This window comes from Lepus europaeus, chromosome 12 (genome assembly GCF_033115175.1).
Source record: "Lepus europaeus isolate LE1 chromosome 12, mLepTim1.pri, whole genome shotgun sequence".
In the NCBI taxonomy this organism is placed as follows: domain Eukaryota; kingdom Metazoa; phylum Chordata; class Mammalia; order Lagomorpha; family Leporidae; genus Lepus; species Lepus europaeus.
The window spans coordinates 51,383,912-51,456,000 of record NC_084838.1 but is presented as its reverse complement, the minus strand read 5'-3'; positions in this window follow the sequence as shown (position 1 = coordinate 51,456,000).

Genomic DNA, 72,089 nt, shown 5'->3' with positions numbered 1-72,089 from the left:
ACTATATCTAACCAGACAATTATGCATCTTGCACTTACAAGGTTTACAGAATAGTAAAAGAAAGCCAACCATTAGTTAGGTCAACATTATACATGCTATGATAATTTGTTCTTAGTGTAATCCAAAACCACAAGGCCATGGTAGCATTATTCCAAACAGCCCAAATTTATCCCTGGTATGCAGGGACAGTTCAACATTTTCAAAATCAATCAATAGGTACATCACATTAACAAACTGCTGAACAAAAACCATATCATCATCTCAATAGATGCAGAGAAAGTATTTGACAAAATACAACACACTTTCATGATGAAAACTCTAAGCAAATTGGGTATAGAAGGAATATTCCTCAACACAATCAAGGTAATTTATGAAAAATCCATGGCCAGCATCATGGGTAAAAATTGGAAGCATTCCCACTGAAATCCAGAACCAGACAAGAATGCCCACTTGCACCACTGCTATTCAATATAGTCCTGGAAATTTTAGCCAGAGCAATTAGGCAAGAAAAAGAAATCAAAGGGATATTAATTGGGAAGGAGGAAGTCAAACTACCGCTATTTGCAGATGACATGATTCTATATACAGGGCATCCAAAGACTCCACAAAGAGACTATTGAAACCCATAGAAGAGGTTGGTAAAGTAGCAGGATATAAAGTCAACAGACAAAAATCAACTGCCTTTTTATACTCAGACAATGCCAAGGCTGAGGTTGAGCTTCTAAGATCAATCCCATTCACAATAGCCACAAAAAAAATCAAATACATTGCAATAAATTTAACCAAGGATGTCAAAGATCAACAATGAAAACTACAAAACATTAAAGAATAAGAAGATACAAAAAATTGAAAAATCTTCCATGTTCATGGATTGGAAGAATCTGTATCATCAAAATGTCCATTCTTCCAAAAGCAATTTACAGATTCAATGCAATACCAATCAAAATACCAAAGACATTCTTTTCTGATTTAGAAAAAAGGATGCTGAAATCTGTATGGAAACACAGGAGACCTCAAATAGCTAAATCAATCTTATTCAACAAAAACAAAGCTGGTGGCATCACAATACCAGATTTCAAGATATATTACAAGGCAGTTAAATTCAAAACAGCCTGTCACTGGTATGAAAATACATGGGTAGACCAATGGAACAGAATAGAAATGCCAGAAATCAATCCAAACTTCTACAACCAACTTATATTTGACAAAGGAGCTAAAACGAATCCCTGAAGCAAGGATAATCTCCTCAACAAATGGTGCTGGGAAAACTGGATTTCCACATGCAGAAGTATGAAGCAAGACCCCTACCTTACACCTTACTCAAAAATCCACTCAACATGGATTAAAGATCTAAATCTATGACCCAACTCCATCAGATCTTTAGATAACATTGGGGAAACCCTGTAAGACATTGGCACAGGTAAAAAGTTCTTGGAGAAGATTCCAGAGGCATAGGCAGTCAAAGCCAAAATTAACAAATGGGATTACATGAAATTGAAAGTTTTTGTATGGCAAAAAATCATATGGGAAAATGAAGAGGCAACCAACAGAATGGGAGAAATTATTTGCAAACTATGTAACTGATAAAGGATTATAACTAGAATATATAAAGAGCTCAAGAAACTCCACAACAACAAAACAAACAACCCAGTGAAGAAATGGGTAAAGGACTTAAAGACATTCTTCAAAAGAGGAAATCCAAATAGCTAACAGACACATGAAAAAAATGTTCAGGATCACTAGCTGTCAGGGAAATTGCAAATCAAAACCACAATGAGGTTCCACCTCACCCCAGTCAGAATGGCTTTCATACAGAAATTAAAAAAGCAACAAATGTTGGCAAGGATGTGGTGAAAAAGATACCCTAATCCACTATTGGTGGGAATGTAAACTGATAAAGCCACCATGGAAGACAGCATGAAGGTATCTAAAAAAATCTGAATACAGGCATACCATATGACCCAGCCATCGCAATCCTGGGAATTTACCCAAGAGAAATGAAATCAGCATATTAAAGTTATCTGCACCCCAATGTTTACTGCAGCTCAATTCAGAATAGCTAAGACATGGAATCAGCCTAAATGCCCATCAACTGAAGACTGGATAAAGAAATTACGGGATATGTACACTATGGAATACTACACAGTGGTAAAAAAAAAAAATCAAATCCACTCATTTGCAACAAAATGGAGGAATCTGGAAAACATCATTCCTAGTGAAATAAGCCAGTCCCAAAGGAACAAATACCATACATTCTCCCTGATCTGTAAGAACTAATAGAGCACCTAAAATGGAATCTGTAGATGTGAAATTGACACTTCGAGAAGGGATAACTTAAGCTACCCTTGTCTTGACTGTCAAAGAATAGTTTTAGTTTTGTTTACTTTTCTTCATACTATTTGTTGAACTCTTTATTTAACAGAGTTAATTATACATGTATAAAGTCAATTGAAAATAGATCTCAGTAAAAAATAAGAGTGGGAATAAGAGAAGGAGGAGGAAGTTCATAACTTTTAAGCTGTCTAGTTCTGCATACATTCCTATGAACTTACTTCTTATGGGTACAGTTTAAAAATTTGTCATGGGTTCCCAAATCTCATTAAGCTTGGTGGTAAAAATAACATCTTGATTGTTAAAGTGATCACATTAAGTATTACAGTGAACATATAGATAGGATTAAGTGTTAAAGTGATCATATAAATAGGATCAAGTGTCTGGTAATAATAATAGAAGCAAAGAGGAGAGAATGTTCCAACATGGGAAGCAGTACACACAGCAGACTCAAAGAATAGCAATCGCTTTAAGTAGCACTCTGACCTCAGAAGGCTTCCTGATCAGGCTGAAAAGCCCATGAGATCATTTCAAGCACAGAAAGCCAAGATACTATAGCAAAAAAATTTTCTACATGAAGGATCTCTGAGTGAGACTCCAGTGGAAAGCAGTGGCCATCAAAGGAGGATTTACTTTTCTCTGAAGGGAGGAGAGAACTTCCACCTTGCTTATGGCCTTGTCCAAATACTGATGGAGGTTTGTGGACTCAAAAGGCTTCCAAAGCTTAGGCAGCTCCTGTCAAGAGCCTCGGGTGATCACTGATGTCATAGTGTTAATTATTAAATTAACAACAGGAGTCACTTGCACTTACTCTCCACGCAGGACCTCTGTCCTCAATGAGTTGGATTATGAGAGTTAACTGTAAAACTAGTTCTCAAACAGTTTATGTGTGTGTGTATGTGTGTGCAAATTAGTATAGAGTTGGTAAAAACTTAATTGAAAATGAACCTTAATGGAGAATGGGACTGACAAGGGGAGAGGGAGGAGGTGGAAGGGTGGAAGTGTGGGTGGGAGGGCATGTACGGTGGGAAGAATAACTATATTCCTAAACTTGTACTTATGAAATTTGTATTACTTAAAAAATAAATTAAAAAGCCCAAATGTGCAAACACAAATATCCATTGATTGACACATCAATAAACAAAATACACTCATGCAAAAGAATATTATTTAGCCATATAAATGAATAAAGTGCTGATATATGCTACCACATGGATGACCCTGGAAAACATCATGCTATGTAAGACGACAGACACAAAAGGCCACATGTTGTCCGAGTTGATTAATATGAAGTCCCCAGAATAGGCAAATGCATAGAGACAGAAAGCAAGTTAGTGGCTGTCAGGAGTTGGGGGATGAGAGGAATGGGGAACGACTGCTTACTGGTATTATTTTTCACTGGGGAGTGATTAAAACACTCTCAAATCAGATAGTGGTAAAGTTTGCACTGAATTGCATACTTTGAAAGGCTGAATGTTAAGACAAGTGAATTATATCTGAAGAGAAAAGTTACTTCAAGGAGAAAAATCTGTATAGCCTTTAGCATACTTACCTGACCTATATAGAATCAGCTTTCCTTATGAAAGAGATTTATTTGATATAGGAGGATCAATGCTTCAGAGTAAGAAAGACCATGACTTAGCTTCTCATGACATGATTTCCTAAAGCTGCAAATTAAGGTTCATATAATTTCATTATGAAGGTTAGAAATAATTGATGCTTTAAAATTATCTGACTAGAGATGCCCTACACTTACCTCTGCCTCAGAGAAGAACCAGAACCAAGGTGGGCTGGTGATTCCAGGAGACTGACTGAGGGAAAACTTCAGTAAAGAAGGGACTGGAACTGTAAACAGCACAGAGACTTTGAAAGCCAACAGAAAGGAAGGAACCAAGTATACCACAGCTCCCACTAAGGTTCCCTAGCTGCAGTGGGGTGGGCAGAGATGGGAGGGAAGACACCATCTTCTCTGGAAAAGTAGAAAGCTGTGAGACTCCTACCATCAACACAGACCAGCAGCCTAAAAACACACAGTGCTCCCTGGCTTTAAATCCAGTCTGGAGTACTGACTGGGCTCCGAATGACTACTTTGCTCCCTCACATTGCTTCCCACCACCTCTCAAAGCCCTAACCCTGACCCACTGTGGTACAGTCACTACCAAGTGCCATTCTGCCTTAGGAAAAACCAGGTAGCCCTGTTGCTATCGGAAGACCCAGAGCTGGAGCCAGGGTGCTTACAGATGAGAGAGTAGGCCCCTCTGCATCCACAGTGGTGAGATTCCTGGGAATAAGCTTACTTGCTCTATGCAGTCTAAAGAACCTCCCTTCTGCTTCTGGGTGCTCTACACCAGCAACAGCTGATGCATAAGCCCAGAGGAAAGACCTGAGGAAGTGTCTCTCTGCATCTCTTAGCACAAGATGCTGGGTGACCGGGGCATAAGCCCTAATCAAACTTGCTTGCCTTGTGGGAACTGCGGCCAGTCCCTTCTGTGTCTTTTAGCTCTTGGACAACGTCTCGTCAGTACAATCCCTGGAGTAACCCATGGCTCCATCAGCATTCTTCCATTTCAGGCTGGTGGCTACCAGTCCACAATCTCCCAGAATAACTGGCACTCACCCTATGAAACATGAGTAAGGACACAAACACATCCTGAAACTCTAGGACTGTGACTGTTGGTTCTATTAACCCCAGTGACACCTGTGCCTCCCCATGGGCCTGAGGAAGGCTCTATTTTCATTCCTCTACTCCAGGCCTGCACCTGCCCATGCACAATCCCCCATATGATATTTAGCCACCATGAGAGTCTTGGGTAGGGTCTTCTCCAGGACTATTGGATATATGATCCACAGTCATTGGAGTTCATCCCCAATAGACCTTGGTAAGAATTCCACTGCATTATGCAGCTCTGGGTCTGTGATTGTCTGATATATATAAGTCACAGTGACACCTGTGCTTGCCCATGAGGCATGAGTAAGGTACTGTCTGCATCTCACTGATCCAGCTCACACAGGCTACTGTATAACCCCTAGCATTACCTGCAGATAAAATTCTCTCAACACCCTGCAGCTTTGAGATCAGGACTGTTGGAGACATATTCCACAGAGTCATCTGAGACCTGAGAGAACCCTATCTGAATTCCACCACTCCAGACCCAAGCCTGCCAATGCACAATTGCCTGCACATGAAACGTGAGGCCATGGTAAGAACTCCATTGCATCCTGCAGTTCTGGGAGCATGACTGTCTGCTCTGGAAGTCCAAGGAACAACTGCACCTGCCCTAGGAAACTTAGTGAAGGTTCTATCTCTTTTCTACTACTGTAAGCACCTGGTTACCAATGCAAAATCTCTAGCATAACCTATCTTGTTCCAGGAGATCTGGTCAAGGAAACTTCCTGCCTTGCAGCTCTGGGACTGAGACTATTAGTACGATATTCCTCTGAGTCACAGGAACCCACCCTGTGGATCCTAAGGCTGGCCTTTCCTGGATTCCACTGCCAGTGCATAACCCCTAGTTATAACCTATATTCATAACCACCAGTGTCAGGACTAGGACTTTTGGTGCTATATTCCCAAGTATCACCCATGACCACCCAGCAAGAACGAGGGAAGGTCTCATCCATGTCACACAGTTTCAGAGCCTCAGCTAGCAGTGCCACAAACCCCAGCATCATTAGACTGGCTTGGTGGAAGAAGAGGATAGCACCTCTCCTCTATATCCCACAACACCAGGAACGGGCCACACTCATAACTAACCCCAGTGTGATCAACACTGAACTTTTTGGGGACTGACGACATACATCTATGGAGGCACTTCAAGCTCATAGGAGTACCTCCAAAAACTGTTTCAGACTAGACAACTGTGACACTCATAGATAACTGCTAACAGTGATTACAATGGAAGAAATCAGAGTTATGCTTCTCAGCTCATCTAGAGTAAAAGCCGCATCAACCACCCAACTGACACATTTACAGAACATTTCATCCAACAACTATAGAATACACATTCTTCTCATCAGTATTTGGAACATTTTCTAAGATAGGCCATGCATTAGGTGGCAAATCAACTCTCAACAAACATTAAAAATAAAAATCATACCATGTATCTTCTTGGACCACAAAGGAATAAAACCAGCAATAAGAACAGAACATGCGGCCAGCGCTGTGGCAAAGCGGGTTAAAGCCCTGGCCTGAAGCAACAGCATCCCACATGGCCGCCAGTTCTAGTCCTGGCTGCTTCTCTTCCAATCCAGCTCTCTGCTAAGGCCTGGGAAAGCAGTAGGAGGATGGTCCAAGTCCTTGGGCCCCTGCACCCACGGGGAAGACCTGGAAGAAGCTCCTGGCCATTGTGGCCATCTGGGGAGTGAACCAGCAGATGGAAGACCTCTCTCTCTGTCTCTACTTCTCTCTGTAACTCTTTCAAATAAGTAAAATAAATCTTATTAAAAAAGAACAGAATATCTACAAATACATGAAAATTGAACAACACACTCTTGAATGACCAATGGATCACTGAAGAAATTAAAAAAGAAATGTAAAAACTCTTGAAACAAATTAAAAGAAAAAACAAAATACTAAAAAACAAAATACTAAAATCTGTGATACAGGCCGGCGCCGCGGCTCACTAGGCTAATCCTCCACCTTGCGGCGCCGGCACACCGGGTTCTAGTCCCGGTCGGGGCACCGATCCTGTCCCGGTTGCCCCTTTTCCAGGCCAGCTCTCTGCTGTGGCCAGGGAGTGCAGTGGAGGATGGCCCAAGTCCTTGGGCCCTGCACCCCATGGGAGACCAGGAGAAGCACCTGGCTCCTGCCATCGGATCAGCGCGGTGCGCCGGCCGCGGCGCGCTACCGCGGCGGCCATTGGAGGGTGAACCAACGGCAAAAAGGAAGACCTTTCTCTCTGTCTCTCTCTCACTGTCCACTCTGCCTGTCAAAAAAAAAAAAAAAATCTGTGATACACTGCAAAAGTAATACTAAGAGGGAAGTTCATAGTCATAAGTGCATTCATTTAAAAAATAGAAAGATTTCTGCGCCAGCATTGTGGTGGAATAGGTGAAGTCACTGCCTGCGATACCAGCATTCCATATGGGCATGAGTTCATGTTCCAAATGCTCCACTTCCAATCCAGCTTCCTGGTGATTGCCTGAAAAAAGCAGTGGAAGATGGGCCAAGTGTTTGGGCCCCTGCCATCCTTGTGGAAGATCCAAATGAAGTTCCTAGATCCTGGCTTCAGTGTAGACCAGCTTTGTTCATTGCAGCCACTTGGGAAGTGAACCAGGAAGTTGAAGATCTCTGTCTCTCCTTCTCTATATATACAACTATTTCAAATAAATAAATAGATCTTTTAATAAAAAAGAAAGGTTCAAATAAACAACCTAACAATACATTTCAGGAATTTGGAAAAGCAAGAACAAGCTGATCCCTAAATTAACAGGAGGCTAAAAATAATAAGCATGAGAAGAAATAAATGAAACTTTAAAAAATGTAAAATAATGAAGTGAAATCTTGTTTTTTAAAAGATAAACAAAATAGACTAAGCTTTAGCCAGATTAACAAAAAAGGAGAGAAGAAAATAAATAAAATTAGAGGTGAAAAAAGAGATATTACATCTGATACTATGGAAATACAAAGGATCACAAATCTAAATGCTAATAAAATAGAAAACTTCAAAAAAATTAATAAATTCCTGGATATATACAACCTACAAAGATTAAATCAAAGGGATATAGAAAATCTAAACAGACCCATAATAAGTAATTAGATTGAACTAGTCATTGTAATTGAATTTTTCCATCAATGAAAATTCCAGCATCTCATGGATTTATGACTGAATTCCAAAAAGTAAGAGTCAAAGGGATCACATAAACAAGACTAGTGTCTGCGAATACTAACTGATAGAATTAAAAAGGAGATAATGATCCAACATGGGAAGCAGGATACACAGCAGACTCATAGAATGGCAGATGTCCTAAACAGCACTCTGGCCTCAGAACCAGCCCTTAAGGCATTCAGATCTGGCTAAAAAGCCCATGAGAGTTTCTCAGGCATGGAAAGCCAAGACACTGTGGCAAAAAATAAAATAAAATAAAATAAATGACCTAAATGAAAGATATCCATGAGTGAGATCCCAGCGGAAAGAACAGGCCATCAAAGAAGGAGGTACCTTTCTCTCAAGGGAGGAGACAACTTCCACTTTGACTATGACAGTGTCTAAATAAGATCAGAGTTGGTGAACTCAAGAGGCTTCCATAGCCTTGGCAACTCATGACAAGGGCCTAGGGTGATTACTGACACCATAAACAAGAGTGTCAATTGTTAAATCAACAACAGGAGTCACTGTGCACTTACTCCCCATGTAGGATCTCAGTCCTTAATGTGTTGTACTATGTGAATTAACAGTATAACTAGTACTCAAACAGTACTTTATACTTTGTATTTCTGTGTGGGTGCAAACTGTTGAAATTTTTACTTAATATATACTAAATTGATCTTCTGTATATAAAGATAATTGAAAATGAATCAATGTGAATGGCATGGTAGAAGGAGCAGGAGATAGAATGGTTACGGGTGGGAGGGAGGTTATGAGGAGAAAAGCCACTATAATCCAAAAGTGTACTTTGGAAATTTATATTTATTAAATAAAAGTTTTTAAACAAGAACAAGCTATAACACTTTTCAAACAATTCCAAAAATATTGAAAAGGATAGAACTTTGCCAAATATTTTTTATGAAGCAAGTATTACTCTGATGCTAAAACCAAACAACAAAACTCATAAAAAAAAAAAAACTAGAAACCAATGTGCATTATTTAAAAGACATTCTCAAAAATTATTGAACCAAATCCAACACTGTATCAAAATAACGCTACATCATGATCAAGTCAGATTTACACATGGGATGCAACAATGGTTGAACAAATAAATTCATATCGATAGAATGCAGAACAAAAATCATATGATCATCTCAAATGATGTAGAAAAAGAATTTGACAAACCTTAACATCTCTTCATGACATCACAACAGTAGCATTTTTAAATATCAATAATGATCTTGCTGAAAAGTAATTTAAGAAAGCAACCCCATTCACAACAGCTTCAAAATCTTCTAAATAGTTAACAATACATTTAACAAAAAAACAGGAAGCTTTCTACAATGAAACCCATAAAAATTGATTAAATAAATCATGAAAGACTCAAAAACGCAAAGACATTCCTTGTTCATGGATTGGAAAAATTAATGTTGTTAAAATGTCTATATTACTAAAACAATGCAATCCCTATAAATATACTGATGATATCTTTCACAGAATTAGAGAAAATAATCCTAAAATTCTTAGGAACCAAAAAATACCCAGAATAGCCAAAGTATTCCTGAGTAAAAGAAATCAAGCTGGAGGCATCACAATGCCCGATTTCAAAACATATAATAAAGCTATAGCAATTGAAACAGCATGACATTGCTCTCCTCAAAAAGCCAATACATAGATCAGAATAGAAACAGAATAGAGAGCCTAGAAATTAACCCATGCACATAAAGTTAACTGATTTTTGAAAAGGTGCCAAGAAAATGTATGGGAGAAAGGATAGACTTTTCAATAAATGGCACAGGCAAAACTGAACATACATGTGTAAAAGAACGAAATTAAATTCCTTCTTCTCACCATATATAAAAATCAACTGTAGTTGAATCAAAGACATGAAACTATGAAAGTGCTAGGAAAAAAAACATAGGGAAACACTTCAAAGCATAGACATAGGCAATGATTTTATTTTTTACCACAATCCCTAAAGCACAGGCAATAAAAGCAAAACTAGACAAATGGATTATATAAAACCTGGAAGCTTCTTTCTGCTCAGCAAAGGAAACAATCAAGAAAATGAAGAGGCATTCAAAAGACTGGTAGAAAAGAATTGCAACTGACTTATCTGACAAAGGATTAATATCCAGAATAGCAAAGGAACTAAAAATGGGGGGAAAACCCCAAGAAACAGAAAAGGACCTGAATAGATAGTTCTCAAAAAATATCTACAAATGACAAAAAATATGAAAAAATGCCTAATCTCACTTAAGCATCAGGGAAAGGCAAACCAAAATGTCATTAAGGTATCACCTTTTCCTTATTAGAATGGCTTTTATCAAAAATCCAGAAAGTCACAAATGCTGGTGAGGATGTGATCAAACAGGAACTCTTATACACTGCTGGTGGAAATGTAAATTAGTACAGCCACTATGGAATAGAGATTTCTTTCAAAACTAGAAATAGAGCTGCCATATGATCCAGCAATCCCACTATTGGATATTTATCCAAAAGTCATGAAATCATGGTAACAATGAGTTAGCTACCCTACCATGTTTATGCAGCACTGTTCACAGTAGCCAAGATATAGACATCTGTTTTGATTCAAATATCAGATGAAGAAAATGTGAAATATATATTTATATATATATATATATAAAACACCCATATACACACACATATATATGTACACATACATACATATACAGACATACAGTGGAACACAATTCAGCCATAAAAAGAATGAAATCCTGTAATTTGCAGTAAAATGGAACTGGAGAACATCATGCTAAGTGGAATAAGCTAGACACAGAAAGCCAAATACTACATGTGCTTCTTATAGGTCAGAGATTAAAAATGTCAATCTGAACAAAGGATGATGATTGCTACAAGCCAGTAGGGGTGGGAAGGAGAGAGGCAGTTTGGGTCATGGGTACCAAATGAGAGATCAAAGGAAGAAGTTGCTAGTGTTACAGAGAATAGTGTGGAGGTAATATATAATTCATAATAACCTAGTATACGTTATATGAACAAATAGAAGAAAAATATGCTAAGCGTCCAATCAAAGTAATTTTACAGGAGGAGAAATGTTGATTTCTTTGATTAGTACAGGTTGCACATACATGTTGAAATGTCACACACTGTGGTCCACAAGTATGTACAACTTTCAGGAAAAAAAAAATTAACTATCTGTTATCAAGAATGTTTGCAATAAACAACTGCCTATCAATTTTACAGACTATTTTACTTTGAGAGGTTCATAGCCTGAATAAGACTTCCCTAATCCTCCAGGCTGGCAAAACAGTTTCCAACTGTGTGGTGTTCCATTGGTGTGTTAAGTAGTTTTCTCTACCACCCAAATGCAAAGCAGAACTGTGATAACAGGAGTAAGTATACAGGAATACATAAAACAATAGGGACTGCCTCTGCATCACCATAGGACAGCACTAAATTGTCATTTCTTCCTAATTTATGAATGCATCAGTCCATCTTTGAGACGCCATAACTTGTATACTATTGTAATTTAACATCTTTCATTTTATTTCCTGCATTTTGGAGATTCTATACTTGGAAAATTAACTGAAAAATTGAACTGCAAGAACTAAAAACCTCACAGCTGCGTCATCCTGGAATGACACTGATCAATTGCAATAAAGACTGTAGGTATATTGTAATTGAATGATAGACCAAATAGATATACAGATAGATTTTTCTTTCAAATATAGACCATATAAAAAGGGAAAGTATGTTTTTACTTCAGTGATTACATTTCCTAAATATTGCATTATGCATCAAAAAGCCAACATCAAATATAACCTTCATTTGAAACTTCCTTATAGAAAACATATTTATTACAGGGAATGTCACAATTCTAGGCATCCAGTGGGAGCTCAGTAAATCCTTACTGCCTTATATAACAGATTAGTATCTGGCCAATAAAGAGAAATGCCTGTTTTATGGGTTGTTCTTTCCTACTCAGGGAAAGACCCTTCTATGATCTGTCTCTGCCTATTTCTTCTACAACATTTCTACCACTCTGCCACCATTTACTGAACTTTCTTCACATTGACCCTCATGGAGTTCTCTGTATTCCTTCTTGCTCGTATGCTCATATGTACTTGCTGATGCTCTTCTTTTGCCTGAATCTACCTTTCCCCATTTCTCTAATTGGTTTTCTTTTATACATCCCCAAAGATTCAGCTCTATGTCATATTTCAGGTAGCCATGTTCCACCTTTCAGTGTTGGTGAGCAGCCCCTCACAAAACCTTGTCAATTAAACTGTCACACTGTGCAATTATTTCTACTCTTCCCATCCTAGACTGTTAGTTCCTAGAAGGTGAAGCCACAGCTTTCACTTATATATTGCTAACACAGTGCTAGGCATTGAATAAATGGTAACAGAGTGAGAGAGTGGGTAAATACATTAAGTCATAATTGCATTCTGCAGTTCACTGTAATTATTACAGACCTCAAAATTCATCAGAATTTTAAAACTTAAAGTCAAATGATTACATTTGATGAGAAAAACCATTAACTTTGCTGAAATAAAGCTCAGTGCTATTATCATATGTAATTTATAGTGAAGTTAATCCAACTCATAATGATATGAATAATTGCTATAGTGTCATAAATTCATTGGGTATATAAGTCAGACAGTGAACATAAGCAAATATAAATAATATTACTTTTCTTTAAGCCAAATAAATCATTCTTGGAATCCACTGAGGAAAGAGAGGAAAGGAACTGGACAGAGAAGGAGGCTGTTCCGCCAGGTTCCTTAATTAGCAACTAGAGTTCATTCAAAGGAAGGAGTATCTACTTCCCTATACTTTCAAGAGCTAAGAGCCACAAAATGTCCTTATTCCTATGCCTTGGCTAGTTTATCCACTAATTTTAATGCTTCTCCAGGAAAAACTAGCAAAGTATTGGTCATTTCTTTAAATCTTTTTCCCCAATCTCTCTCCCAATCAATCTCTCAATGGACTTTATTCTCAGAAGCTCAAGACTTAAGTGTGCCCAGGTAGCAGTCAACTGTTGAAGAGACAGAGAACTCCATTCCACTACCAGAGTGGGATAGTTACCTAGCTGTATTGACTTAATCTAGCATACAGAGCAATTAACCATAGAAATTCTAGAGGAAGCCCATTAACATTTGACTTTCTAAGTAAGAAACCCAGGAATATTGAATAAAATCAAAACATCATGTTGCTCTGCCCACTTCCTCTCCCAGATAAATATCACAATCATATGCTGGTTAGTTTAATTTCCATGTGTCATTGACTTACTCCAACCCCAAATGTTAGTTATTACTATGGAGAATCCGAGTACATAGCAATTTGGTCAAGGTTGTATTTCTAACACTAGTTGTCTCCCAGCAAAGAAGTATAAAGTAATATTGGATTACAGATGTCATAAAGAGAGAAGCACAGGAGTTGGGAGTTTGGGTTGTCAGAGCAAATACACTGTTCTCTGACCTCTTGAAGGGCATGAAGAGAAAACTTAAATCTTGGGAGAGAAGCAAAGAGACAGAGACAGTAAAGGAGAACTGGACCTTCTCCCTCTGCATTCAGGTTTAATAAACAGAAGACAGCAAGCTGTGATCTTGTAGATTACCTAGGGGCCACTTGATGAGCATATATCCATTGTTTGGCAAAAAATTTTGTCACATTAAGAAATATGAGGGTCATAAAAATGAACCAATCAATGGATTTACTCTGTTTAATAATACCTATAGTACATTTCAAATTAGACTTAGATAACTATAATTTTTCCATATTTCAAGTAGATTCCATTCTTTCTTAATGTGTTAAAATTTTAGTAAATATGGTTTACAGAAATAAAATTCTTTATTGCATATTAATTGTAGGGGTTTTTTTTTGCATTCTTCCTATTAGCCTGTGATGGTCATTTTATTTAGTTCATTTAAATTATTTTTAAGTCACTAATGCAAGCTTGATATTTGGTGTATAATTTGGACTCCAACACATCTTAATTCATTTGGGATCCAATTAAATTATTTTGATATTCCAAAATACTTAACTTCCACTCACTCACCATTTCCCTTCCAGCAGCTAATCTCTTAAATATATCTACTTTGCAATAGAGGAAGTCAGGTCAATTAAATAAGGTACTTGAAATGTAGTCAAACGAATCTGCTCTGTTCCCAAATGACATTCCACTTTGCATGAACTTGGACTCATCACCAATCCATCTGTGTCTCTTTCCTCATTTGATAAAAAGAAGCACTACTATAATCAGTGGTCTTATTATTCCCTTGGGTCAAAAGAAAGACACTTGGTAAAAATTTTATTAGACTGAAAACTCTTTGAGAGCCACATTCATCCCTTAATACTGCAAGCACAGTCGTCCATGTCAAATCTGATACTCTAGAGGGCAGAACACATTGATCAGTTTCTTGCCTACTTGGTTTGCTTTATAAGACAAGAAAAAGCTCCTTCAAGTGAGCTATTGCTACAAATCTTCATTACACAGTGCTTCTGAAGAAAACCGTGCTCAATTAGGCACATATAACACATGTTTTGTTCTGCTTTGTAAATAGTAGGAACGTGAAAATTCCACTGAGCAATAGCAAAGATTAGCACATTAGGTAAGACACAACCCTGGAAAATATGTCACATTCTATATTCTCCTCTGGAGCTTTGTTCTTCACATTTGTTTATTAAAGGCTCCAAGAAGCCTAGGTTTAAAAAAATCATGTCTAACTTCGATTTACATCACAGTTCCTGAATTTATTGTGCCACAAATCTTTTTATATAGATTAATAAAAGACATCCTGAAAGCAAACTTTGAGAAAATGTAACATGAATCAAATAGTTAGAGATGGACTACATTGAGAATTTTATTTTTTCCAGAGTTAGACAGTGAGAGAGTGAGAGAGAGAAAGAGAAAAAAGAGGAAAAGAGAAAGAGGAAAAAGAGAAAAAGAAAAGAAAAAGAGAAAAAAGGAGAAGAGAAGAGAAAAAAAGAGAAAAGAGAGAAAGAGTTATAGACAGTGAGAGAGAGATAGAGAGAAAGTTCTTCCTTCCGTTGCTTCACTCCCCTAATGGCAGCTACTGCAGGCACTGCGCCTATCCGAAGCCGTTAGCCGAGTACTTCCTCCTGGTCACCCATGCAGGTGCAGGGACCCAAGCACCTGGGCCATCCTCCTCTGCCCTCCTGGGCCACAACAGAGAGCTGGACTGGAAGAAGAACAACCGGGACTAGAACCCGGGGTGCTGGCACCACAGGCAGAGGATTAGCCAAGTGAGCCACAGCGCCGGCCTACATTGAGAATTTGAACATTTTCTGGCAGCTTAATGTGAATACACATTTTTTATTTTCTAAAACTTTACATTATTATTACTTTACATTATTTTACAGAACTAGTAAGTGTTCTTCAAAATATTTAAATCACAAATAAGACCAAAAAAAGCTAAAAATCACTATAATCCACCTCCCAGAAAAACATCAACTTGGAAAATCCAGATGTTTTGTGTGACTTTGCCTAAGTTTTCCTAATCTGAAAGAGTAAAGAGGATCCACCAAAAGTTTATAGCAAAACTCATGTGTAAAGTCAGCCACAAATAGGATGCCTGCTATTACAGATACTATTGAAAACTATATTGAAGTTTCAAGCCAATTCACTAAGAAAAATAAAAGTAAAAAACCAAGAGTATAAACAAAACTATTATTGCCAATGGATAAGGTGATTATGGATTCATATATGTCAATAAAAACAGATGGTGATTTATCTTTAAATTATATAATTAAACATAAAATTATATATGGAGGCAAGATTAAATAAACATGTAAAAACAAACACATAGATCTACATATTGAAAATAATATTTGGAAATTGTAATGGAAAGAGAATCCACACAGTAAAAACAAAACTTACAAAATATTTAGGGATGTAAAAAGTAAAGTCCTTAAGCCATTCTTGGAGATAACAATAAAATTTGTTGAATGATACAAAAAACTTGAATATTGAGATACTTCACATTGCTGGATGGAAAGGTAATAGTATAGAGTTGTCAGGTTTTCACAAATTAATCTGCAAATTACAGTGAATATCTGAATCAAATTTTTCATGTAACGAATCTGCTCTCAGAGAAATAACAAAATTTTTACAGAATCAACTGTAAGCATTTAGAATCTCTGGAAATGGTGCTAAGGATATAGAAAATTAAGAAACAGTTATACAATGTGATCTAAGTGTCAGGAAGAATCTAGGACACTTGAGCCCAGTCTACTCCCTTACAAATATAAATTCTGGAGTCAGAAAATGAAACAACTAAGGAAAACATCTCAAGGGGGTAGGTGCTCAAAAGTGGATTTGAACTAGCAGGAAAAAAGTGAACCTGAAGACATATTAAAAACTAAAGAACACGGGCTGGCACTGTGGTGCAGTGGGTTAAAGTCCCAGTCTACAGCACTGGCATCCCATATGGGCGCTGGGTTGAGTTCCGGCTGCTCCACTTCCAATCCAGCTCTCTGCTATGGCCTGGGAAAATAGTAGAGGATGGACCAAGCCCCTGGACCCCTGCACCCATGTGGGAGACTTGGAAGAATCTCCTGGCTCCTCACTTTGGATCAGCTCAGCTCTGGTCATTGCAGCCATTTGGGGAGTGGATCAACGGGTAGAAAACCTCTCTCTGTCTCTCTGGCTCTACCTCTCTTGGTACCTCTTGCAAATTAAAAAAATAAATCTTAAAAAAAATAACAAAGTGCGAAAAAAAGTGAAGAAAAAGGAACAAATCTTAAGTGTAGGCCACCAATAAGCACATCAACATACATAAAATTAGGATGCTAGAAAAATAAAAGATCATTAAAAATTTTTGAAAAAAATGGCTTGGGGCCACGCTATGGTGCAGCAGGTTAACACCCTGGCCTGAAGTGCTGGCATCCCATATGGGCACTCGTTCGAGTCCCAACTGCTCCTCTTCTGATCCAGCTCTTTGCTATGGCCTGAGAAAGCAGTAGAAGATGGCCCAAGTCCTTGGGCCCCTGCACCCACGTGGGAGACACAGAAGAAGCCTCTGGCTTTGGATCGACAGAGCTCCAGCCATTTGGCCAATTTGGGAATGAACCATCAGATGGAAGATCTCTCTCTCTCTGCCTCTCTTCTCTCTGTGTAACTCTCTGACTTTTGAATAAATAATATTTTAAAAATAATGGCTTAAAACATCCTAGATTTGATAAAAACATTAATGTACACAGTCAAGAGGCTCAATGGATAAACACAAAGATACACAAACTCAGACACTTCATAGCAAAAATGTTGAAGACAAATATGTAGAGAAAAAGCATCATGAAAAAATATTATGTTCAGTGAGAACCTCAGTAATATTAATAGCTATCTTCTCTTCAAAAATGGTGGATCCAGAAGTAGTAGGTTGACAAAAACTATTAACCAAATATCTTTTTTTTAATTACAAATTTTGTTTTATTTTCATGTTTTTTTTCTTTTTTAATGTTGATTTATTCATTTTTTTAACTTTTATTTAATGAATATAAATTTCCAGTGTACAGCTTATGGATTACAATGGCTTCCCCCCCCCCATAACTTCCCTCCCACCCGCAACCCTCCCCTCTCCCGCTCCCTCTCCCCTTCCAGTTGCATCAAGATTCACTTTCAATTCTCTTTATATACAGAAGATCAATTTAGTATAAAGATTTCAACAGTTTGCACCCACATAGAAACACAAAGTGAAACATACTGTTTGAGTACTAGTTACAGCATTAAATCACAATGTACAGCACATTAAGGACAGAGATCCCACATGAGGAGCAAGTGCACAGTGGCTCCTGTTGTTGACCCAACAAATTGACACTCTAGTTTATGGCGCCAGTAACCATCCTAGGCTGTCGTCATGAGTTGCCAAGGCTATGGAAGCCTTCCAAGTTCGCCGACTCTGATCATATTTAGACAAGGTCATAAAAGACAGAGTGAGGATAGTAACCAATGATCCTAAGAGTGGCATTTACCAGGTTTGAACAATTATACAGCATTAAGTGGGGAAGAGGACCATCAGTACACACATGTTGGGAGTAGAGCCATTGGTGGTAGAGTAGAGGTTAGGATTACAAAGGAATGAGGCCCAAGTGCACTAGACAGGGCCTAGAACAAAGGACAGAGTCATTATTAGAGGAGCTAAGAAAGGTGCTGTCTAAGCTACAATTAAGTTTTCTGATTGAGAGGCAAATAGAACCTGATAGAAGGGGCTTGATAATAATCTGGTGGGCTTTAGGCCTTGTAAGTTAAGAGGCCCAGACCTATCTATCTCTTCACATGGGGTACATCCTAAGGGAGGTGTGAACCTCCTAGGGGAAGGCACTCTGTTGACTTTCATTACTTAGCTGGCCTGGGAGGAGAGCTGGCCAGGTAAAGGCAGGTGGCATCTCTAACAAGAAATTTACAGTTCTGCCTGCAATGTTGCTGACCCTACTTGACCATCCCCTCAGCTGCAGTGGTCACTTTGGAAGTTGGGCTGAGTGAAGGGCTTTTCAGCTTAGAGCCAATAAGATCTGTGGCTCTGACCTGGGCATCCTTCGACTCCAGGGCAGGTCCATTTCCAGTGATCCAACTCTTGGCAGAGCTGCCAGGGCTCTTCACAAGCTGACTTCTGCTGAAGCCCAGGCTTACCACATTGAAAGCCACTGCAGTGGACTGGCCTGTTGTGTATCCTTGAGGGCAGATCACTGTACAGATCAGCCATTAATAGGCCTGCCACCCATTGCTTCTGATGCCGAGCTTTCTTTTCCTCCTGTTAACCAAATATCTTTTATCCAACAAAACCATCTTTCAAAACTGAAAGAAAGATGAAGACATGCCAGGTACAAAAACACTAAAAAATCTGTTAATAATAGATGCACTTAGTAAGAAATAAAGCAATTCTTTCAGGTTGAACACAACTAACCAAAGTAATTTGATTCATGAAAGCAACAGGAGAAGACAATCCATTATGCCCAAGAAGAAAAAGAGCACTAATGAGGGTGATGATGTCATTATAAAAGTCAGTTTAAAGAAATATTCATTTCTTCTCTAAAATGATTTAAAAGGCAAACATAATAAGAATATAAAGTATGCAAGGCCTATAACATAAAAATATAACTTTCCATTGACGGTAAGAAGAACGTGATTGGAGAGCAAAGTCGTATTGGAAAACAAATTGTGCCAGAGGGCAACTCAAATGAAAAGAATCACAAATGGTAAATGAGAAGTTTAATATAACAAACTTTATTAATATTCATATGTATTCATTATATTTCTTCTCTCAAATTTTTAAAAAGAAATAAAATTAAATAAAGTAATACATAATAATATCCTGTTGGTTATCTACCAATCATTAAAGAAGAATCAATGCCAAATCCTCACAAACATCGTCAAAACAAAGAAAATGAGAGAGGGGGCCAGCTTTGTGGTTCAGCAGATTAAGCAGCCACTTGTGCCACCAGCGTTCCCTATCAGGGCACAAGTTTGAGTCCTGTATACACCACTTCCAATTCAGCTCCTACTAGTGCACCTGGGAAAGAAACAGAAGATGGCCCAAGTAGTTGGGCCCCTGCCATCCATGTAGCAGACCAAGATGGTGTCGTAGGGTCCTGGTTTCAGTCTGGCCCACCCTGGTTGTTGAGGTCATTTGGGGAGTGAACTAGTGGATTGAAGATCTGTCTTCCTGTCGCTCTGCCTTTCAAATAAATAATAAATCTTTTAAAACAAATATGAGAGAATGTTTTCCAGCTTAATTCTATGAAGCCAGTATTACCCTAATTTCAAAAGCAGATAAAAACAGAAGAAAACTATCATCAATATATCTTATGAATATAGATGCAAAAAAAAAAAACCAACAAAAATACTAGAAAAATGAATCCAGCAATACATAATAGGATTATAAATCATGGGGAAGTGGCATAAATCCCAGAAATGTGAAGTTGCTTTAACATCCAAAAACAAACCTATGTAATGTAATGCAATCAAACAAAGAATATAATCTACCTAATTATCTAAGTGGACAGAACAAAAAATCCTATACTGTTTGATGATAGAAACATTCAACAAGCTAGGAATAGAAGGAAACTTCCTCAACATAAAGGAGTCTATAAAAATCCCACTGATGGGGCAAGCATTGTGGCACAGCAATAAGCCAGTAGTTGGGATCCCTACACCCTAATCAGAGTGACTGGTTCCAGTCTGCCTCCACTTCCAGTCCAGCTTCCTGTTAACGAATACTTGAAGAAGCACAGATCATGGCTCCAGTACTTGGGTTTGTACCACACACCTGGGTGTCACAGATGATATTCTAGACTCCTGGTTTCAGTTTGGCTCAGCCCCAGGTATTGAAGGTGTTTGGGGAATTAATCAAAGTTGGAAGATCTCAATCTCTTTTTCTCTCCCACCCTCTCTGGCATTCTGCTTTTCAAATAGAGATAGACATTTTTTTAAAAATCCTCCCAGATGATACCATATTCTATAAATTACTGAGGGATGTCTAATCTTACCACTTTCCTCCAAAAATCACACTAGAAATTTTATCTAGGACAATTAAGCAACAAAGAAATATTTAAGCATCCATACTGGCCAGAAAGTAGTAAAACTATCTCTATTGAGATTATATTACCTGGTATACAGATATTCCTAAAGAATCCACTAAAGCAAAAACTTTGATCTAATAAATAAATACAGTATGCTTTTTAATATCAATATATAAAAATCAATTGCATATAAAAGGCCTTGCAATAAAGAATCTAAAAATGAAATTCAGAAAACAATCCATTTACAATAGAATCAAAAGGAATAAATGTTAGCAGTAAGTTTAACAAAACAAGTGAAAATTTGTATTCCATAAGCTATAAAACATTTTAAATGAAATCAAAGATCTAAACAAAGATTAAAGATATACCAGTTTTATGGGTCAGCAGATGTAATATGGTAAAGATGGCATAATTTCCAGATCTCTTAATGCATAGTTAACATAATCCCTTTCAAAGTCTTTGCCAACTTCCTTGCAGAAACTAATGGATTAATACTAAAAGAGTATATTACTCAAAATAATCTTGAAATATATGAATAAAATTGGAGGTATCTCAACTCCTGATTTCAAAATGTACTTCAAAGCTGTAATATTCAAAAAATGATAGGATATAAAAAGGGTATACATGTAGATCAATGGAATAGATCTGAAAGTCCATAAAGTAATCCACATGATGAATCTTCAAAAAGCTCATGGAAAATATAAACTATGAAAAAAATCTATGAATCTCAATTTTTTTTAAGATTTATTTGTTTTACTTGAAAAGCAGAGTTACAGTGACATCCACTGATAAATTCCCCAAATGGCTGGAGCTGGGCCAGGGGGAAATCAGGGCCCTAGATCTTCATCCAGGGTCTCCCATGTGACTGATGGGGGTTCAAGTACTTGGGCCAATCTTCTGCTACTTTTCCTAGACCCATTAGCAGGGAGGTGGATCAGAAGTTGAGCAGCTGGGACTCAATCAAGCACACATATTGGATGCCAGAGTTTCAAGAGGCAGCTTTACCCACTATTCCACAATGCCAACCCCCTAATAGATTTTAAGATTTATTTATTTGAGAGGTGGAGTTATTGACAGTGAGAGGGAGAGAGAAAACGTCTTCCTTCCGTTGGTTCACCCCCACAATAGCCCCAATGGCCAGAGCTACGCCAATCCAAAGCCAGGAGCCAGGAGCTTCTTCCGGGTCTCCCATGTGGGTACAGGGGCCCAAGTATTTGGACAATCTTCTGCTTTCCCAGGCCATAGCAGAGAGCTGGATTGGAAAAGGAGCAGCTGGGACTAGAACTGGCACCAATATGGGATGCCAGCTGCGCAGGAGGATTAACCTAATACACCAGGGCACCGCCTTCCCCCCACCATGGATTTAAATTTTACACCTAAATATATTTAAAGCACACCACTGTATTTAAGTGTGAGTTATGAGGGTGCTAAGACTACACTTTCAGGAAGAAGGAAGAGTCTCAAAATATGGTGTTATATTAACTAGACAGTCATATTCAAAACCATGACTCAGAGAGCCTTTGGATACACAGTCAATGCCCTGGCTGAGAAAGTAGTTCTAAGACCAATCCCATTCACAATAACTACAAAAGCCTTAAGTACCTTGCACTAAATCTAACCAACGAAGACAAAGATTTCTACAATGTAAATAACGAAACATTAAAGAAAGAAAAAGAAGAAGAAACAAAAAAAAAGAAAAATCTTCTATATTTCTTCTATATTCATAGATTGGAAGAACTGATATCAAAATTTTCATACTACTGAAAGCAATTTAAAGATTCAATCTGATACCAATCAAAATACCAAGAACATTCTTCTGAGATCTAGAAATAATGATGCTAAAATTCATATAGAAACACAAGAGACCCCAAGTAGCTAGAGCAATCTTATACAACAAAAACAAAGCCAAAGGCATCACAATACCAGATTTCAAGACATATTATAGGCAATTAAGATCAAAACAGCATGGTGTTGGCACTAAACAGATGGATAGACCAATGGAACAGAATAGAAACTCCAGAGGGGCCAGCGCTGTGGCATAGAGGGTGAAGCCACCACCTACTGTGCTTGCATCCCATATGGGCATCTGGTCAAATCCCAGCTGTTCCACTTCTGATCCACTGCTTTTCTAGGCCAAAGCAGAGAGCTGGAAGATGGCCTAAGTCCTTGGACCCCTGCACCCACATGGGAGATCAGGAGGAAGCTCCTGGCTCCTGGCTTCGGATTGGTGCAGCTCTGGCCATTGCAGCCATCTGGGGAGTGAACCAGTAGATGGAAGACTTCTCTCTCTCTCTGCCACTGCCTCTCTGTAACTCTGCCTTTCAAATAAATAAATAAATCTTTTTTTTAAAATAAATCTTTTTAAAAAAGAAAGACACTCAAGAAATCAATCCATACATCTAAACTAACTTATCTTTGACAAAGAAGATAAAAAAAAAAAAATCAATCCCTGGAGCAAGGACAGTCTCTCTAACAAAGGGTGCTGGAAAAATTGGGTCTCTGCAAGCAGAGGTATGAAAAAAAGACCCCGAACTTTCACACAGAAATCCACTCAAAATGGGTCAAGGACCTAAATCTATAAACCGATAGCATCAAATTACTAGAGAACATTGGGGAAACTGCAAGACATTGGCATTGGCATTGGCATTGGCATTGGCATTGGCATTGGCAAAGACTTCTTGGAAAAGACCCCAGAACCACAGTCAATCAAAGCCAAAATTGACAAATGGGCTTATATCAAGCTGAGAAGCTTCAACACTGCAAACGACACACAGCAAAGTGAAGAGGCAACTGATGGAGTGGAGAAAATATTTGCAAACTCTGAAACTGATAAAGGATTTATATACAGAATCTATAAATATAAATAGTTCAAGGACCTCAATAATAGCAAAACAGATAATCCAGTTAAGAAATGGGTAAAAGGACTTGAAAAGGCATTTTTCAAAAGATGAAACCCAAATGACCAACAGACACATGAAGAAATGCTCAGGATCACTAGCCATCAGGGAAATGCAAATCAAAACCACCCCTATTAGAATGGCTCTCAAATGGAAATCAACAAACAACAAATGCTGGTGAGGATGTGGGGAAACAGGTACTTTGGTCCACTATTGGTGGGAATGTAAACTGTGCAGCTACTATGGAAGATACTATGAAAATACCTCAAAAATCTGAATATAGACCTACCACATGATCCAGCCATCCCATTCCTGGGAATTTACCCAAAGGAAATGAAATCAGCATATGAAAGAGTGAACTATATTCCATGTTTATTGTAGCTCAATTCACAATAGCTAAGATATGAAATCAACCCAACTGTCCATCAACTGAAGCTGGATAAAGAAGTTATGGTAAATATACACTGTGGAATACTACACAGTGATAAAAAAAAAACCATGAAATCCTATCATTTGCAGTGAAATTAATATAACTGGAAACCATTATATTTAGTGAAATAAACCAGTCCCAAAAAGACTAATACCATATATTCTCCTGGTTTGTGGTAACTAATAGAGTACCTAAATGGTAATCTATAGGAGTGAAATTGACATTGAGATTCAATGATTTTTATAGCCCTTGCCTCAACTGTTGAGGAATAGTGTTTTTTTTTTCATACTATTTGTTGAACTCTTTACTTTGTATAGAGTTAATCTTACGAGTATAAAGTTAACTGAAAATAGATCTTTGTTAAAAATTAAGAATGGGAATAGGAGAGGGAGGAAGAAGAATGATGGGGGCATGGGCAAGAAGGAAAGTAGGGTGGGAAATATCACTATGTTCCTGAACCTGTATAAAGGATAAAATCAATCAAAGATACATTTTAATTTGTGTGACCTGAATCTGTGTATCATATGTTTTAAACTTGTTGGTAGAGAGAAACTAAAAACATTTTATATGGTTGTGCTTAAGTTTACTGGCTAAACAAACTACACCATGTTAGATATTTAAGAGGTGTTTTCAAATACATGATTCTTAAAATTAATAGAAGGAATTGGACCTTCTGGTAAATGTTTTCTTAAGTTGTTATCTAATGGTTGAAACAGTTTGCTAAGTATTCATGTGATATTGCTATTGTCAGCAAGCGATCTAGGACTTGCTCCCTCATTTCTCTATTCTAAGCCCAACTTGTTCTTTCATCTCTCTATTCTCTTCAAGGTAGGAAACTAATTCTATTATGAAGGAATCTGTAGGATGCACAATTTAATCTTTAGACCTTATAAAAGAGATGGCTAACATTTTTCTGCAATAGCATAGCCAAAATAAGAACTCAAATAATAATCTCATAGCTAGATTCACTTCGCCATCAGCGAAGTATACAGTAAGTAGAAAAAACCTCCCTTTCAGACCAAAGGGAAAGAAAGTTTTAAAGTGAGAATATAATTTTCCTCATGGGCATTGTCTACCTTGGAAAAACTACTACAGAACATGCCTGTGACTATAGACCTGTAGTTCAGGCCACTGAAGATTAGAGATGGGAAACGGGTACTCCCTTGACTTGCATCCTCTGGTCTGCTTTAACACAAACCAGGAGGAAAAGAAAGCTAGGCATCAGAAGCAATGGGTGGCAGGCCTATTAATGGCTGATCTGTACAGTGATCTGCCCTCAAGGAGACCCAACAGGCCAGTCCACTGCAGTGGCTTTCAATGTGGTAAGCCTGGGCTTTAGCAGAAGTCAGCTTGTGAAGAGCCCTGGCAGCTCTGCCAAGAGTTGGATCACTGGAAATGGACCTGCCCTGGAGTCGAAGGATGCCCAGGTCAGAGCCACAGATCTTATTGGCTCTAAGCTGAAAAGCCCTTCACTCAGCCCAACTTCCAAAGTGACCACTGCAGCTGAGGGGATGGTCAAGTAGGGTCAGCAACATTGCAGGCAGAACTGTAAATTTCTTGTTAGAGATGCCCCCTGCCTTTACCTGGCTAGCTCTCCTCCCAGGCCAGCCAAGTAATGAAAGTCAACAGAGTGCCTTCCCCTAGGAGGTTCACACCTCCCTTAGGATGTACCCCATGTGAAGAGATAGATAGGTCTGGGCCTCTTAACTTACAAGGCCTAAAGCCCACCAGATTATTATCAAGCCCCTTCTATCAGGTTCTATTTGCCTCTCAATCAGAAAACTTAATTGTAGCTTAGACAGCACCTTTCTTAGCTCCTCTAATAATGACTCTGTCCTTTGTTCTAGGCCCTGTCTAGTGCACTTGGGCCTCATCTTTTGTAATCATAACCTCTACTCTACCACCAATGGCTCTACTCCCAACATGTGTGTACTGATGGTCCTCTTCCCCACTTAATGCTGTATAATTGTTCAAACCTGGTAAATGCCACTCTTAGGATCATTGGTTACTATCCTCACTCTGTCTTTTATGACCTTGTCTAAATATGATCAGAGTCGGCGAACTTGGAAGGCTTCCATAGCCTTGGCAACTCATGACGACAGCCTAGGATGGTTACTGGCGCCATAAACTAGAGTGTCAATTTGTTGGGTCAACAACAGGAGCCACTGTGCTCTTGCTCCTCAGGTGGGATCTCTGTCCTTAATGTGCTGTACATTGTGATTTAATGCTGTAACTAGTACTCAAACAGTATGTTTCACTTTGTGTTTCTATGTGGGTGCAAACTGTTGAAATCTTTATACTAAATTGATCTTCTGTATATAAAGAGAATTGAAAGTGAATCTTGATGCAACTGGAAGGGGAGAGGGAGCGGGAGAGGGGAGGGTTGTGGGTGGGAGGGAAGTTATGGGGGGGGTGAAGCCATTGTAGTCCATAAGCTGTACACTGGAAATTTATATTCATTAAATAAAAGTTTAAAAAATAAATAAATAAATAAAAAATAAAATTTAAAAATTAATAAATTAATTAAAACTTTCTCCAACCATCACTATGTTCCTATATCAGTATATGTGAAACATGAAACTTGTACACCTTAAATAAAATTTTAAAAAAACTTTTCAAAGGTCAAAGGATACTATGAAGACATTAAAAAGATAACCCACAAAGTGGGAAAAATTTTCACAAATCATATATATTTTATGATAAGGAACTTAAATCTAGAATGTATAACAAACTTCTAAAACTCATTAATAAGTAAGAGATGCCGGTGCCGTGGCTCAATAGGCTAATCCTCCGCCTTGCAGCGCCAGCACACCTTGTCCTAGTCCCGGTCAGGGCACCAGGTTCTAGTCCCGGTCAGGGCACCAGATTCTGTCCCAGTTGCCCCTCTTCCAGGCCATCTCTCTGCTGTGGCCCGGGAGTGCAGTGAAGGATGGCCCAAGTGCTTGGGCCCTGCACCCCATGGGAGACCAGGAGAAGCACCTGGCTCCTGCCTTCGGATCAGTGCGGTGTGCCGGCCGCAGGGCGCCAGCCGCGGCGGCCATTGGAGGGTGAACCAACGGCAAAGGAAGACCTTTCTCTCTGTCTCTCTCTCTCACTGTCCACTCTGCCTGTCAAAAAATTAAAAAAAAAAAAGAAGAGAATTTAAAAGTGGGTTAAGTTCTTAATAAACACCTCCCTACAAAGATACACAAATGCCCAGTAAGTGCATGAAAAGATTTGGACCTTCATCAGCTATGATGCAAATGTCAATCAAAACCCCAAGATGCTACTTCATATCCACTAGGATGGCTAAAATCAAAGTGACAAATAAGTATTAGTGAGGATCTGGAAAAATTGTAATCCTCAAACATTTTTTGTAGGAATGTGAAGTGGTGCAGCCACTTTGTGAAACAATCTGTCAGTACCTCAAATGGTTAAAAGTGGAGTTACCAACTAATCCAGGAATCCCACACCTATGTATGTACCAACAAAAATGAAAACATAGTCAAATAAACACTTGTGCAACAATATTCATAGCAGCATTCTGCATAATAGCCAAAGGTGGAAACAACCCAAATGTCCACCAACCAATATAAATGGATAACAAAATGTGATGTAAACATACAATGAACTATTATTAATAAAAGGGAATGAAGTCCTGATTTACATTACAACATGAAAGAATCCTGAAAACATTATGCTAAGTGAAAGAAGTCAGACACAAAAGTCTATGTTATATGATCCCATTAATAAGAAATGTCCAGTATAGATAAGTAATTAGCAATAGAAATGGATTAATGATTACCTAGGGCTTGCAGACTTCAGAAGAATTAGGGAATGATTACTAATGGGCATGAAATGCCATTTGGGGTGATAAAAACATTCAAAAATTGACTGTAGTGATGGCTTTATAAGTGCAAATATACATGCCAAAAAACATTGGATTGTATACTTCAATGAGTAATTACAATATATGTGAACTATAGCTCAATAAGACTGCTTAAAAAAGAAAAGATAAAACCTGCACAATGAAACATATCTCCCAATACTTCCACAGTTACAGTAGACTAGCTTTGAAGCAATTCTCTATCACATCTCTTTTATGATTTGCTGGAGTTATATATTTTATATTTACATATAAGAACCTACAGTCCTTGCTTATATATTTACCTGTCAGATAATGTGAGTTGTTTATACATTTGGCTAATAAAGAGAATGAAAATTAGACAAAGTAACAATGCATGACTATTATTAGAATTTCTGTTGTGCTGATCCATAGAGATTATTCTGGGGAAGAATAGGGCAAGAATACATGAAATAGGCTGAAATTGGGATATGATACTGGTTCCAAGGACAAAGAGAACACCATCTGAAACACATTTTATTTAGCAATAAAGTAAACTTTGAACCTAAGAGGAAAATACCTCTTGAACTAAACCAAATATCTCCTCCACTAGGAAAGGAGTTTTGCCTCCCACTTGACTCCCCAGAAGTGGATTTCACAAGTTTACATGCAACCCAAAATTGAGCCGCATTATCTACTCACAATAAAATTGTGAGCCTTAAGTACCCCATTTTTATTCCTTCATCTTGCCTGCCAGAGACTCTATTGATGAATCAAATAATACAGAATAACGTGGGCAGCCTGTGGCTGCTTCCTTGTCAAAAAAAGAAAGAAATGGAGTTCAATTATACACATTAGCCCTAATTTTGGCCTTTGGATGATCAGATAATGTTTCTGTCCATGAAATGAATTCTTGTGGCAAGCCCATGCTTTTCAGTGTCAAAAATAAAAGCTTCCAATTAACTGTCAAAAGCTTTTCCAGCATCTGGAGACAGGAGTAAATTGGAGTCTTTTATATTGGTGGCTTTTGACATTATATTAAACAATCTTCTAAGGTTGTCATAGTCCCTTCTCCTTTAGATTTATCCCCAATGATGTGTGTTTATCTATCATTTTATTTGGCCATCTAATATTTGGGCTCAATTCGTGCATTCTTATATTTGAGGGAAATCAAGGAACACTGTAGCCACTGCAATAATCATGTCCTGTTTCAGGACAAGACTATGAATACTTTTCCATATGGGAACTTTTTTTGCCTTTTCTTCCTCCAAAAAGTCACTCCTCTGTAGGGTTATGTGCAGCTATTCCAGCATTGGCAACCATGAAGGACATTATGTAGACAACTATTTGGATATTGTAGATTGCTATAATCTGTTCAATAAGGCAAATATTAGAGCTGTTGACAAACACACTTCTGTTCAAGTCCGAGAGATTTTCTCTTTAAATGGAAAGTGCTGCATAGCAACACTTTTTCCCTCCTAGTATCTTCTCTACTCAAGGATTTCCTTTGTTTTACATTTGAAAAGGTAATCAAGTCACATAAATGAACTAAAAATTTTTCATTTGCTCTTAACTCTAAAACTTGAAGTTAGAAGCAGAGAAGCTTCTTTTTTATTGCTTCATATATTAATATTTGGGGCTATTTTCTCATTTAATTCCTGTTTTCTTTGTTCCTCTTTCATAAGAATGTCTGCATTTACCAAATTTAACTTGTGTTCCTTTTGGATTCATAAAAGCATGTATTTTTCTTTGATTAAAGTCTGTGTTCCCTGGGAAGCTAAAAATTATTCCTGCCTGAGTGTATTATGTATTTACAAAAAATACAAAATCATTTGTATTCATTTTTCAAAATGCTTCTTGGCCTAATTTAGAAAGTCTTTGTTGTATTTACTCATTTGAACTATTTTTTTTATTTCTTAACACATGGCCAACCATACAGGTGTCAGTAGAACTAGAGCACTTCCATTTGGATAAGAGAAGGTGTGATCCATCCGGAGCAGATGAGTGAAGATGAGCAGTATGATGGTGTAAATTTCTTCATACCCTTCTTACCAGTCTCCAGGCACTTCTTGGCTAAGGCATATTAAGAATATTAATAGGGGCCGGTGCTGTGGCTCAGTGGGTTAACACCCTGGCCTGAAGAGCCAGGATCCCATGTGGGCACCAGTTCGAGACCTGCCTGCTCCACTTCCCGTCTAGCTCTCCGCTATTGCCTGGGATAGAAGAAGATGGCCCAAGTCCTTGGGCCCCTGCACCCATGTGGGAGACCTGGAAGAAGCTCCTGGCTCCTGGCTCTGGATCGGCACAGCTCCAGCCATTGTGGCCATCTGGGAAGTGAACCATCGGATGGAAGACTTTTCTCTCTGCCTCTGCTCTCCGTGTAACTCTTTCAAACAAACAAATAAATTTTTTTTTAAAAAAAAAGAATATTAATAGTAGTCCCATGAGTCTTTCTTGGAGGGTCAGAAAAAAACCTTACCAAATCATTAACCAGTTACTTATACCAAGTTAAGTCCTCCAACAACCAAGTTGGACAAAGACAGGTGTAGTGGCCTAAGGTGGTACCAATCTGAGGTCAAAAGTAGTCTAAAGTCTTAAGAAGTTATAGGGCAAAGAAAATTCAAACTACATTGTGGAATAATGTGGTCAAAACCTGATAAATTTGGAAAGTGCTCAGGACTAAGTAAAAAGTGGGCCAGAATCAACAAGTGGTTAATTCAGAAGCCATGAAAATGCTGTGGTAAGACATGTATTTGTAAATGGCTGTGATGCACAGCCTCACAGAAGACATTAGGGAATAAAACGGGATCAGCCAAGCCCCTACCTGTATCCTCTCCTTAGTCCTGACAATCAGGGCATTTGGCACCAAATAACAAGGCACTCCCAGGTACTCTGTCTGTTCCCTGTCCCAGTGTCTTGCTTTACAAGACAGTCCCTTAACATACTTTTAGAGACAGGTTCAAAGGTTTTTAATCCCTAACTTGAACCATTTTTCCTCACATTTACACCTTGATGTCTAGGAAGACACTACTCGAAATTATCTGAATTTTAAATTCTTTGTCTGACTGTGGTCCCTTGACCTGGAATTTTCCTTCGCATTGCCACTCTAATAGAGATTATGTTGGCTGAAGATCAATTCAATCTTCTGCAACCCTCTCTCCACCCTTTCACCTAAATTCCCAAAAGTGCCACTTAAGCTTCAACCTCCTTTCTTCACTAAAAGTAAAACAAATGTGATGGCAACAGGCAAAGTTGAAATGACTTAGTATGTCAACAATGATAGCGCCTTCAAACTTCTTAGATGGAAATATGAAGAATTTTCCCTAGGAGTTTATGTCCTATTTATAAAAGCTAGTTAATTTCCTACCAGCCTGTGTTACTAAATTATCCTTAACCCTAAATGGGATGAAATCAGATGGGAACAAGAAGCCATTGTTATACTTTTTCTACGTGAGACAGTTTTCAGGAAAATATTTATGTTTACATTTTTGTTTCCAGTTAAATGAGAGTATTACCCTCTCCATGGGATGAAGTTATTGAAAACTGCAACAATGATCTCATAGCTGACATCTATTTGGTCTTCACTTCATGTGTCAAGTACTTTGCTAAGTACTATAGTATAGAGATTAACTTTAAGCCTTGTTGAAACTGCCATCTTTGTTTTATATATGAGGAAACTAAGGGTCACTAAAATTCATTGGCCTGCCCAAGATTCAAGCAAATAAATTTTTACAAATGTTTAAATGCACATAAAAGATATGAATACACACACACACACATATACACTGCATACCATGCTCCAATGCCCCACGTTAGTAAAAGGGTGGTCTGGAAGCCTCTCTGTGCAGGCCCAAAGGTGTAGTCCTTGATTTAAGGATGTCACAATACTGGGTCAAGGCACTGGTAGGCTTCCTTATGGATAGTAAATGAATGAGACCTGAAGGGCTCCTGGCAGCATGCAGAGCTCTAGAGAACAGAAATGTGCTTTTTCTGCAAGACCCATTTCCACCCTTGAATGCTCCACGCCCTGGATGTGGACCATACACTCAGAGGAATTGTAGCTTCAGTCAGGAGCATTGGCCTGGTTTAATGCTTTAATATAACAATGGAGGCCTCACTGAAAGAACTCCTGCGATTGAGCTCCCAACACTTGATCACTCAAGTAGAGTCCATGCACAGCCTTCGATATGAGGCACAGTAGAGGAAGCCCATGGTATTTGTTCTCATGCCATCCTCATGACTACAGAAGAGCAAGTGGTCAGGAGTACAGATTCTAGAGCCAGATTCTGAGGTTTGAATCCCAGATCTGCTATTGATTAGCTGTGTACTCTTGCATAAATTACTTAACATTTCTCTATACCTGTAAAACAGAGATAATTATAGCACCTAGTTTATCAGATTTTTCTGAAGAACATAAGTAAACCTATATTGGTACTTGGCACACAGTAAGCATTCATGATAATTAGGCAGCATCATCATGACCACCATCACTAGCAGTCATTGTCTCTGCCCCAGGATTTAAAGGGGAGGGGAAATCACAGGATGCAGCTATGAATGAATCCAGCAGCAAAGACGACCACAATTTGATTAAAAAACCCTTACCAAACAGCATGCTCCTGGACTATGCCAAAACGGACTCAACCACTTCCCTCATCTCCAATTCATCACTATCCCAAAATAGACTCTCATGACTTTCTACCTGCACTACTGCAAAATCTTTCAGACTGTCTCTTCCTTCTCTAATAAGTCACTGATCCTGTTAGCCACTCAATCTTTCTGCTTAAAGTCAAAGAGTCTTCGATTTCTTTCTAAACCCTGCTACCTCTTATACTACCACATACAAAGAGATGTTAAAAAAATGTTTTCTGAGATCATCCGTGAATTCCTTTCAAGGAACAGTTCATGGTGCTAGTAAGAGAGAGAGAGAGAGAGGCGCCACGACTCACTTGGCTAATCCTCTGCCTGCGGTGCCAGCACCCCGTGTTCTAGTCCCGGCTGGGGCGCCGGATTCTGTCCCGGTTGCTCCTCTTCCAGTCCAGCTCTCTGCTGTAGCCTGGGAAGGCAGTGGAGGATGGCCCAAGTGCTTGGGCCCTGCATCCGTGTGGGAGACCAGGGGGAGGCACCTGGCTCCTGGGGCAGTGCACCGGCTGTGGTGGCCATTTGGGAAGTGAACCAGCAGAGAGGAAGACCTTTCTGTCTAAATCTGCCTGTAAAAAAAAAAAAAAAGGAGCAAGAGAAACTAACAATAGTGATAATAGTGATGTTTGTGACATGTGACATAACTGTAGTGGTAAATTCTGGTGACACTTGTATTGTTTATAACAAACTCTTTTTTTTTTTAATTTTTTTGACAGGCAGAGTTAGACAGTGAGAGAGAGAGACAGAGAAAGGTCTTCCTTTTTCCGTTGGTTCACCCCCAATGGCTGCTGCAGCCGGCACACCGCGCTGATCCGAAGCCAGTAGCCAGGTGCTTTTCCTGGTCTCCCATGCGGATGCAGGGACCCAAGCACCTGGGCCATCTTCCACTGCCTTCTCAGGCCACAGCAGAGAGCTGGCCTGGAAGAGGAGCAACTGGGACTGAATCCGGCACCATATGGGATGCCAGTGCCGCAGGTGGAGGATCAGCCAAGTGAGCCACGGCACCGGCCCCCCATACTCTTTAAGATGTATTCATTTATCTGAAAAGCACACTCTGTAAGACGAGGAAAGGTGAGTAATATCCGCAATTGAAAAGAAAGAAAACTAAAGATTGATAAGGTAAGATGACTCAGTCAAGACTTCCCGATACTGAGAACTGTATCCTGCAGTCTGTGGCTAGCTTTGTTTACTTCTTTTTAATATTATAAATGTGTTGACTTGGAAGGGAGACACAGACACAAACCAACAGAGAGATCTTTGACCTGGTGGTTCACTAACCTAATGTCTCCACAGCCACAGTTGGACCAGCCAAAGCTGGAAGCCAGAAACTCAATCAGTAATCCTACATGAGTGGCAGGGACTCCACTACTTGAGTCGTCATCTGCTGTCTCCCAGAGTGCACAAAAGCAGGAAGCTGAAATTGGAAGCAGAGTTGTGCCACTTTATCTCCTATTGATAACTATTTGAAAGGTAGAATCATGTTATATTGCCTGATGAATTGTGTTCAATATGTTTAGAACAATAATAACATACATTTATTGGATATTTACTAAGCATCTATACTAAGGGGCCAGTGCTGTGGTGCAGTGGGTTAAAGCCCTGGCCTGAGGCACCAGTATCCCATATGGGCACCAGTTCTAGTCCCGGCTGTTCCTCTTCCGATCTAGCTCTCTGCTATGGCCTGCGAAAACAGTGGGAGGATGGCCCAAATCCTTGGACCCCTGCAACTGCGTGGGAGACCTGGAAGAAGCTCTGGCTCCTGGCTTCGGATCAGCTCAGCTCCAGCGTTCCAGCCATCTGGAGAGTAAACCAGCAGAAGGAAGACCTCTCTCTATCTCTACCTCTCTGTCAAGCTGTCTTTCAAATAAATAAAAATAAATTTAAAAAAAAAAGAACTAAATGTTTAACCTGTATTTATAATTTGATTCTTGACCAAATTTGTCCATTTTTAAGAAAAAAAAAAAACATAAGATTTACACATATTAAGTCACCAGCACAGAGTCATTTTAGCTGTAGCAAATTACCAGCTAGTGGCTTTTGCTTTCAACAAGGGTCCTCTTCTATCCCCCAGTTTCATAGATTCTCTGTTTCTGGCTGAGCCCATTAACCTGAGATCACCTTAAAGGAGGATTTGGACTTTTCCTACATCTGACAGAATAATTATGTAATGATTTCAAACATATCTAAATTATGCCATATAGATTAAAATCTAAAGCTTATCAAATGTTCTTTTCATCTTGGATTTTTATTTATTTTTTCACCTGAGAATTCTTTACTTAAAAAGAAACATACTAAAAGGAAACACTCCATAAGCCCTTGTAATACATATTTATGTTTTGCTTGCAAACTTCTGGTGAAGCTTTGATTCCTAATGCTTTCTTATTTTTAGGTTGATATTGTAGTTCCTGTACATTCTTGCCTCGACCACAGTTTTTCCCTATAATTCAAAAGCTGTCAAAGGAATGTTTTAATGATAGTTTTAGCATTGCATTTTTTCTTTGATTTACCTATTTTCCCATTTTAATGTATCTTATACAATAAGGGTATTAACCCAATCTTATCTGTGGCACCTTTTTAAAAAGTTTATTATTTGACATTGAATTTTGTTACTGATGGGTTTGTGTGTACAAAATATTTATTGTTTATAGAGTTAAGCCAATTGATATGTTTCTGTTTTTCACTGTTGTTTTTTATTATTGGAAAGTCCTTCCTTACACCTCAAAGAGATATTGTACCTATGCTATCTTTGATTATGTCTAGGTACTCTTGTATATCCTTTCTCCCCTTCTCCCATTATTTTTTTCCTCTTCGTTGTCCTTTCCCAATTAATCTATATGTTCTTCTATCCGGTGTCTTTCCCTCTCAGCATCCTTCTTCTTAGTCTCTTACTATTATTGAACTCTTTCACCTTCTTTTGACATAAATCAGAACTTAAGGATCGAACCCTGTATTTTGCCAATTAACAACAGTAACAAACACTATTCCTTGAATAATTCGTATTACCTCCACTTACTTCTATTATCATCTTTATTGTATACCAAACTCCTGTATGTTTTGGATTTAACTCATCATTTTGGGGCCATTGTTGTTATACAACACTGTATTAATTATTACATTCTCATAATAAATCTCATTTAGTCAGTCTGTTATTCATTTAATATAAATCTATATGTAATTTGCTAGTGATTTAATCAGTTATTCTGCTTTGTGTTTATTTATAAGTGAAATTATGTATAATTCAATGTGATTGTGTGGATCAGGGCACCTTTATCAACCTGAATTATTAGTGACAAATATATAATCAAGTAGCAAAACTTTTCTGTCTTTTCAAATACTTCAAAAACATGGACATTATGTTTCTTTTCATAGAAACGTGGTCTAAAAAATTTTCCTTCCGATTTCTTCCTGGCTTTTGCCAAGTTAGACTTACTACTGCTTCTATCTCTATTTTGATAACTAATAGTATTAGAAACATGAGTTTTTATATGCATACTTGGTACTAGGTTTATGTGCAGTATTTCTATTTTGTCTCATTTGTTTCCATTAAAAGTACTAGTCCTCCATTAAACTAATAGACAAGGTTTTCCTCTAAACTCTCAGGTTTTAAAATAAATAAGGGGCCAAGGCTGTGGCATGGCAGGTTAAAGCCCCAGCATGCAACAGTGGAGGATGGCCCTAGCACCTGAGACCCTGCACCCGTGTAGGAAATTTGGACAAAGCTCCTGGCTCCTGGCTTTGGATCAGCTCAGCCCTGACTGCTGTGGTCATTTTGGGAGTGAACCAGCAGACGGAAGATCTCTGTCTCTCTTCCTCTCACTTTCTGTAACTCTTCAAATAAATTAAAAATAAATCTTTTAAAAATAAATAAAAATAAAATAATTGATAAGTCCTACTGTTTATTTTTATAATTTATTGATTTCTGATTTTACTTGCAATTATCTTTTCTATAGCTTCATATTTTTATTTTCTCTAGTTTTTTCATTAATGCTCATACATTAATTTTCATTTTCTTATTTAATGATAGTATTAAAGATATATGTCTAGATATAGATGTAATTATAACCTCAAATTTTATGTATATTAATATTTTAATGAGTTACAATCAATATTTTAAAGTCTTACTTGTATTACAGAACTTATATTAAAAAATGCTCATTTTATAATTTCCAGAGGAATGATTTTTCCTTAAACAGTTGTGGTCAGGCAATTTGTCCTGTGAGTTGTTCATGTATGAAATATGAATTCTCTATGATACATGAAAAAATTTTATTTGTATGCTATGAAATTTGAAACTAATACTAATCTCATGGTAGTGATCAAATTCTCTTCATCCTTGCTGATTCAATCCTTCTCCCTACTTAATGTGAAAACCCAAGAGGATCTAATAGACCTAATAGCATTTCGTACAACATTGTGTGATCGATGATTTCTGCTAGTTCTTGTAACACATTTTACATTATAGGTTTCAATACATTTCACTGCATTCCGATTGCAACGTTCATCAGTGTTAAACTGTTTTTCATATTCAATGACACTTTGACTTGATTTCTACTTTGGCATATGTCAACTTTGCCACTCCTATTTTCTTTTGGCTTCATCTGGTAGGTATGTCCATGACCAGAGATCTGCCTTTTGAAAAAAAACGTATTATTTATTTGAAAGGTAGACCAGCCAGGTCTGGGTCAAGCCAAAGCCAGAAGCCAGGAACTCCATTCAGGTCTCCCACCTGGGCGGCAGGGCTCTGAGTACTTAGGTCATGCTGCCCTACCAGGTCCATTAACAGGAAGCTGGATCAGAAGCAGAGTAGCCTGATCTCTAACTGGCACTCCCATATGGGAAGCCAGCATCAGAGGTAGCCTTTTAACTGCACCACAATGCCATTCCCAGTAACCTACTTTCCAAGTTCATTTGTTTTAAATGTATCATTAACATCATATAATTTCCTATTTTTTATTAAATGAGGGTTTTGGTTTTACACTACACATTTTGGCACCCTTTATGATAAATATGTTTAGCATTATTGCATTGCCTTATTTATTTTCTTACTAGCCCCACTATTTTCTGCCTTTGGGAAAATATGAATTTATGAAATTTTATATATGCTAAATATTAGTTATTAACCTATGATTATTTATAGTAAAATTAGAGATTTTACTGTATATTCAAGATTAAAGTGGCACCATTTGACTTCTCTTTAGGTGAAAAGAAGAATTTTGTAAGTTTTAACTTCCCCTCATAACTACACATATCCTTTTCCAATCCTTCATCTACTGTGTGATCAGTTGGGGGTAATTTGTCATTATTGATTTATTATTTTTATACTGCATAACTGCTATGTAAAAATTATTTTGATATCTTCTTTCAGTTCTTTAAAATATTTTTATTTCTAAAGTAACAACCATATTTACCGTATTTTCATATCTTACTGCTACTTTCCAAACATCTATAGTATGCCAGGGTCAGTGCCATCCATTGGCAGATAATATAATTTTGCAATACACTATGGATATTCTCCCTCTATCGTAGATGAAGAAAATGAGATTCAAATAACTGACAATAATAAAAAATGGAGTCCTTTGTTATTTTGAGCATAATTTAAACCAAGATCTGACATTTTTCTCCATATTACTCTGCCTCCAATCACACATTCAATACTGATTGAGTCTGTAATACAGGCATTTGTTCTAGTAATTTTTACTGAGTATTTACTATGTGCCAGGCACAGGGCTACATTCTGGGGATCCAGATTTCAATGAGATATTCAAGTGCATTTCAAAAAGTTAGCGGAAAATTGAATTAAAAGATAAGTTTAGTGCAAGAAGAATTGAATTCCACACATATGTCGTATGCTTAAAAACTTACTGTAAAATAAATATTACAGAAAGACTATGAAAACATTTCAAAAAGATTTTTGTACCAAAATAAATTTATTTTACTTCCATTTCCCATCACTTTTTGAAGTACTCTTATAGTTACTGCTTTTAGTGAACTCACCGTCTAGTGGGCCTGCCTGACATGTAAGCCAGTGATTTTGTTACAACACATAAGCACCTCAACAGAGCAAGGAACACGGCATCGTGAGGCATAGAAAAGTGACTAGCTCCCTGCAGTGGAAGAGTGAGGGATTCCATAGAGGCTTCATCAAAGAGAAGACATTTCAGCTGAATCACCGTGCATAAATTGTCCCCTAGGTGGACAAGAAGGAAAACAAGGGAAGGGCAAGAAACAGTATGAGTAAATGCTCAGAGTACCGAGGGTGTGGACTGAGGGATCTGCAAGTGTGTGGCTGGAGTTTAAGAGCTTTTATGGTAATGGCAGGAGAGGCTGGAAATGGAAAGAGGTCCGATTTGGAAGGAGCTCTGGCATCTTGCTGGGGAACTTGGAACTCATCCTTAAACGAGGAGAAGCTATTGATGCATATGAAGTATTAAAATGATATAATTTAGTTCGATTGTTGAAAGATCACTGTGCAATGAAGATAAAAATTGGACTTGGAATGGTCTACTACTGAAGGCAAAGTCTCTGAAGGGATTATTGCAGGTCCCCACTAAAGCAATTTTCATAGAAAGGCTTTGAGTTCTCATTTGGTAAATAAAATTATCACCCACTGTTTCCCTTTCTGCCTTGACTGCCAAGATGTTCAAAGCCATATTTAATCCTCAATCACAGCAACTGTATTAGCCTTTGAATCCGTACATTTTTGTCCACCTCCATTTCACGGTGTATTAGTTTTCCCTTGCTGCTATAACAAATTACCACCTATTTAGCAGCTTAAAATAACACAAATTTATTATGTCACAGTTTTCCCTGTGTCAGAAGCCCAACACAAGTCGCGCTGGGCTAAACTCAAGATGTCAATGAGGCTATGTTCTTTACAGGGCTCTGGGGAAGAAGCCGCTTCCCAGCTCACCAGATAGAATCCAGTGCCAGACAATTATAGAACCGAGGTCACCGTTTCTTTGCCTGCAGTCTGCCAGGGGTCATTCCCAGCTTCCAGGAATACCTGTACTCCTTGACTTCTGTCTTCCTTCCTCCAGTTTCAAAGCCATCAACAGTGGTTGGGGTCTTTTTCACACTTTGAACATCTTAAGTTTCTATTCTTCTACATCTCTGACTCTTATTCCTTCCTCCTCTGTTTTCAAGTGCTCATAAAATTACAACGGGCCTGCCTGGAAAATCCAGAGTAATCTCCCTATTTAAAGGCCACTGATCAGAAATCTTAATTCTATTTTCAAAGTCCTCTCACAACAATACCTAGATTAGCAGTTAATTAAATAGACAGGTGAAAGAAATCTTAGAGGGACATTGTTAGAATTCTTCCTACCAAGTAAATTTGTTTTTCATTTTCTGTTTCCATTTAAATAGTTTTATTAGTAAGACTTATATATAAAGCACCACATATCTTTTTAGGAAATTACATTCTTGTCATTTATTTATTACATATACTATTTTGGATATAAAAACAAAATATTGTCACTGTAGAAAATTTGGAAAATAAACAAAAACTAGAATTAATCATAGTCTCATCACTCATATATAGCCACTATTAAAATTTCAATATTATTTAGATAGTTTTCTTTCAGTCTTTGTTTTCACATGTTCGTAAAACCCAAAGTTCAAAGTATATGCAGTATTCTACATCTTGAATGTCAGGTTGGGAGCAATTTTTGGCTTTTAATATCTACATAACTGCCAAATAATATTATGGTGAATAAATGTACTATACCTATTTAAGGGTACTTTGGGTGTTGCAAATTTTGCATTGTGAATAACATTGGGTTGCACATTTTTAAACATATCTTTTTTGACATTTGCATTTTTTTGAGTGTACACCTGTGTACTGAATTGAATATTATGTCAGGTGCTTTTAAAAGCATTCCTTACATTCTAAAACATGCTTCTGGGGAGGATATTTGGTACAGCATTGAAGCCACTGCATGGGATGCCTGCACCTCATATCATAGTGCTTGGGTTCAGATCCCAGCTCCATTCCCAATCCCAGTTTCATGCCAATGTGCACATTGGGAGGAAGCAGGTGACAGCTCAAGTAATTGGGTTCCTGCCACCCATGTGTGAGACAAAAATTGAAATCCTGGCTCCTGGTTTGGCCTGGTCCAGCCATAAATGTTGCAGGCATTTGGGAAGCAAATCAGTGGATTCTGCTTCTGTAACAAATGATTACAAACTTGTTGGCTTAAAATAATGCAAATTTACACTCACAGTTCTGATGATCCCAGTCTTAAATGGATCTCTCTGGGCTAAAAGCAAGGCACTGGCAAGGCAGTGTCCCTTTCTAAGGCTCAAGGGAAGAAAATTTTCTTACCTTCCATGACTTTGAGGCTGCCCACATTCCTTGACTGCAGCTACTCTCCGACTCCCAGGAACAGCTGGTTGTCTCCCTCCTACTGCAGCCCCCAAAACTGAATCTCCTATCACTGGCTTCTGCTTTTAAGGCTCCTGTGATTACACTGGGCACACCTGTGTGATTCAAAATACTCTCTATTTTAAGGTCAGCTGATTAACAAACTTAATTTTATCTGCCACTTTAATTCCTCTTGAGCATATAACATTGCTATCCACGGGTCTAGGACCTAGAATGTGAACTACATACCACACAATAATCTCCAGAAAAAAATTTTTAAAGTCAACAAAATTAATTAGGGAAAAGATATTTGAAATGTGGTCTGAACATCTGACAGGGAGATAACCACAATAAAATCAACAGAGGGAAAAATGAGGGGCATGGGAGTGAGGATGCAAAGGCGCTTAGCAAATATGAGTGTTCTATTTAAAAAGGAACTGTCACACGTTTTTGGCATATGAAGCTGACTGAAACTGAAAAGAGAAATTCAGGGAAGTTTGGGGTTTTGCTGTTTGTGTTTTGAGAGACAGAGACAGAAAACTTCCATCCACTGATTGATTTGCCAAATACCCACAATGACCAGGATTGGGCCAGGCAAAAAGCCGAAAGCCAGAAGCCTGGAATCTAAGCCTGGTCTTGCACACAGGTGGCAGGGATTCGAGTACTTAAGCCATCACTTACTGCCTTCCAGGGTGCGTTTTAGGTAAAAGGTTGAATCAGAAGGGAGCTGATACTTGAACCAGGCACTCGTGGCTTACAGGTGTCACAACTGGTGTCTTAACCATTAGGCTAAACACCTGCCCCAAGTGATTCTTTTTTAAGATTTATTTATTTGAAAGGCAAAGTTACAAAGAGGTAGAGGCAGAGAGGGAGAGATCTTCCATCCACTGATTCACTCCCCAAATGGTCGTAATGACAAGCTGAGCCGATCGGATCAGAAGCCAGGAGCTAGGAGCTTCTTCTGGGTCCCCTACATGGGTACAGAGGCCCAAGGACTTGTGCCATCTTCCATGCTTTCCCTGGCACATTAGCAGGGAGCTGGATCCAAGGCAGAACAGTCAGGACTCTAACCGGTACCCATATGGGATGCCGGCACTGCAGGCTGCAGCTTTACCCACTTACACCACAGCACCGGCCCCCAACTGAAGTTTTTGAGAGAATTATGTGACCCAAAGAGTCAGTCTTAATGAAAAAAGAATGGGCCCAGGACTTAAAATAACACTGAAGCTTCTACCATCATTCTAGAGGATGTAGGCTAAGAAGTCTGACTAACCCTAGGGAAATATTTGCCCGATCACCCACGTTGAATGTGGCCAGAGAGGATCCTGGGAAAGAAGACTCCCCCAAAGGTCAGAGTCAAGGACCATGGAGTCTATGAATCCAGCATCCTGTCAGGGGAGGAGCCCTAGATAACATTGATAAAAAGGGACTCCAGAGTTGCAGAGGCCCAACCCAGTGATCCTGTTGTGTCTCCAATTTGTAAACTTCATAACAAGTGTTTATTGAGATTATCCAGGTCTGGTTTCTCTGCTGTGTATTGAGTAAGGTAGGTGGGTAAGGTCGATAACTTGCCTTTTTAGTTATACGGTCTCTGGGTTATCAGGGGTCATATCTGGACCAGAAGCATCACCCCTATATAAGACTGCCAGAGATCCCAGACTATGTGCTTGACGCCGTGTTTGGGGATGATGTAGGGTCATCTCCTTGCAGGGTCCAGAGGAGGGAGAGGATGTAGTTTACCTGAGGAAAACAGAGAGGAGCACAGAGTTGGTAACAATGGGGCAGACTGATATTCTCCAGGCTACTCCTTAACACCCAGTACTTTTCTTCTATCATCCAGATGACTGCACTTCTTAGCTGTTTGGGGTTGGGTGGAGCAATGCAAGTAGTTTTATCCATCAGACCATCAATTCTAGGTCAGAACATTTCATTCTTAATGGTGCAAGCTGCTCCTTAATTAGTTAATCCTGATTCTTAATTAAGTGCTTATTTCTTAATTAACACTTAATTCTGATTCTTAATGGTACAACATGTTCCAGAATTCTCTTCTCCCTGCTGAGGTGATCCTAGAAGCATGTATGAAGGAAGAGCTCCCATCACCTTTCCAGAGCTTCCCTGTCAACCCACTCTGGACAAACAGCACAAGGAATAAATATACTTTTGTTCTGCTTAAGGAGTCATTTGTTACTGCAGCATAAATCAGTTTGTTCTAACCGATGCAGAACAGAAGACCTGTTATTTTTCACACTGTAGAACTTTCATCCTAGGTTTCTTTAATTAGAGGATTAGCTGAGATATTTTAACAAGAATTTATATAGATGTCTTCTATTTACAAACACATTTGCAGGAATATATTCATTACAAAAAGTTAGCTTTATTATCTTAAGTACACTAATTTCAATAAATATGTATAAATAAGAAAGAAGCACAGAGTAGGTTATAAAATCAGATTCATTATATCTAGAGCAAATCAACCCTTCATTTCATAAACCAGCCAAGGATTTCTTGAATGTGGATTATTGGCACCATTTAATTGTGAGACAAAAGTGTAAGCACTGAGTCTAACAAATAAGCACTTCTTGAATGCTGGAATAGGAGCTATGCATGGAAAAACATCCCATCAAGTATTCCCAGGACTGGATCACAACGTTCAAGACTTATGTTCAGAGAGAACCAAAGGATAAGTTTCAAACTACCAAAAATCACAGGAACAAAAATCTTTCAACAGACTCAATATGGTGAGGTTAAAGTCAAAACTGGGGAAAAGGGAATGTTATTAAGCTAGTCGTAAAACTGCAGTTTTAAAAAAAAATGTCAAGCAAGTATGCTGAAAAGATGAGAAGGTACTGGATTCTTGTCATAAACAAAGCAGAGACATGGGCCTCTCTATTACTGGGAAGTAAACCCTTCCTGGGTCCAGAGGGTAAATAAAACAGCTGCTCCAGGTTCAATGCACAGGTCTCATTGCTCAACCGTGGGATGCCATCAAAACAACTGTGCTGCTCTCTAGTACAACCAAAAAGCTTCTATAGTAATTGTTTGCAGTTCTTAATTATCACAAGAGCATCTGTGAATTCACTAGAAATTACTGTTCTTCAACTAAATAGAAAAGTGACTAAGAAAGAAACTGAAAGGACAGGTAAAGGATTATTACTTTTATGAGGTGGAGGAGAAATGGGAAGGGGTTGCTGTGGAGAGGTGGTGGGGAGGAACAAGAGAGGAGGAAGGAAGCAGAGATGGAAGAGGAAATGAATATTTAAAAAATAAATGAAAGAAAATGAATGAATGAACAAAGATTTCTTTCATTCTGGGGAATCTTTGGATCAAAATCCCACTACTACTAAGGGGCCCAGGGGAAGGGGCCCAACAGAAAAAGAGCCAGAAACATAAAAAAGAGGTGCAGACGTATTGGTGATTTTGCCAGTGAGTGTGACCTGGGAATGGAATAACTGTAGGCAGCCATATTGGAGCATGCAGATCAGGGAAATCTCAGTGAGAAACATTTCCAGTGAATCCAGTACCCAACCTCCCTTTAGGTTCCTAGCTTCCCAAAGCCAAGAGAGTCTCTGAGTGCCCCTGAGAAGCAAGGCAGCCGTTTCTGTGATGGGAAAAGGGTTATTACATTTGATACCAAAAGCAGCCAAACTGTTTGCAAGGAAATTAAATATATATATATATAGTAATCACTGCAAAGATGCCAAATAAATTTCTCCATGAGAAAGTGAAAAACAAGGTAAAAAATTTAAAAATAAAATCAACTCATCTTATGCTTTATTCCAGTAAAAATTTTTAAATAATGCCTTGCTTTCTGATCAAAGGTTTGCCTCATCACTAAAGAGAACAACAATCTTGGGAATATACTTGAGGATTTATTCCAAAGCTACAACAAAACATTTCATTCCAAAGCAATATCATTTCATTTGAGTTCATAAACTGAAGAGATGCAAACACAAAGTTGGCATTCCTTTAACATTTTTAAAGATAATAGCTGCATTTCCATAAGACTTCAAAGTGGGTAGGTATTTCCTATCATAGTACAACACTGTAGATTCTAGAGAGGAAGAAAGGACAGACATTGCACATTCCTGGATGGGTGATGTCAAGACGGATGACAAAGTAGGAACTGTTTGGATTAGCAGGGAAAATATGGCTGCCACTCTGAAGTTGGAGCAGAGGATTGTCACAGCCTATCAGGAGTAATTGAGACTTACCAGCGATACCCTGAGAACCATCATGAATCTGCATAGGCTGAGGTTGCACTGCTGCTGGTATAGAGCATTGAATCAGATGTGTGTTGCCGTCATCACGAACTTGGTTGGCCAAAGCTGATATAATTGAAGGGGATTGTGAGTTATGCAATCATCTGCATGTTATTGCTGTTATAGTAGTCATTAATATCAGCAGCCTCATTATAAGCGCACAATATCCGGGGCAGCGCTGTGGCATAGTAGGCTAAACCTCCACCTGCAGTGCCAGCATCCCATATGGGTGCCAGTTCGTGCCCTGGCTGCTCCTATTCTGATCCAGTTCTCTGCTATGGCCTGGAAAAGTAGCAGAAGACGACCCAAGTGCTTGGGACCCTGCACCCATGTGAGAGACCTTTAGGAAGCTCCTGGCTCCTGGCTCTGTATTGGCCCAGTTCTGGCCATTGCAACCATTTAGGGAGTGAACCAGTGGATGGAAAATCTTCCTCTCTATCCTTCCCTCTCTCTGTCTGTAATTCTGTTTCTCAATAAATAAATAAAATCTTAAAAAAAAAAAGAAGAAGAACATAATATCCCCAAGATGGTTATTGGGTCATTGGAAATAAAGCATTCCCAAAGCTGCTTCATCACGTGGGCATGAGTGGTCTCTTGGTATTTCTTTAGTTTGGGGAAAGCCAGATAATCAGATGGCATACAAACTTTACTATGAAATAACCTGGAAAGTCAAATTTTCAAGGGAATCTGTCTGATACAGATATTTCAGCATTCCCACATAAAGAAACAGTTGACGGAGAAAAAGAATAAGAGGGATAAATGGAGAGGGATATAAGGAGAGACGGAAGAAAGGAGGGAAAGAGAGGATTTGCAGGGGCTATTGCTATGGCATAGTAGATTAAGCACCCACCTGCGGCACTGGCATCCCATATGGGTGTTGTTTCAAGTCCCATCTGCTCCACTTCCAATTCATGTCTCCACTATGGCCTAGGAAAGCAGTAGAAGATGGCTCAAGTGCTTGGGCCCCTGCATTCACATGGGAGAACCAGAAGAGCTCCCGGCTCCTGGCTTTGGATCAGCTCAGCTCTGGCTATTGGCGGTCATTTGAGGAATGAACCAGCACGTGGAAGATCTTTCTCTCTGTCTCTCCCTCTCTCTGTCTGTGACTCTGCCTCTCAAGTAAATAAAATAACCCTTAAAAAAAAAAAAGAATTTGAAAAGAATTTTCAAAGAATTCAGGTGATCAAGAAAAGCAAGAGAAGTCATCTGGAAACATAGGTGATTTCCAGAGGCTCCTAGATAACTCACCTTCAATAGGACATTCTGTCCTAAAGAAACAAGCTCTCTCCTGTGTTTCCTCATATACCATAGACTATATTCAATTGGTTTTCTTCCATGCTGTTTCAACACACCAAACTGCTAGATCAGTAGAGAAAAAACATGTGGAGTTTCAGCATGTGCACAGAAAAATTATGTCTAAATCACAAATTCCTATATATATATATAGTAAGTTGTAAATGTTGTACACTAGGAGTATGTCCTACACATTGCTTTGTGATTGACTTTTATGCATCCATTATAGTGCTAAGCACTGGAATTTCAGGTGTAGGCAATAAGAATTATGCCTGACATCATAAAGATTGTAATACAGAGAGAGGGAACCAAATAAGTTTTAAAACATTATATGCTGTGCTGGTGGGGGGAGGGGAGAGGAGCTGAACTAGTAACAGAAGGGGACCTAGCTAAGACAAGGTGGTCAGAGGAGATGGTGTTGGCAGAGGACATACCAGAGGAGGAAAACAGGAAGAAACTTCCTAGAAGAACAGAGCTTATAAAAGACTGAGGCAGGAAAAAGATTAACAAATTTAAAAAAAAAAAAAAAAAAAAAAAAAAAAAAAAAACAAGAGAGGCCAACTTAGGGTGACCAAGTAGTATAACCCAAGTATCACCAGTGGAAGATGGAAGGGTTTATTGATTCGTTCCTCCTCAAAATTCTGTATTAAATATTCTGTTGTAATGAAACAAATAAGTCCTCATGCAGCTTATTTTCGAAGGAGGGAGCTACACCCATGACTGGTCATCGTAAGCTGATACGCTGGAAGTACTGGAAACCATTGAAACATCGAGGAAGTTGGATGCAGGGGAGGTGAGTGCTTTCCAGAATATTTGCTTTAACATTGCTGTCCTCATAACACATTACCATATTGTGGGGGAAAATTGAATTATATTACCTCAAAACAATATCTACATTGAAACATCAGATATTTCAAGTCATTGAAAATGTTAAAACATGTGTTCCTATTTCTGATGTTTTCACTCTAATATGCAATATGCACAAAATGTTTACAGGAAAGGCATGTTGTTCTGACTGACTTGATTTTTCTCAGCATGATAGAGTTTCTCTATCATTTCATGGCTGATGTATTCACTGGGTAGTTTGCTACATTTTATGAGCAAATATCCTGTCTGCATCAGTGGATTATAAATTTCTTGTCGGCAAGGATTTGGTATTCTCACCTTCCAAATGACTCCAAACAATGTTTTACACTCATTAGAGTTAAGATAAAGTGATTCTTTCAGATTTTTAAAATATTTCCAAATATCTCCAGAGTTCTTAAAGATCAAAATGTGTGATTAACTTGAAAGAATTTTTACTACTTTCTCTTCTAGTGAAGGTTTCAGATCCTGGCTCTGTTTTAAAAAGAATGTGACCTATACACCACCCACTTTCCCCTGGGCCTTTGTAGAAACGAAACCTCAATGGCAAAGTTCCTCCACCAGGAAATCTCATGTTCAATCACTCTTCTTTCCACCACCAATGAATTCAGTCATTTCCTGCCAAATATAATTAAATTAAGGTTCTTCAACACCACTTGACACACAGATATGATTCTTGTTAAAAATCAAATCCATACATGGAGAATCTTTTAGAGCAAATCTATTTCAAGGAGATGCTTATGTTGTTAATGATTTCACCAAGCTAGCTAAAGGTTTTTAAAGAATCTAAGCCCAAGGACGATTTTTGTGTTCCTCTGGGAAGAGCAATGCCTCCATACATGAAAATAAGAACCTTCCCGTATTGTTGCTAAGCAGTTTGAATATCAGTTTGGACACTGACTGCTCAGAGTAAGGCAAGCAGTATCTTTCATTTTTCAAACTTCTATTTTTTACTAAATATTGTACCATTTTGCTCAAACAATTGCGTTTTCATATTTTCAGGTAGCCACCAGCAAACTCCTCAGCAAGGTTTAAACACTTTAAAAGGAAGAAATACACACACAGGCTACATATACTAAATATTGGCCATTTGCTTCTTTTAGGACACCAAATTAAGTGAACAACTTTCGGCAGGTATTCCAGTGTTCGGTCACCATGCATTCAGATTTTCTGACTAAGATACTACACTCCAAATCTGTGAGTTCTATTTGTCAAGAAAATATATGTAATATCTTCAAATCTTGTCTTTTGGAGACTCCTTCAATTCTCTGTCAACACCATATCACCGTAGAAGCCATGAATGTGTGGCTGTTCACTTTTTCCCTGGCCCAGGTACTTGGGGTTAGCAGGCCTAATTTGTCAACTAAAGCAACATAGTTGAGTCTCAAGTTAGTGACCCTACTCCAGTTGGAGCAGCAATCATTCTGAAATTATCATAGCTCAGCAAGCAGCTGTCATTTCAGACAGAACTATAGTATTAATACTTTAGCTCAACCACTAGAATCATCTGCAAAAACTCTGTCAATCCCATTATCCACTTGGTAAATATTTATTCAGCAACTACTATGTACCAAGGTTTGTAGTAAGTATACAAAATATACAGATTAAAAAGTAAAGACACTTTCTCCCAAGAGGTAACACTCCAATGGGAAAAATAACTCCATTCTTTACTTTCATTCATTCAGTACAATATTTATTAAGCACCTATTATTTATCAAGCACATTTCTAGATCTTGAAAATACAATGGTGAATAAGACTGACAAAGCCCCTGTAACATGGAGTTTACTTGTTAATAAGTTTACTTGTTAATACTGACAGCAAACAAATAAATAAAGAAGATAAAATGCAGATATAGAAAAGTGTCATGAGGAAAATAAGAAAGAGTTATGTGATGATGAATGTAAATAATTGAGAACTGAACTGACATCCAGGAGAAAATTAAAGAAGAGTTAGTTCATCTAAAATTCTAGAGAAGCACATTCTAGAGGGCAAACAAATCCTGGCGTGTTTTAGGGACTGAAAGGAGAGTATTACTGGGGCATAAAGAGTCACCAAGTCTAGCAGGATGTAATGACAGAGGCTGGTCAGGGGCCAGGTGTTGTACTCCATTTAAGTCACAGTAAAGAGTTTGGCTTGGTGCCCGTGTAGTAGCGCAGTGAGTTAAGCCACAGCCTACAATTCTGGTATCCCATATGGGCACCGGTTCAAGTTTATGCCACTCTGCTTCTGATCCAGCTCCCTGCTAATGTGTCTGGGAAAGCATTGAAAATTGGCCCAAGTACTTGGGCCCCTGTCACCCACATGAGAGTCTCACATGGAGGTCCAGGCTCCTGGCTTCAGCCTGCTGCAGTCCCAGCTATTGTGACCATTTGGAGAATGAATCAGCAGATGGAAGATCTCTCTTTTTCTCTTGTCTTTTTCTCTCTGTCTCTCCCTGTCTCTGTAACAGTGCCTTTCAAATAAATAAATATTTTTTTAAAAAAGTTCTGGATTATACCCAATGGGCAAGTCACTGAAACTAATGATAGGGTAGAGGGAAATATCTTTTGGAGAAAATTACTAAACAGTGTGGTGGGCGATCTTTATTCATGAGGTGAGTAAATGGGATGATAATAAATAACAAAGGATAAAAGAATGATGACAAAGGAAAGATAAGGGATATTTTCACAAAGGCATGACTTGAACACATGCTTGAGGAAGTTAAATTTTTGCACTGAACAAAAGAGAGTAGAATGAAAGAAACGAAGTTATAGGGTGGGGTGGGGCATGGCATATGCAATGAAACAATCACGGAAAATAACAAGGCATGCTCTGAAAGTCACAAATGAACCAACAATATAAGTCACTTGAGAACCAATAATACAATGGTGAGCCTTGCATAATAGGCATAAGGTTAGACCGTAGGGGATGGGATACCCTTGGCTTAAGGGGTTTCTATAATGGCCTTCTTTCTTGCTATGTAGCTTCCTGACACAGCTGCAGATATTTTCCATGTATGCATTTCAACCCCTCCTACAAACACCCATATGATTTCTTACCTACTAACACACCGTATATCTACTCACACCTTAAATTAACACATTTTTCACCAAATTGTACTAGCTGTTTCTGTATTTTCTCCATTAGATTGTGAATTCCTTGAAATTAGGGAAAATAACTTAAATTCTTCATCCTTGATATCTAGCATCACATTAGGCACATAATATGAACTCAGAAAATATTCCATGGTAATCAGGAATATAAATGAATGAGTGGTTGAAGTTTCATAAAATCTTTGATTTATTCTGCTAGGCTGAAATCAAGATGTTAGCACTAGCATTTTCTATAGTATGAGCAAATAGTGTTAAGATGAGGTCAGCAGTAGTTGTTCTCTGATACTATACCAAGGTCTCTGATATCTTTCATGTCCATAGGCTCAGGAATGACTGCTCATTCAGTCTTAGAGTAGTGACTACATTTAAAGCTTCCTGGCAGGTTTTTGACCAATCTCATGGTTGGTTTCCTCTAGACTGACCAGCAGCTCCCTCTAAAGGAAAGACTGGAATTAGTATTTAGCCCTACTCATCTTCATCAGGTCGGTTTCCATATATTTAGAGGCTGATCAGAGCAACTCTGGAAGCTATTTAATGACCTGTTTGATTCCATGTGCAATCCTTTTGAAGTGCTCAATTCTCAACTCCTAACACATCAGTGTGTTATGCATAGATTACCATCTATCTCTCAGCGCACCTCTTTCTAAATGATATGATTATAGTTTAAACCTGTAGATCACCCACATATGAGAAAAAGAGAGTGAGAAGAAAAGACAGACAAAGATGGAAGAAGGAAGTTGGGATTGATAGATGGCGGGAAAAACTAGGGGAAACAGGAAAATTCTTTCCTCGCTCAGAGGAATATTTATGTTCATACATTCATACTTTCATATTTAGGAAACACTGCATGTCACAAGGTTCTCACATCTAGGGTCTGAAGAGAATTCAGGCATGCCATGTTAGCAACACATGGATATACCCTCAGAGCAGTCAAGATGGTGCAATGCAGTTCAAAGAAGAGGCATTATTCCTTGAGGAGATGGACAACCATTTATAAGGTTCAGAATCCAAATTAGTAATGAGCAATAGCTATTCTTTAACTCTGGGTGGAACTGGATGGCAGAGTTCTACATAGGGAAATAAATATATTTGTGGCATATTAATTGAGATAAAAAGGAAAGAAAGGTTGTAAGTGAAACAAAGCCAACTTTCTGCCAGCTCCCAGGGATTCTTGATGGATTCCCAAGAAAATAAGAGTGATGGTGATGGAAACTGTACAATATATGCAAGACAGAAATCTAAGAAATCAAAGCCTTCTGATTTTAGCTTCAAAGACTGGCTGAACATGGAAGAAAAGAAAGTGTGTGCTTCATCAGCTGACAATGGTACAAGGATAAGACAGCCATGTAGGAGGAAGTCAGCAAAGTTAATTTCCTTCATCTACCTACTCCCTGATCCATTATCATCTGGAAGTTAGTGTAACCACAAACATACATATACAAACATACATACATACAAAACATACACACACAAGAATAAGACCCTTAAGATGAGCAAATATGACATTGTTTACCTCATTAATGTAAACTTGACCAGTGGTGACCTCTGCTTGTTTCTCCTAAATAAAACACTGAGTATGTGAATAAATGAGTGAATAAATGAACGTGGTAGTGAATTCCTATACAGTTGGATCTATACTTGATATTCTAAGAATCTTACCTTATTTAATTCCCATTGAAATAGTGTTAAAAAAGATTCTTATTTCCATTTAGATGTGAGAAAACTGAAGTTTATCCAGTTGAATGACTTGCTTAGGATTGTAACAAAGGACATACAGAGTTGAAAGTTAAACCTAGAAAATTCTATTTTTAGTACAATTCTTTTTCCATTATAACAAAGCTTCAACCTATAGCTGATTTCACTCAGTCACAATATCAATTCTAGTTATTAAAAAGCAAAACTGATTGCAAGAGGTGACAAGCACTGCTGGATATCTAGCCTAATATCCATTTCCAAAAATCTACATATTCAGTGTGTCAGATTCTGTTGACATTAAAAATGGACAGATGTCTGAGTTCTGGTCCAAGATTTGTAAGATGAAGTTTGTAGGAGTACATGAAGAACTCTCCTCTTTACCTGCCCCTTTCTATCCTATCTAAACATGGACATAATGCTTGGAGCAGCAGTTAAGATCTTCTGACCATGAGTGAAAGGTAGAAACAAGACCAAGCAAACCTGCACAGATGCTGCCCTAACATCACTGAGTAACCACCCAGATCCAGACTCCTTGCTGTGTGAGAAAAATAAGCCCTTATTTGCTTAAGAATACTGTTATTTTGCTAATTATAGGTAATACAGCAACTAGTATGGGAGAATGCCTAAAACATAATCTCTAAAGCAGTCTGATTAATGAAATAACAGAAAAAAAAATCTTAAATGTTATTATAATAAAATATATCTTTAGTTTAGAAAGCTTATTTCCAAAGTTGTACTTTTCCTGCTGGAAAAAGATTGAATGTCATTCATGTTTAGTGATCCTAAACTCTGATTAACATGAATGACTAAGGAAACTTCTGCTGAAATTTGAACTATTAAGATAAAGACAGTTGCTCTGACTTTTCTAACAGCATCTAGCACATGGTTGATACTCAATAAAGGCTGAGTGCTAAAAACTATATATCTTATTAGCAGCACATCTCAGTACTATCATTTGGCAAAAGTTCTCTCACAAATCAATATCACAAAGAATCAGGCAGCAGGTGGAGGATGTAAAAATGAATCATTTTTCAATAACTTCTTTCAGTGTGGAAGGTTTCACATGTCTAGACATATTTTGCTGTTGAATCCCACACTGATATTTAAGGGGTTGTTTTTCCCCATTGCATGCAAAATTATCCTAATTATAGCAAAATCTTTTGCTCACATGCTGACGATCCCAGGCAAAGAGTGGAGTCCATCTGTGTCCTCCTGATAACTCCAGCCAGGATATCCTGCATTGCACCTCAGGCATCAGGTATGGGTTGAACAATAAGATATTTCTCTCCAGTTTGATGATGAACAGAGTAAGTTCTTTTAGTTTTAGAGCTGATGGAAACATTACACTTCCTACTTGGAATTTCACTGACAGTTTAACATATCACTTAATAATAAAAATGTGAAGAATACCAAGCTAAAAATTGACTTGAAATTAATATTTAGTAGTATAAGAACTTGAGATTTTGCATTCTCATGATGTCTATTCATGCTCAGATAAGCAGGTGTCAATGAGACTTATATCCATGTCTTGTTTGAGAAATGTTCAGAAAGATAAACACAACATGATAAGAAAGGTCAGATGCGTACATAAGGAAGCCCTTGGTTCTGAGAAGACAAGAAACAAAAACAAAGGGACTCAAAGCCTACTTGGCCTGGATGATGAGTTACCTAAGAAAAGACCAATAATAATTGCTCAGACCAAATGATTTCTGAGGTATTCCCCAACATACAGGTGTACTATTTTTTTCAACTTCTATTTAATAAATATAAATTTCCAAAGTATAACTTTTGGATTATAGCGGCTTTTCTCCCCATAACCTCCCCCATATCCACAACCATACCATCACCCGCTCCCTCTTCCATCCCATTCTTCATCAAGATTCATTTTCAATTATCTTTATTTACAGAAGATCAACTTAGTATATACTAAGTAAAGATTTCAACAGACTGCACCCTCACAGACACACAAAGTATAGAGTACTGTTTGAGTAGTAGTTTTATCCTTAATTCGCATAGTACAACACATTAAAGACAGAGGTCCTACATGGGGAGTGGGTGCACAGTGACTCCAATTGTTGATTTAAGAATTGACACTCTTATTTATGATGTCAGTAATCACCTGAGGCTCTTGTCATGAGCTACCAAGGCTATGGAAAGATATTATTCATTAATAAAAGGAAAGAATTCAGTTTTAAAGTTTCTATCCTGTTACAACACTTTTCTTGAATACCTGCTCCCAGCACCACCTCACCTATTCTCCATCACACTTCATTTAAGTTACTTTTGGTCCATATTTCCAATTCCTTCAAACAGGATGGAATTCTATTCTGGGTTGCGTGAATACAGATAGATAATCTTTGCTTTTTCATGAAGACTAATGCAGTAGGTAATTCAATACTCTGACTTGCCCACGCAATGTTTGATGATAGCCTCTGTCCTCTCTCTAACCAAATCATGGCTAAACTCTCTGTGCCAGCCAATAGGGTAGCAATTTCCCTAGTGTACCCAACTTACATCCAAGCTAGTCTGCACTGGCTTTCCTGGAGAAAATATTTTATGGAGCAATGGGAAGTATTCAAGATTTAGTGTTAAACACCATGGGTTTGAATCCTATCTCCGCAAATGACCAGATGCATAAATACAGGAAATGTGCTTAGCCTTCTTAAATCACTGTCAGCCATTTACGAAACTGGGATCAGGATAACTATCTCAGAGGACTGTTAAAGGCTGAATGAGATGGTTTGTTTGAAAGTGTCTGGCTGGTAGTGGATCTGAAATAAACCTTCTGTGAATATGAACTCTTTAGCTTTCAAGTAATTGGAAACAAATATTAGGAACCTGGTAACTTCCTAGTGGCTAGAGACTTAAGTGCACCACACATAAGAATACATATTCTTATGTTTATATAGCACAGTAACAAGAAAACAAATGCCTCCTTCCCACCTAACAGGATGAAGTGATTGACAGATAGCACTGACCTTCTCCCAGAAAGTCACAGATTTTCAAAACAAGTGCTTTTCAAAATTACATCAATATACAGCACAAATCAGGAAGCCAGGAGGCTGTTTGTTTGATCACATTTTATTTTCTGTAGCTTCCATCTTCGTTTTACTGTGTGGTGTGCTGTTTCTCTCAGTAAAAGAGGGAGGCTACTACGATGTTTGTTGTAATCATCTGCTTAAGGTTTTTTGGCAGATCACATGTTTTACTTAATTAAATAATGTCCCAATTAATTGATTTGTTTGTAGACATTCTTAATTTAGTAAATGCTGAGCAGAATGCTAAAAATACCATTATATTTCTGACAGAGGCACCACTAAAGTCTGATAATTGATAGCTTTGCTGTTTTCTCTGATGGCCTGAAAAGCTTTTAAAGCTAAATTCTGTAATCATGTTCATCTTTGGAAATTAGTTTTGTGAAACCACACATTTAGTTCTTGCTGAGAAATCTCATTTTAGTTATTTTAACATAATTTATAATGCATAAACTAAATTAGCTTTTGTAGCTAAGCCAGCACATTTTTCTTTAATTTTTATCTCATCCTAATATATTTTTGACCTTGAAAACTGTAATGTCTGTTGGATATTGAAGCCTCTGAACAAAGAAAATCATTTCCATTCCATCACTATGGTTACACTTTCTTCACTCTCCAGCACTGAACAGTGCTGAAAGTGTTGAATTTGGATTCCTCAGGAGGGCAAGGGGAACTTTATGTAATATCATTTAGTTCTGATTAAATAAACACATATACATAATGGAACCCAGGAAAGTAGCAAATTACTTCCCTCTGTTTACATTGCATATGATATGACTGATGGTAAGGGCCAATATATCACCCAGTGTTATTCGCTTCAGGTTCTGTTGTGTGTGGTTTTTCCCTAGGCAGTCACACATACATATTCGTCTCAAAAAACACAGTCAAAATGCCAGGCAGCTCCTAACACCTCCAGGACTCCTGAAGTCAAAGCAGTTTCATCCCTTTGTAACAACAGAGAACTTCAAGTGTGAATCATACAGTCCCTGTCCACCAGAGATGTGTTTCCAAAGAGCTTGCGACCTGTCTCTCACCATCCTAAAATGGCTTCAGCTTCCCTACAACAGCAAGACAGGAACTTGGTCAGTCAAACACATGCTATACCTGCTGTCTCTGATGGGAAACCGATTCTTTTTACAGGCACCATTTGTTAAAACGTTGCTGGAATTTCTTTCATTACACAGCTGGTCCACAATATTAACTACTATAGCTTTTCTATAATTTCTCCTCATTAGCAGTTCATATATGAAAACGATCTCCAAGAAAACTGTTGGCAACTAGTTAGTATCTTTAAGGGACCATACTGTATTCTTAAAAATCATATCCAATCAGTATCATGGTATATTAAATCCATGTAAACTCAAATAAATGGATCAATCCCCAAATCGATATTTGCATACACTTTGAGCTATCTGAGTTGAGGTATACAAAAGCAATGTAAAGATATTCATTTCAGTAACAATTCTTTAAAGTGGGGCGAAGGAGCAAATGGCTAGAGCCCAGGAAGAAAGAAATCTGCATTTGGAGTAGTTTTCAGGTGCGGGAGCAACAGTATCCACCTCTGTGACCTGGAACAGGGCTTGCTCATAGTGAAGATGCAATAAACAGTTGAGGCATGGAGGGAAGGTGAGTGGTTGAAAGGCTGCCTGTTCTGTAAGAGTTAAAGATTCTTTTGGTGGTGGAACACAACACACTGACACTAAGATAGACAAAAGGCAAAACTCTGTATTACAACTCCAGATGAGAGAAGGCTGCCAGGCAGTGTGATACATGAGGACATGGTAACATCAAGATAGGAGCTGTGTACAGCAAAGGGGGTGGGGGGGGCTAGCCAAGTTTCCTGGACTCTCTGCAGATCAACTGATTTGAATAATTCTATGGCCTCCAAGGCCAAGGGACTGGTTGTCTGGCACCTGGTCTCTGGGTAATTAAGACTCATGCCTAGTGGTCCCAGCATGTGAGAATCTGATAAAGGAAGTGCTTAGGGCATGGACTTAATCAGCTATTTAGCAAAGGGGAACTGACCTGACTCTAATTAGGGCCTTGGATAAGCAGTATTTAAAAAACAAAAACAAACCAACAAAAACCTTGTATTATACCCCCCTACCATAGAAGGAAAAGTATCAAACTGACATACATGAAAGCATTATGTGTCATTTAAAAGAAACAAAGTATCAATAAAGTGTGACGAGGAATGTTTAACTAAAAGCTAACCTGGCCTTTACTTGGACTTACTATGAACTTAATTATAAATTAATTTATTAGAAGACTTTGGGAAGAATCATCAGTTTTTTTCCTAACTTTTAATGGGTAAAAGGCCAAAGCAAGGCAATACCTATTTTGATATTTTTGTTAGCTTCAAATGTTTTCCCATTATGTGCTGGTCCATTCTGCACTTGGACTGAAACATTTTTAAGACCAAATGTCGAGGCTGGCGCTGTGGCACAGTGGGTTAATGCCCTGGTCTGTGGCACCAGCATCCCATATGGGCGCCGGTTCGAGACTCACCTGCTCCACTTCCTGTCCAGCTCTCTGTTGTGGCCTGGGATAGCAGTGAAGGGTGGCCCAGGTCCTTGAGCTCCTGCACCCACGTGGGAGACCAGAAAGAAGCTCTTGAATCCTGGCTTCAGATTGGCGCTGCTCCAGCTGTTGTGGCATCTGGGGAGTGAACCATCGGATGGAAGACCTCTCTCTCTCTCTCTCTGCTTCTACTCTCTGTGTAACTCTGACTTTCAAATAAATAAATAAATTTTTAAAAAAGGCCAAATGTCTAAGTTCAGATGGGACTGACAACACATAGCGTGCTTTACCCAACAGAAACTGAAGGTCAGTCATGGTAGGAAGAATGACAGGGCCTCAAAGATGACATAGCCCTAATCCTCAAAAACCATGAATATAACAGCTTACCAGACAAAGGAAAATTAAGGTTGCAGATGGGATTTCTGTTGCTAATCAACTGATTTTCAAATAGGGAGATTATACAGGTAATACCAGTGTAATTACAAAGGTCCATAAAGATAGAACTGGAGGACAGGAGAAATCAGAGTGGGGAGATGTGAGAAGGACTTCACCCCTTTGGTGATAAGTGGAAGGAGGTCATGACCCAAGAGGTGTGAGCAGCCTCCAGATGCTTGAAAAGTGGAACTGGAAAGAACACAGGCCTGCTGACACCTTGCCTTATGCCCAGTGAGCCCCACTTTGGACTTCTGACCTGTAGAATTGTAGGATAATAAACGTACAATGTTTTAAGCCACTCATTGTTGGCAACTTGTGACTGTCAATAGGAAAGTAATGACATCTAAAGGAAAGCATAAAACCACTGCTACTTTTGCTCCCTCTTTCCTTCACACAAAATTTTATTTACTAAGGAGACAAACTCTCAACGACTTGTCCAGGGATAGCTGATTTCAGCTTTTGTTGGTTTATTTGCATGTTTTATTTACAATATATAAATACCTCATTCTGGAAGCATTTTCTGTCAATAACACATCATTCATTGTCAAATAACAACTACTTTTGAATAACCTATTTTTAAAAATAGAGGAATAGAGGTGACCCTGGAACTTAAGAAACTTGTTTCTCAGGCCACAATTTTGGCTTTGAGGGCTACAACTCTAATGTAAGTAGTCTCCAAGGAAGATAGCCACATGCCCTGTACCTTAAAGTTATTATCATTTTACTTGCCTTCTATGTATCCATTCTTGTATGCTCAAAAGACTACACATCAGACTAATCCTGTTAGTTAGAAATGGAGGATACCAGAACTTATACCACAATTTGAATGAAGCACATTAAAAAAAAAAAAAAGTAAAGCAGAAGCAGGTCCAAGCTCAGCGTTAAAAAGTTTGAAGAGAAAAACGCAAGGTGGTTAAGTTGCCATTGCATGAATCCTTCATGAGCAGGCCTTGTGCTATGCTAGCTATCAAGTAGGGGTAAATATCCAGAGGTGAATAATCCAGAGAGCGCATCACTGAGTGAGATTAAACTGAATGTCAACCTCAGCTTCCCTCCTGAATAACACTGGGCGATTTTCTCATGCCTTTTCTCTCTGTGAACTTCCTTTGTCTCTGCAGAAAAATCAAAACACTTCCGTGTCTTGCAGGTAAACACCCATCCCTTCACTTTCCACAGGTTTTCTTTAACGGAGTTCTCATTCTTTGATCTATCTCTTCTGTTTTTTTGCTTTCTGAATTCAGAAAGCTGGAGTGTATGATTTCCCTCTCCTTTATCTCTTATCCTTCCAATCTGGTCTTTAAATGTCAGTCTAGTCAAGGGTCTTTCCATTTTTATATTAGGCCTGTCTTGTTTCCCTTTTTTCTTAAGAGGAAACTATCTTTGAAAATCCACCTCGTTACTGTTGCTTATTTTTGTTGTTGTTCTCTTTAATAACAAAACTTTATGTCTCAGAGGAAGCAGTAACAAGATTTCTGAAGAGGCAAATTGCCTCCTTTCAGTATCAATTCATTGAACACTTCGTTTACTTCATAATAACTTCAGGTAGAAAACATTAGATGAGTGAGACTGTCCTTACCCACAAAGAAGTCACTAGCCAGTAAATAAGAAAAAAATATATCATAGAAAATAAATAAATGAAGGTGAAGATCAATTCATAAAGACTCTGATACATGCACTCTATGGTGCTTTGGTTTTCTTTCTCACCATCATTCTTGAACACTCAAAGAGTGTATCTCAGTCCAAATTCCCTTGGCTGAAATAGAATCTAAGAGAAGAGTGAACATGCAGGCACCTATCCAATCACTGAGCCACAAAATGTGAACTACAAATATTCCCTGAGTACAATAACAAGGAGTACCATAACCAATCTCCTCTGAAGACACTCTGGGCACTCCCTCACTCTCACAAAGCCAAAACACCCTTAAAAGACTTGAAAGTCTGCTCAGGAGAGACACAAAGAGCTCAAAATATGGAACATAGTGGGTTCCAAACACGTGGAATATACAATTAATTGAGAAACTTTCTCTCCATCACACTGATAAAAGAACAATTTTTATTAAGTAGATCTCAGAGAACCATCACCTTTTATGTGTGTTTTTTTCCTCTTCTATATTTCCGCTTAAACAAGTAGGTTAATCATCTTAAAGTCATTGTCAGTTCTTCTGTTTAGCTCATGTTACAATGTCAGTCAGTCACTTACAGATGGTGATTCTACCATACCAATGTCCATTCCCTGTTTATCATTGCTGAGTACCATTTCAGTATATGGGTGTAATATAACTTACACATTCTCATGTTGATGACCATTTTGAGTTGTTTAAGTTTTCTGCTATTAATAAGGCTGTTATGAACATTCATATAAAATATTTTTGTGGATGTATGTTTTCATTTATCTTGGGTAAATACATAGGAGTGGAATTATTTGGTCATAAAGTAGTCAGTTCTATGTTTTAATTTATAAGAATTTGCCAGTTTCTAAATTGGTTGTGACATTTCATACCCATATCAATAATAGATAAGAATTCTTGCTGCTTCACATCCTGGCCAACATGTAATATTTTCAGGCTTTTTAAATTTAAGCCATTCTAGAAGTGTAGTGATACCTTATTTTCACAGTAATTTGCATTTTCCTGATAACTAATCATGTGCAATATTTCATGTGCTTATTGGCTATTTATATATCTCCCTTGTAAAGCATCCCATTTGCCTATTGGTTATTGAGATGTCTTCTTACTATTGAATTAGAAATGTTCTTTACATACTTCATACAAGTCCTTTGTCATTTATTGTGATTATTTGCTCCAATGCTTGCCTATTCATTTTACCAATGGACACTTTCAATGCTCTGCAGTTTTTAATTTAAAAAATAACGCATCAATTTTTTTTCTTTCATGGTTAGTGTCTTCTAGGAGCCCTTTCACTTATATCATGTTTATAAAGATATTCTCTTATAAGATTCTAGAAACTTTATGCTTTTGGTTTTTATGTCAGGTCTATGACCCATCCTGAAGCAATTTTTCAGTGTGGAATAAAGCAAGAGCTGAGGTGTTTAGTTTTCTTTTTTCCTCACTGTGAATATCTAGTGATTCTGATCATTTTGCGAAAAGAATTTCTTTTCTTGCATTGAATGGCTTTGGTCATTTGTCAAGAGTCACACTGACTATGTAAGTATTGGTCTATTTCTGAACACTCTACTCTGTGTGCCCATTCTTCTTGCTATTTGTCTACTTACTTTGCCCTGTCATTCTAGCCACAACTGTCAGCATATGTTAAATAGCAATGGTAGTAATAGGCTTTCTTGTCCTTTTCCCAATATCATAGGAAAAGCAATCAGTCCTTCACTTTAAATGTGTTAGCTGTAAGTTTTATCAGATTGAGGAATATCCCTACAATCCCCCCCTTGCTGAGAGTTTTTATCATAAATGGGTGTTGAATTTTATTTTTTTCTGCACTTATGGGATGATTACATAATTTCTCTCTATAATCTGTAAATGTGGGATATTACTGTGATTGTCAAATGATAAAACAACCTTGCATTCATTTGTAAGATAAATCTTACTTCGTCGTGATGTATTATCCAATTATGCATTTCTAGACTCAATTTCTAATATTTTGCCAAGATTTCTGCATCTATGTTCATGAATGATACTACACTTTAGCATCAAAGTTATGTTAGCTCCATAAATTTGAATAGCATGTCCAACTCCTTTTTCTAAACAAGTTCATGTTAAAACTGGCAATATTCTTTGTTAAATGTGAGATAAAATATTAAAAACACTTGGGCCTTAAAATGTATTATGGGAAAGTTTTAAATAACAAATTCAATACACTGACATTACAGTGTAATTTAGCTTTGTCATAGTTATCCATGGTGTTTCCTTACTGTTTTACATGCCTGCAGCATCTATAGTGATGACCCCCTTTACATTTCTTATGTTAATTGTATGTAATTGTATTTTCTGTTTTGTTTTTCAGTTTTTGTCCGTGTCATTGAGACGACTCTTTTAAATTAGGTTCCTTCGAAAGAATTAAGCCCAAATGCCCTAAGGTATTTACATAATAAAATGAAATAAAATTATCCTATGGATCTAAAATAGTATTAGCAGTGTAACTTCTTTGGAATATAGAGGGAAAGGTTTAAATCTTAAGTGTCAGCTATCTTGCTAACTCCACTTGAGAAAAACCAATTTTCAACTTTATTGATTTTCTGATAATTTTCTATTTCATTGTTCTTTTTCTTATTGTTTGCTAATTTTCTGTTAGTCAATTGTTACTCTTCAATATTTTCTTATTTCTATTTACTTTCTATATAATTTGCTCTTCTGTTTCTATCATCCTAAGGTGCAAGTATTGATGGTTAATTTAAAACCATTCTTTGTTTTTAATATAAGTAGTTGTCATTCTAAATTCCATCTGAAAAATATTTTATCTGCAACATAAAAATTTGATACTTCAGTTTTCATTATTTAGTAAAATACTTTATAATAACCTTTGTACCTTTTTATTTGCTGAATAGATTATTTAGAAGTATATTACTTAACTTCCAAATATTTAAAGATAATGAAGATATTTTGTCATTCATCATTACTTTGATTTTTTTTTTTTCAAGAGAGGGCATACTCTGTGACATTTCAATCATTTTAAATTTACATATACTCTTTACTGGTCCAATATTGAATTAGTCAGCATTTTTTGACTACCTGAGAAGAGCTACTTAAGAAAAAAATATTACTTTAGTCTGTAGCACTAAAGTTTCAAGTCCAAAATCACCCCACTAGTTTAGCCTCTAATGAGGGTGACAATGATGAAGTTTCGACCACAGGCAGAGGAAGGATCACATGGTCAGCCAAGAAGGAGGAGTGGGGGGGAGGGATAAACAGAGAGGTTGGGCTCCAGTCAGGTTTAATAATCAACTCTGGCAAGAATTACCTTCTGAGGGCACAATCCCAGTGAGCTAAGGACCACCCTCCAGGCCGCACCAATAATCACCATAATTGAATTAAGTTTTCAACCTCTTTGTACCATTAACTTAACATGCTGGGATTTAAACATCTGCATGAGCACAAGAGCCAAGTCCTGTTCAACCACAGTCTCTCTTTTCCAGCTTTATTGGGGTATAACTGACAAATAAATGTGAAAATTTAACTTGAATATAAAATACACACTTTTATACACTATGAAATGATCATCACAACTGAGTAATTGATATATTCATAACCAGACAAATATGCATTTTTTCTTTTAAAGTTTGTATTTATTTATTTAAGAGACACACAGAGAGAGCATGATATACACATATATACATACAGAGAAAGAGCATCCCCATCCACTGCTTTGCTACCAAAATGCCCACAATGAGGCCAGAAGACAGGAATTCAGTCCAGGTCTCTCATACAGGTGGCACAGGGACCCAACATTCTGAGCCATCACCTGCTGCTTCCCATGGTGTGCATTAGCAGGAAGCCAGAATCAGGAGCAAGACCAGGACTCAGACCCAGGCATCCCAATATGGGATATGTGCCTATTAACCATTAGGCCAAAAGATGGCTCCCCTCCCCCCATTTTTTATTTGTGTGCCTATGTGTATAGTGAGAACACTTAAGATTTAACTTCTCAAAAGTTTTGAATATGCAATACAGTATTTCTAAATACAGTCACCATGTTTTATATAAGATCTCCAGAACTCATGCATCTTGTATAACTGAAGCGTTATACCTTTTAGCCAATATCTCCCTATATTCCCATCCTCAGTCCTGGAAACCACCATTCCACTCTCTGCTCCAGTGAGTTTGACTAGTTTAGATTACATATATAATTGCCATCGCATAATTTTGTCTTTCTGTATCTGCTTTATTCCACTTTGTATAATGTCCTCTAGACTCATCCATATTGTTGCAAGTGGTAGGATTTATTTCTTTGTTAAGACTGAATAATATTTTGTTGACTACATACTTAGATCTATATGTAGCTATATACATATACAGGATATAGTAGATAAACATATCACATTTTCTTTATCAATGCATTCAACTAGGTTGCTTCCATTCCTTGGTATGGTGAATAATAGTGCAATGAATGTAGGAATATATCTTTGAGATAGTGATTTTATTTATTTTGAATCTAGACCTAGAAATGGAATTGCTGGATCATATGGTATTTCTAACTTTTTAAGAAACTTCCATATTGTCTTCCATATTATCCATATCAATTTATATTCCCACCAACATTGTACAAAAATTCCTTTTTCTCCACAACCTTGCCAACATTGGTCACCATATGTGTGTGTGTGTATAAATATGTATATGTATATATATATATAATAACTATGCATGTACATATCAAATGTGTATATATGTATATATAAAAGTTATTCTATATATGTGTATATATAACTATGTATCTATGTATATATAGCTATATGTGTATATATGTATGTACATATATAAAATAATACGTATGTATATAAAATAACTATTCTAACAAGTGTGAGATGATACTTCAGTATAATTTTGACTTGCTTTTTCTGAGCATCTGTTGGCTATCTGCATGTCGTCTTTGGACGACATCCTTTGTCTATTTCTTAATTAGGTTATTTGGATTTTTTGTTGCTGAGTTCTATGAGTTCCTTACATATTTAGGATGTTAGCTCCTCTTCAGTCAGGTGCAATCCCGCCTCTCTATGTTTGGTTTTCTTACCTGTGCTTTTGTTGTCATATTCGAATACTTCTTGCCCAGACCAATGTCAAGAAGACTTTTCCCTGCATTTTCTTCTAGTAATTTTGCCATTTCATGCCACACACTGAAGTTTTTATTGATTTTGAGTTGATTTTTGTTCATGATACTAGTCCTAAAGAGAAAGCCAGAGTAAAATGCGGTGTTTTCTTACCGCAAACATCATAGCCCTGTGCTTTCTATCGTTTAACGTCTGAAAACACTGTCTTTCTATATTTCATCCAGTTTTACAGTTGTTCACAGCAAAAAGAGAGGTCCAAAACTTCTTCATCATGGCTGTTCCTGAACATAAACTTAAATATGATACTTTGTTTTGTTCTCAATAACTACATGAAATAAAAAGCATTAAACTATTTTACAACTAAAAAAACAAAGTTTACAAAAGTTAACCATGTTCTCAAAAGTTAAAAATCACTTTCCCAGAAGTTAAAAGAAAAACAACTTATTTGTTTTTATTGCACCTGACTCAATCCTTGGTATACATTAGGTATTCAATAAATAAACTAAGCCTTGTAAGGTAATATTTCCCTTATTATATACATATAAAAAATCAAACTTTGGAGAAAGAACTGGGAATAGAGTAGGAAACTAATAAAGCTTAAGTGCTAGGATTTGCAAACTATTCCCATGGCTTAAAACTTGTCTGCTTACCCTTTCTAAGTCAAGTTTTATCAGAACATTTATCAAATATTCATTTGTTTAAATATTGTCTCTAAATGCTTTTGTAGTACGTTGGCCAACCTGAGTAGTTAGGCCTGCAATGCCTAAAATACTTACTATATGGTCCTTGACAGTAAAAAGTTTGCCATCTCTGGTTATTATATGTCATATGCCAAGCAATATGCTTCAGACTGTTACATACTTTTCACCTTATTAAACTTCACAGTGGCCAGAGCGACAGCTCAATAGGCTAATCCTCCACCTAGTAGCACCAGCACACCAGGTTCTAGTCCTGGTCGGGGCGCCGGATTCTGTCCCTGTTGCCCCTCTTCCAGTCCAGCTCTCTGCTGTGGCCCAGGAGTGCAGTGGAGGATGGCCCAAGTGCTTGGGCCCTGCACCCCATGGGAGACCAGGTGAAGCACCTGGCTCCTGGCTTCGGATCAGCGTGGTGCGCGGGCCGCAGCGCGCTAGTCGCAGCAGCCATTGGAGGGTGAACCAACGGCAAAAGGAAGAGCTTTCTCTCTGTCTCTCTCTCTCTCACTGTCCACTCTGCCTGTCAAAAATAAATAAAAAATAAATAAATAAATAAACAAACTTCACAGCTACTCTGTTGAATAAGAAATGATACCATTATCCAGATGTGAACTCTGAGACCCAGAGAGGTACTTGCTCCAGGTTCTATGGCTCATAAGAGCCAGAGCACAAATTTGAATTCAGATTTGTCAGACTCTGATGCTTGTGTGCTTTTTTACTTTTAACAGAGAACCTTGAAAAGAAATGGAAGTGAAAAATGGAAGGGTCCTTTTTAGTGATTTGCACATCAAATGAGCAAGTAGATCCAAAGTTTTAGTAAGGTAAAGACCTGACTTTATACTCTACAATGAGAACTGTCAAAACTATTACTAATTCTAACGAACTTATATGTGAACCCCTGAACTGATGAAGAATTATATGTGTGTGGCATTTGTGTTTTTTATACATGAATGTATGTACAGAGTATTTTTGTATATGTTATAATATATATATATATCTACATATATATGCATATACATAATTTGATATATTTCCCATAGACATTCTATGAAGAAATTACTATGGTTCAGAAAGAAATGCTTGGAAAGGTTATATTATAAGAAAATCATTGATAAATCAAGATCCAGCCTAATTTTCTTAACTCACTAACCATATCTGCACCTTCTTTCCACTCTCTCTCAGCTCTCTCCCTTAGATTTGCATGACCTCAAACATTCCCCCTAGGTGTAAGAAAAATGATGTTTTGGGGTCCTTTGTGGTCACACAAAATACCAAAAGCCCACTTGCCAACCGCTCTTGCAGGCTTCCTTGGCAAGCTTCCAACCAGCACTCCCAGCACTGTCAAGATGTGAGGCTTTTCTTTCCTCTCTTTTTTTAGTGCTTTAAGCTCTGAGCCATCATCATTTAATTTTAAATTATCTTCTGATTTCCTACGTGGGCTGAGAATGAGAGTAGTCTGGGGAAAAATGGTAGTGACAATAAATGAGAAAGGAAGCATTTGTGAAAATCTTTTTCTTCATTTCAAGAAGAGCTGTAATAGTGTTTTGTATCAACATGACTCCTTCTTTCAGCTGTAACAAAGTTAGAGAAAGTGTTGGTACTATAAATTGAGAGTTCAGGAGGTGTTTCTATTGACCCAGTCTTTTCAACAGGATTGGTATTATAGGTTTCCCGCATAGAAACCAGCACAGAAATATTTCTAAAGCAATTTTATCTTTGCCAGTAGTCCTTCCCTCCCTCTTTTTGCCTCTTCTCTTTCCCAGGGTGTTCCTAGGTTCTTCCATCTCCTGGTGCCTTCTGTGCATGATCCCCTCCCAAATCTCAGCAATTTCCCACAGTTTCCAAGATCAAATCACCCAGAAGGCAGAGTTAGGGACATAACTCACCATTTGCCCCACTGAGTTTTCTTATAACTTGTTTAAAAGAGAGATCTTTGATAATAAACAGCCTAACAGATATTACACAGACATGGGGAATGCCAAGTTCATGAGACAACAAATAGTTTGATGAAATGCAAGGTGCCATTTCTATTGATGACAGTTTGGAGGATTTTTGCTCATGTAAAGATATAGAGATACAGGTCACAATTATCCCTCATGGCTACTCTGAATAGGTTGTCTTATTTTTAGAAAAGTACTATAGGTGAGGAATGGCAATGGAGTAAGCATGTAAAACCTGAATGCAAATGTGACATCTTCTATAGCCAGCCAGAAATTTCTCAGTGCATTGGAGTTGTGCAGTCATTTCTCCAATAATAGACACTGTACTAACATGTATCCCAAAGGGAACAGGAGTGGGCCTGACAGCCTAGAGGAGACCAAGGAGTCAAAAAATCACAGCAAAGGAGAAGTGAACCACTAAGTGGGACAACAAATCCCATAGGGCCTACAAAGCTGGCCACTATTTCAACTACATCTTCACCAAAAGTTTTTAATTGAGTCTATTGAGGATTTTCTTTCTTCCTTGTGGGGATACAGCCTTGATTTTATAATAGCAGTTAACAAGAAAAACTGGGTTCATTTTAGAATCAACGGCTAGAACATATCAGTTCCATAAAGCAGAAGCTAACTCTGTCAAAGCTTCTGTCATGCCATCGGATCATGCCTATTCTGAACCAGCTCACTTTCTTCCACCTTGCCCATTTCCATCAGCATCATCTTACTGTATGGTTAATCTTATGAGTATAAGGTAAACTGAAAATACATTTTTGTAAAAACTAAGAGTGGGAATAGGAGAGAGAGGAGAAAGAAGGGCAGGAGCATGGGCAGGAGGGAGGAATCATTATGTTCCTAAATTTGTATATATGAAATGCATGACAACTGTATACCTTAAATAAAATTATTTTAAAAATTTAAGACACATTAAATAAATCATTCTGTTATATCACATTTGATTACCTATAATGTCTACCTCTATCAACCCACCCAAATGCTTCATATTCCACCTCTTTCTGAATTCATCTCTACCATATTTGGGGATTTTATTCTAGTATTTCCAAGTGGTTGTTGGGAATATGAAAAGGTGGATATCTCTACAACTCCCCACAGGGAAATGTTATATAAAAATAAAAAGAAGCAGATTTTGATTCAGTCTATGAATCTTACAACAATCTACTTACAACAATTTAAACTAAGTGATAACAGATTAGAAATAGTAACTTTTTAGCTCTCCAAACAGGGATGGCACTGAATAGTGCTACTAAGCAGCAAATATAAGCTTTGGTGCCTAATAGAGTGAGGTTTAAATCCCCGTTCTGCCAGTTGCTGGCAACAAGGCCTTGACCAAGTTGTGTAATCTGAAACTGTCCCGCTAACACAGAAACTGGTCTTAGTAACACCTACCAGATCAAACTGCTCTGAAGATTAAAGATTATAAGGAATCTCTGCCTCACCCCACCCCAGTTCTACAACAACAAAACTGTCTTGGCCTCCAGGAGAACCAGGGGAACAGAGAAAGGAATAGAGACTTGTCAGGCCCATAAAGCCTTAGGAAAATGGAAGGGCACCACAATGCCTGCCAGGATCCCAGAAGCTGGCGAGACAATAGCCAAATTCCACCTAGAGAAGATTATTCTGACAAGGGATTTACAAGACAAAGTCCTTCTCTCACTCATAATATGCTCATAATATCCTCTCCTCAGCAGCCCTCACTTCCTTGATATCTGGCATCCAATGGCAGGGGCATATTTCACAATGGATAAGAAGAGAGTATGCAAATTAACCTCTGCTTCCTTTCCAGAAGTGTTTTTCTTTTATTTTTCTGGGCATTAAGCATCTTTTAATATAACGCAATCCTTTAGGTGTTGAGAAACATCCAGGTAGATTCAGATGCAGTGCACCAATAATTCAGAGCAACGGTGTTTTCTGCAATGTCATTATCCATATGTCAAAATGACCACCTAATAATACCAAAATCCTACACTATGAAGGGAGGAAATTGAAGTAATATAATAGACTGAGTAGACAGATTTATGTCCCAATGCTCAAAATCCCTTGAAGTGATAGAAAAAAAAAATTGTGAGCAAGAATCCTTCATTCATTTGACCAACACCTAATACACTCTTCCCATGCCCCAAGAGTATCTATGGTGAGCAGGCAAGCAAGACTCCTGATCTCATGAAGCTTAGATTCTAGTCCAGGTGGGGAGAGCAAGGGAAATTTATATAATACATAAGCAAACAAATAAATAGAACAGTTTAGATGGTGATAAATGTACACCACTAAAGTCATTAAACAGAATTCTATGAGAGTGAAGATCGATAGGAGGGAGTTAGCCAGTCGTTTCACATGTTGTCAAGGGAATCCTTTTAGAGGAGGTAGCTTGTGAGATGAGACCCGAATGAACCAAAGACTCAGACCTGCAAAAATCTTTGAGGTAGACTATTTCTGGTAGAGGAAGCAGCAAGTAAAAAAGGCTATAGTGGATATGAGATTGGCCCATCCAAGGAACAGAAACCTAGCCCTAAGAGCAAAGGGATGTCTGTGGACCACACATTTGGCAGAATATCTAGAATAGAAAAAGCAGGCGGGGCTGGATTGCCAGGGAAGCAACTACAATTTCCAGGTGACACTATCCATGATGAGAAAATGTGGGACACTGGACAATGGTCACAGATGAAACAATGGGCAGGTGTGGCGAGAATGCCAGGCAAGGCAGTGTCGAGTCCCCTAGCACAGCTCAACTCATTCCATTCAAGTGCCTCTCCTTTGCAGTCCCCCTGAAGAAAAGGCACATTTCACACACTAAAGCCCTTTCCATCTCCTCCTCTTGGAGAAAGGCGGTCCTCTAAAGGGAGGCTGCTCTGGACAACCTCTAACATTCCTTACAGATCTACAATTTCCAATGTCAGCTAATACAAAGTAATAGCAACTAATATATCTAAATTTAAGTCACTGTTTTCCTGCCATCATTGGAGAAGCAAGTGAATTTTATGTGGAAATAACTGACAGACTGGTTTTATTTTAAAATACAATAAAAAAAAAAAAACCACTTTGCAGGGCCACTATTGTGGCTTGGTGGGTAAAGATGCCACCTGCAATGCCAGTATCTCTTCTGGCTGCCAGTTTGTGTCCTGGCTGCTCCTCTTCCAATTCTGCTGCAGGGAAAAGCAGCTAGTGGCCTGGGAAGATGACCAAAGTGTTGGGGCATCCACCATTTACGTGGGAGATCTGGATAAAGGTTCCTGGTTCCTGGCTTTTGACTGGTCCAGCCCTGACTGCTGCAGCCATCAGGGGATTCAACCAATGGAAGGAAGATATCTCTCTCTTTCACTCTCTCCATCTCAGTCTCTCTCTCCTTCTCCCTCTCTCTCTGTAACTTTGACTTTCAAATAAATAAATAAATCTTTTCAAAAATGTTTTGCTAATATTTATGAATATTGTAAGGCAGAAAGTACACATTTATGTTGCTTTCAAAACCAGGCTTACTGATCTCCAAAAGAGAACGTGATTCAGTGTGTGGTTACTAGATTACAGAAAACAGATCAGTTTCTGGCCCAGGTCATGTTGCCAAATAGTGAGTTTGGGTAACCATGACACCTCCTTACTTGAGATTCCTCAGCAGTAAAGTGCAAAAACAACACGTTCTCCCCACCTCAATAGTTGACTGTTAGGGGCCTATAAAGATTAATGTTATGAAGTTTTTATAAATCATATGTATTATTGAGGTGATTATATGGCTTTTTCATCCATCTATTCATCAAAATCTTTAAAATTCTTACTATATGCAAAATCCTGATTTAGACATTGCAGAGTATTGGGAGAGCAGTAAACACAGCTCCCAAACACCTTATAATATAGAAAAATAGTCAATCTATTTGAGTACCAAAATGAGAATGGACCAGAATCATTCCTGCATTTCTCGTGAGAATGACTGCTGTTGTTCAATGTGTTTAAGAAATTTCTATTTTGTAAGATTATGATTTTTAGAATATCCCACTTCTTGGGAGAATCTTCTAAGTGAGAAGTTAGAAGAGCTGCCTGTGGAACATAAACAGATCTGGCAGAATGAGCCACAGGGAGACTTGCTCACTCCTGGAATTCATGTTGATTTGTTATCTCAGCTCTGAAAATAGAGTAGAGCTAGCAATGTCTTGCAGAGATTACTGGTCCACCAAAGAGGTGTAAAAGGGGCTGGTATTTGACACAGCAATGAAGACACCATTTGAGGTGCTGCATCCCACATCAGAGTGACTGGCTTCAGTCCCAGTTCCTCTGATTTCAATCTTGCTTCCTACTAAGACGCCTGGGAGGCAGCAAATGATAGCTTGAATACGGGGATCCGTGTCACTCATGTGAAAGACCTGGATGGAATTCCTGGCTCTAGACTTCAGTACATGCCTGAAAGAAAAAAAGAAGGATAAAGAGAGAAAGTGAGTGAGGGAGGAAGACAGAAAGGACATGTGAAAGGAAGATGCTACATTTTTCTATCAGCTTTTTTTTTAAAGATTTTATTTATTTATTTGAAAGTGAGAGTTACACAGAGAGAGGAGAGCCAGAGAGAGAGAGAGAGAGAGAGAGAGAGGTCTTCCATCCGATGGTTCACTCCCCAGATGGCCACAACGGCTGGAGCTGTGCTGATCCGAAGTCAGGAGCCAGGAGCTTCCTCCGGACCTCCCACGTGGGTGCAGGGGCCCAATGACTTAGGCTATCCTCTACTGCC